Source organism: Hesperophylax consimilis, chromosome 1 (assembly GCF_061612785.1).
Source record: "Hesperophylax consimilis isolate HC1 chromosome 1, BYU_Hcon_1.0, whole genome shotgun sequence".
Taxonomy (NCBI): Eukaryota; Metazoa; Arthropoda; class Insecta; order Trichoptera; family Limnephilidae; genus Hesperophylax; species Hesperophylax consimilis.
The window spans coordinates 35,839,350-35,911,438 of record NC_142836.1 but is presented as its reverse complement, the minus strand read 5'-3'; the positions used below and the strand labels follow the sequence as shown (position 1 = coordinate 35,911,438).

The following is a 72,089-nucleotide window of genomic DNA, read 5'->3' as shown; positions in this document are numbered from 1 at the left end:
TACATGAAGAGACAAAACAGATGGATTAATAATTCTTGAGTAAAATTAGTATTTTGCTTCAACGCGTGTTAAAATAAAACGCAACAAAGTTCTTCTTAAAACAGTCAGAATCAGCTTTTAAAAAAGCACACACAGTATAATACAGACTTTCCTGGAAAAATTAAATTTATGCAAAACGTAACATTACCTTGCACATAAAATTATAAAACGCTCATGTACGACGTACGTGTCTTAATATGCGCCTTATTAAATCATAGTTTATGATAAGATCTAAAAAGGTTTGCAGCTGAACCGCAGGTGAACTGTTGCTACAAGATTATAAAACCAGGTCCACAGGGAAAAAACTGGAACACTAGTTAGGAGGCACCTGGGAGTTATAGTAAGAATATTACCTACGTTACCTTCTCCGCTTCTAAAGATTTTACTGCTTAGTAGGCTTACAATTTTAAATTTATTTATTATGAATATCTATCGTGAATATTAAATTTTGTCATTAAAAAGATGCATTTTTATGATGCCTTTTGATAATATTGTGAGATCGATGGAAGGGGACGAAGGAAAAGAGAAGAGCTAGAGAAAGGTGGGTAGTAAGCAGGTACTTGGCTATTCAGATCTAGTAACTAACGAACTTTAGATTATGATTGGCTCGCACATTTCCATTTTTGTCATATTCCTTAAAATAAAACAAATCTCTTAGTCTTATGTTTTAAATAATAATAACATTAATGATGTAGAAGTTAATAAAAAAATATATTTAAATAACTTATAATTTATTTAATTTAACTTATTAAACAATTAAGATAACATTAATGTGGAGAAAACAGACTTCAAAATACCCCCACAGAATATGAAATCTATTTTCACAATTATTTTATCTGTAAATCGGTTTCACCGGTAATAAATTATTTTTAATTGGGAGGGGGTAAAATAGAATCAAATAAATAAGTCGTCTTAATATGGCTAACACCATAGTTTGAAAATGGCATTGAAAGCGGAAAAAGCTGTAACAACAACACAAACCAAAAAATACTTGCAGAACTTAATGAATATTTTATTAAATTTATTTTTTTATAATTAAATTGAGTTCTACGAATTAAACGCAAAACAATAAATATAATATAGTACCTTTAAGTTGCTTGAGACTGCAGCCTGCAGTGTAAAAATATATATTATGATATCCAAACTTCGATAGTAGAGGACGCCAGAAAGGGAAGATTCTGAATAAATCATTAATAAAAATAATTAAAAATTATCATAAAATTATTGATGTTGCCCCTTATAACACGGAGTCCTTACTTTCCATGGCGTTTCCAATCTTTGCAGAGCTCCCTGCGGGTGAGGCCTTTTCAGGATCGTGTGAGGAGAGGGCGGCTCGCAACGCCCCTTAATGGGTAAACTAATCGCTGCCCCTGCTTGCCCGCACATGCGATACGTCACTGCGCGTTCTGCAGGGTTCTTTCTTTGCACGGGACCATGCGGATCGTAGATCGGGTCGTAGCGTCTCGTATTTCCACGTGCGTTGTTTTTTTTTATTAAAATGGTTTTAGAGCTAGAGGCTGTGGGTTGTTCTAGAACTATAGGCTGTTGGTGGTACTAGGGTGGTTAGTCATGGGTGATTCTAGAGCTAGAGGCTGTGGGTAGTTTTAGAGCTAGAGGCTGTGGATGGTTCTAGAGCTAGATGGTGTGGATGGTTCTGGACTTAGAGGTTGGGGGTGGTTTTAGAGCTAGAGGCTGTGGGTGGTTCTAGAGCTAGAGGCTGTGGATGGTTCTACAACTAGAGATTGGGGGTGGTTGTAGAGCTAGAGGCTGTGGGTAGTTCTAGAGCTAGAGGCTGTGGATGGTTCTAGAGCTAGATGGTGTGGATGGTTCTGGACTTAGAAGTTGGGGGTGGTTTTAGAGCTAGAGGCTGTGGGTGGTTCTAGAGCTAGAGGCTGTGGGTGGTTCTAGAGCTAGATGCTGTGGGTGGTTCAAGAGCTAGAGGTTCAAGAACTTCACTTTCCTTCTCTCTATATTTTGAAATGATGGAAGACCCTTGAAGGATGAAATCAGAAACATTTAAAAAATATGTATATAATTTTGAAATAAAGTGTAAGATACTTAACTCTGGTAAGGAACCACCATTCGTAATCTAAACGAATGTATTTGGCCAAAGTAAGGAATTATATCTAAACATCCATGTAGATACCACCCACCCTTCCGCTACCGTTTCTCCTTCCGCACCTCCACGACCTAAAGCCACAAACATTTCCCAAAAAGGTTTTCCGTCGCTCCTCTGGCTCCGGGCATTTGAAAAACTTTTTTTGATTGATGTTACTTTACCACGTACCTCGTACTAATAACCTATAACTCGAGTAAAAAATAATTTAATGACATTTTTCAGCAATCAATTTATTTGGTTATTTTACAACTTATTTCGTTGCAAGAACGTGATAGGAAAAATGCCATGATTTTAAATGGTTTATTACATTATATATGAATAGGAACAATAAACGCAAAAATGTGTAACTTAACTAGAGAATGGCACGCAATCTTGCCAAATATCAATAAACGGAAATGCATCATTTTGTAAAAAGGGTGATTTATACATGCATTCCACTGAGCACAGTTACTTATAGGAATGCTTTTTACTCATGTGCAAATATTTCACGCAAAATCCAAATAATGTCGCTACTCGTGAATATCGATTTAGACGTAATATTTTATTTAGTCGAAAAAAATGTAGGTATAAGAAATAAAGTCTTCTATATAACTGATAATAAAATGAATGTTACATTTATCTTCCCCATTATAACAATGTTGACATAATATATTTCTGAGAGGCACTAGTTTGGGGACTTTAACGAATCGCTCATCGGAACAGATAAATCGCTTCGGCTCACTGCTGATTCAAAGGATTTTTCAAGAAAGAGAAACCCTCTGTAGAAGCAGAAAATCTTGAAAGAAGATTTCTTTGGTATGGTTCAATTAAAGTTGTTCTTTGACACCACTGATAAGCCATTAGAAGTGTGTTGTGGGCGTATCTGTAAAACTCAAATTAAGCTCAAGTTTTTCTCACTTCTGGTTACTTAGTCAAACAATTTAATTTTCATGTCTAGGGTCTAGGAGTCTTGTCTAAAATGATCAGTTTTCCTTTAAATTAGCAGGGTGAATTATTTGTGACTTTCTTGGCGGGGAGAAATTAGCTCATTCAATGCTTACTAAAATGATTTTAAGTGATATAATTTTATTAATTTTTGTAATATTCATTCCAAATGTTTAAAATTACGCAGAAAACACGTTTTTAATTTGGATGTAGGACAAAGTGTTGGATAAACACGCCGGAATTTTGTTTAATTTTGGTGGACATTTGACAAACTTCGTCTTGAAAACATATTAAAAAAAAAAAATTTCACTTATATCGTATAAATTAATGCTTTCTGAGAACAACTGCATACTTAACTCAATTTCTCAAAAAATACTAATAAATTGAAATTGCCGAATTTAAAAAGTAATTTTAATATACATTGGCAGTCCGCGTGTACTTTTTGACACTAAAAGGGAAGTTTATTAGTTGATAAGGTGTTCAGTTATGACCAACAACTTTTGTTCCTCCAAGTTGGAACGGAATAAATTCATCGCGTTTCAATCTTCCATGGATCGTGTATACACTTTTTTTCATTTAAGTTAGTTAATTCATTAAACAGCCAGTTTTTTTACTTGGTTTTTATTGTTGGAATTGTATTTTGACAGTGCTCGCTAACATCAACTGACATAGGGCTTTATGGATCGATATAAAATCATCGGTAGTTACGCCTATCAATCCGACATTGTAAAGTTATCGATTTCACTGTGCTAGACCCGCAGCTGGGCTCCCTCGACCCGCCGCCTTTTTGTCTTTTGTATAACTGGCATACAGAGCTACGGACCAATAAGGACCCTTTCTCTTTCATCATGAGTTTAAATTGGTTGTTGGAAAATTATTTTTAAAATCCGCCGCCTTGAATCATTGCACACTCACCCCCAAATTCAAAATCCAAGAAAAAAAATCAAACTTGTACGGATTATTAGTTTCATAGACATATGAATATTAGTAGACCTGCCCTAAGTGATTAAAAGCGTATTATCCCCACTCCCCATACCGGTTCCATTGGAACCGACTGTGCTCGCGTTGGCCTCAAGTGAAATTTGAAAACGTGACGTCATCATTCTTGTGCGAACTATGGTCGAGGCATCATCGGTTCATTTTACGAAATAACACGGCAAAATGTTGACTTGTAAAAATAGATGTGAAAAAGAGAATAAACCCAATTGTCTTATTACATTCCATATATAAGCATTATTTTACTTTATTTTAAGCATATTCACATCGTATAATATAGATCAGTTTTAGAAACATATACTATCACATCGAGAAACGTCTGGACGCGAAACACAAAGCTGGTTGGTTGCTGGGAAGTAAATTATGAACATTTATAAAAGTGTCTTAACTAAATACTTAAACGAAATATTCGACTCTGAAAATAGAACCGAATTTTTTTGCCGAATTTGGACTTCGCAAATTTGTTCATAACGTGGCGAGTAATTTGCGCTCCCATGTAAAAATGTCTATTCATTCAAAAGCAGATTTTACTTTTAAGAAGTAAATGGTGATATTATAATGCGAGATGCCTATTTACTGTCAGATTGATTTATTGACGAATCACAGTCAGCCTTACGCCCTTCGTTCTTCAACAGTTGATTTTACCCCTCGCCATTATCTTCTCGTCTATTAATTCCTATGTCTGTGATTAGTTTAGTTTTGTAACGGTTTTTTCCAAGATTGGCCTTGCTTTTACAACTAAACAATATTAAGTTTCTTCAAACGCAGCTAATTTATTTTGTGGCACCATTTTATTTAAAAACTTATCGTTTCAGTCTGTATTTGGTGTCAGATGGTTTTGAACCAAACTCTGATTGCTCACTAAGTTTATCAGTTTTATCTAAACAGTTAAAGTGGTTACCACTAAGAAATTATTATTTTTGATATTAAGTTTTATATCGTAATATTACACGACATGAGTTTAGCTAAGTTCAGTGAACAGTTCTGATTATTTGTTTTATTTCCTCACAATATTAGGCTCTCCGGACAGTTGTTGCAGGTAAAAGTTCATTAAATTTTGGCAATTTTATTTTTTAAATTTATTTACTACTTAAACTAATTCATTAAAAATTTAATTATCTTAATTATAATCGTACAGCATGTTTAACAAAACTTCAATCAAAGTATAATAAAATTTTTACAAAAGTTTAATAAAAGCTTTTCGAAAATGAATGATTATTGAAGAACTTCACTTTTGTTTTTGGTAATGAATGACATCCGATAGAACTGAAACTCGGCAAATAGAATCGTTATCTTTCTATCAAATTTTGGTTAAAACTTAAACACGCGGACTTACACCCAATTCCCTGAAATCGGTTGACATTACAGCATTTAATATAAGCAATAAATGTCGGTCCTACCTGTTCGGTATTTGACGAGGTTGGTAGAGTTCCTGAAAAGAAAGATGGATTCTTCAGTCACGTTTTTTGTTTCCCAATGCAATCACAATTTATTATCAAAAGCGGTTTTATTGTTATTATTGATAGAGAAGCACTTTGTTTTTAACCACCACTCTGATAAAGTAATTTAGCAAATTGACTGCCTTTGCTCAAAACAATGAACCCCCTTTTCATCTCAAGTTTATTGTTTATTGCAGACGCAACAAAGGCACCCAGAGAATCGATTTAATTAATCAATAATCAATACAACGAATGATCTGATTACTTTAATTGCGAGCAACAATGGTATGAACTTCTCTGAACAGGACAACTTTGGTTTGAAACACGCGGCAAATTCACGTATATACCAGGGGCGCACCAACCAATACGTTTTTATTCTTAAGCAAAAATAGTACTTAAAATTATAATTAAACTTGTTCTATCAAAATTTTAAGTACTATTTATAAGCATTAAATAAAAAAAATTGAGAAACTTTAATTTGGAACGCGGATATGGTAACCGCTGCTCCAGGAACCATTTATTGGATAACCAACACATCTGCCATTGGTCAAGTGGTTCGCTGCGTTTGGTGATTTAGGGGTGCCCGGGTTCATCGGGTGAGGTTTGTCCAGGATGTCGGATCGGGAGAGGCTAATCACTACGTTTGGTAACTTAACAGGGTGTTAATGTGTGAGATTTGTCTAGGTCTTGGCGGCGGTTGCATCTGTTGACTAACTGACTGGTTGAGTGAGACATTTTGACTCTCGATTCATCGCCTTGCACCGCAGTGGGAAAGATGGATTCAAACTTTCGTCGCTCCTGGACTTCTTGATCACCGGATTTCTTTCAATCCCTCTTACATTTTTCCTTCCCAGAACATCCTTACCTTTAAAAAAACTCTCCAAACAGCGTCCCCATAGATGATATAGGCATATTAAAATATTTTTAATATTTTTTTGTGCAGCTAATGAAAAAAAATATTACGCCTTGTTCATATTTTTTTAGTAGAACGGTTGAATTTTTAATTCTTCAAGTATAGTTGTCAACAGAATTAGATGTGAACTTTGCATGGTGTTTGCTATGCGCTATGTCGTGTGCTTCTTTGATTGCATAATATTTCGGATCACAAAATTTATTTAAAAAAAGTACTTGTGCTGGCTATTTAAGATCATTTTACCGTATTATTTATTCAATTTCACAATTTTTCAAATTATATTGTTTAATATTAGAATTCTTCTTCCTTACAATATTTTCCATTACAAATTAGGCAAGAATTGGCCCTTTCTTCTGCTATAATATCGTTCTGTGCTGCATTGTTAATCTCAACTTTTGTTCGCTTTTGTTCTGTTCTTAAAGTGTTTTTAAGATTTGTGTGCCCGCGAACAACACCGCGAAGTAAAGAATATCCCTCGAGGAGCAAATAAGTGTAAATTAAGGTAAGGAGGGTGGGACATTAAGAATGAGACAAGGGAAAGAATTTTATATTTGTCTTACTTACATTCAGAGTCCCAGAACAATTATAACGTCCCCTCTCCTAGGTATCAGCACGGTCGATTGATAAATGTTTTATCGATAATGTCGGTAACTTGTCATCGTTCCCGAGCATGACTACAGATCGTCAATAAACAAACCCAGTTTACAACTACTAATATTCTCAATTTATTTGACGTGAACTGTTTCAGCTATTTTTGGTGGGAACATTCACCGCCTATAATAGGGTATTTTAAATTTTTTTATTTCTCAAAAAAAAATTATGGAAGTTACGATGATGAAACTTTTTTATTTATATTTATATTGACTAATACATTTTCTATGACCTTTTAAAATATTCGATTTTCGATTTACCACGTAAACGACGCGTTCGTTGTTGTTCGTGAATTCGGTGGCGTTGACGTTTTCTACAATGACTTTGTAGCCAGTTGGAACAGTTTCGGAAGCGCGTATTTAAATCATTCTTTAATTCAAGAACAAGAAGAAAAATGTGAATACACACATTTTAGTGCGATAATCATTATCAGAAAAATGAACAAGTTTTAACAGTATTCATAGTTTTTGAAAATATCCCATTCATTACAAAAAGTTTAACGTCGGGTAAATTATTTGCCATTATTTAGTATTAGGATAGGTTGCAATTTTTAAAGATTAATTTGTTTCTATTAATGTCATAAAAACACTCCTTAGCACCATTCGAAAATGAATTTTACAGTGTCTATTGCGTGCGGTGAATGTTCTCCTCGGTGATTTTTACCCTGATTTGTAAGTGGTGAATGTTCATAGAACCATTTGCTTTAGTTCATCTCTACTTTGTCTTGCGAGAATTTCCGATCAAAGGCAATGCGACACTGAACACGGTGATTCCCATGTTAACACCTGTAATTTTGTGGTAGGCACTTGTAGACATAAGGTCACACGGTTGTAACAAGGATTTAACTTGAATTGAGAATGATAGCATTATATCACAGTCATGAAAAGTATTATAAGGCATTTGGTCAGTTTCATAAACGCATAAACGGAATAAATAACGATCATAAAAATAGATAGATATAATAACAGTAGTGGTTTATAGCTATAGCGAGGACAGCCCTCGTGTTGTGCGAATCTTTTGATATACTCGAATAAATTCAAAGTGAAGACTAGCGTTTTAAAATCAACAGCACTACCTTTTGTGTGATTCAGAAGCATCGAGTCTTAGGACGGGTTGTTTCGGAGAATTTGAACAATTCCTTTAAATTTCAACGTACTTTTCCGGGTTCTATGAAAGTCCTATTCAAGTTCTGTTATTATATCATTACAGACCAGTTGCTTGACAGAATTGAAATAATAACAGAACTTGATTTTTTTTTGCAGAACTTGAAAATTAAATACGAAAAGATTTTTATCTCTTTTATCTCGTTTTTCGAAGCATTATTTTGACCAATATAATATCAATCCTTAGCCAGTAAAATATTTTACTCACGTTGGGCATTTAATGTAGATCAAAATTTCCCTGTACAACAAATCATTTAAATGAATATCTTTGAAGATATCACATATTTAAAATAACGTGCATCAAAAAAGAAAAAATTACGAAGTTTAAAAGACGGATATAGTTTTAAACCTTATCCAATCACACATATTATTTACATTTTTCTTTAAATGTAGACAAAATCGTTTTATTATCTTAGAAGATCGAAGAAGATCGCAATTTGAAAAATCACTCGCTACAAAACGGTCGGCCGCACGCACAAATGTCTGTTGTCTATGAACATTGGTCAGCTACGAAATGGAAGGATAAACCTAAAGTTATGTGTTGCTTACAGGGAAAAGCAAAACTAGGGGAAATTCTTCTTTAACCCGAACCACTACACTATCTTCTGACGGGTGATTCTAAATCTAAACATTTCATGCGCAATGTACGCTGACATAGCAACGCTTTTCCAATTACCCCTTTTAAAAGTACGCGTACATGCGAAACATTGGGTCTTTTGAATGATTCTTATTGAGATAACACATTATCAGAAGCTGCAGAAAAAACTTTTTCAATCAATTTGCTCTTAACCAAAGTCAGATCTTCTAGTAAAATTGCATTAGCCGTCGCATCATCGGCATTACAGTTATATTTTTGGAAAGAGGCCGATTTGCAAACGCGGCATTCAAACTCTATCTGAAAAAAATGCTATCGATGATACCAACGGTATTTGTAGTATTTTCAAACAAAATAATACTGGAAAATTCATGCGTGACTGTTCATAAATCGTTTGAGACGAAGCTACCATGTAGAACAAGACTACCGTAGAAGCATCAGATAGAATAATTCTCAATTTGCGCCGCAAAAACTCACCTATCGGTGAATGTACAATTTTTATCTTCGGTGATTTTCATCAAATCTTAGGTACACGTGTTGGCAAAATTTATGATTTATTAAAAAGATCTTACCTTTGGCTATATGTAAATAAATTTGAACTTGAAACCAACATGAGAGTTTCGTTGTATGTACATGAAAACAGGCTTTTTGCAGAGTTGTAGCTCAAAATTGGTAATGAGCAGCTATCACAAGACAATGAAAAAATTATTTTCGGTAGTGAAAAACTTTGCATTTTGATACACTACCTTTAAGAATTGGTTGATAATGTTTGTCCAGAAATTATTACTAACATAAGTTGTAAAACTATACTTTGGTTCATGGAGAGAACAATTCTGTCACCTACTATTGAACTAGAAGGCGAGGTAAATAACTTGATTCTCTCGACGATTAAAGCACCGACGGAAGCATACTACTCTGTAGACACTGCGCTCGATCTTTAAGAGGTTGTTCATTTTCCTGCATAATATTTTCTATTCCTTGCAGGTCTCTGGACTCCTCTTCACATAAATTGGTGTTGAAAGTAGGATGTCCTATTATTTTATTACGGAACCTTAACCCACTCAAATTCTGCAATAGTATGCGTTTGCAGGTAAAATCTTTAAAAACGTTCATAATAGAGTGTATAATATTGACCGGATGTTGAACTGGAAATGTTTTTTTTAATTCTCCGGTTTCTTATAATATCAACGGAAATACCGTTTCAATTTGAACGACTACAATTTCCATTACAACTGTCTTTTTCAATAAGTCACAGTCACAAACATTAATTGTTGCAAATTTGATTTGAGAGTTCAGTGTTTTCACATGGAGAACCATATGTAGCCCTGTCGCGTAACTTCTAAGCCAAATCTGTTTATACTGTCTAATGAAAAAATATCCGTAAGCATTGTATATAAAGACATTCTGTAAATACTGGCATTGTAGTATGATTCAAGATAAGACTTTTATATTTACAGCTAATATAACCTAATAAATTCGCTAAATTGATAAGCTGTGGAAAAAAAAATTTTTACTACAAATTATTTATTGAAAACAAAACACATTATGCAAAGTAAAATGATTTTTAAATTATTGCTTAGTGCACTTTTCGGAACAATAAGCAGTCAATGGCAAAACGCCAAAAAATGGATTCAATTGTACATGTGTCTAAATCGCTCGGACATTTACGACGCCACATTAGTACATTGCACCCGTGCGAAGCCGGGGTGGGTTGCAAGTCTAAAAATAAATTTTAGTTAGTATAATAAATGTATTGAGCAGGAAAAATATAAGCCATCCCGTACCCGAAGAACTTATAAACGTGTGTTGGCTTTACAGTTCTGCAGACAAAAACAATTTTGGTTTGTAAAAGCAGTACGATATTTACAATGCGTTATTAAACAAAACATAAAATAATATACTATTAAATGTACCTATCACTTTCAACCAAAAAATCCCACCCCGTCCCCACATTCAACAACTTATATATATTCACCCATAATTTTGTAATAATATTTATATTAAGTTAGTACAGTTAGTTAGGTTTGCCCTGAGGATGGAACGGTTGTTGCAAAACCGGTCGGCGGTAATATAAAAAAATATAATATCTCTTCTCTAAATAGTATTAAGCAATGTGGCTATCCGCGTCTGTATGTTTGTGCGCTTAGTTCTTCTAAATCGCGCAACGGATTTTGAAAAGGTTTTAAATTATTATTTAGAAAATTTCTTCCGGAAGGTTAATATGCATAATACACGCATTTTTTATTTCATTTAGAAACAAACAGTACATGATACAGTGATGAAACAATATACAGGAATTAGATATTTCGTGTTGGGTACCTACGATGTTTCCTTGTTATGTCTGCTAAGTGGTATGTTTAATATTTAATTGCCAGGTGACGTGTGTAGTATATAGGTGAGTGTGTGTAATGTATTTGTGAGTGTGTTTATATTATTGACATGATGCCACGTTTGAATTTGGGCAGTGAATCTGAATATTTATATAAAAAGTAGAGAGCAGCCGATATTTTGTAATCAAGTTGTAAAAACATATTAAATATTTTCTGGTGCTGACATTGCTAACGCTGGCCAAATTTTATGAGATACATCAAAATTTAATTTGCTCGGGAATTGTTAAAAAAACGTCAATATTAGGATATAACGTAAGGATAGCTCCCAGCAACGCTGAGTACATGTCAGCTAGTATTTATATATTTGTATAAACAAAGCAATATTGTTTTGTTTAATAAAAAGTTTTCTATTCAACATACTCACACAGGAGAGGATTCCTAACCATACGTAACTTCCACCGTAACACAGGTGTGGTAAGAGCATTATTGTTCTGCCTGTAGCCTGAGAAATGTTTTAATCACCGGCACCGCAGGGGGCCCGCTCCCACCTCTGGACCAATCCCCTCAGATAATCAAGGGATGCTGCGGTGAAATTGTCTAATTTGAGGTAGAGCACTACTTGCGAGGAAGTCGAGAGATGTGTGCGCTATAGAGAACTGCGGTACAGGTTTGGTACAGACTTAATGTGCGGCTGTTCACATTATTTGTCTCAATTTAACACATGCAAATTAGCAGTAAAGTTCTAAGGATATATTATCATAGATACGATTTTTACTGTCAAAAATAATGTATTAATATTGGAGTATAAAATGTTGTATCGATTCCTCTCTACCTACCTCCACGGGGAGGTTGTGTGATGATTAGTTAGTAACAATGGGCCACTTGCATCACATTTCAATTTGGAAGGCGGGCTTAGGCACCGCCGACCCGGGAACCATTTATTGGATAACCAACACCTCTGTCGTGGGTCACCCTGAGTGGTTCACTACATTTGGTGACTTAGCAAGGGTTGCTGGGTTCATCGGGGTGGGATATATTCATATGTCCGTCTCTCCTTACTTACCTTTTACTTTCCCAGAACTTAATATCATTACTTTCCTTTAAAAAGACCTTCCACATAGCAGCTAGAGGTGGGTCCTATGAGTACTTTTCGTTACTGGGTACAATGAGTACAGTTACAAAGAAATACTTGAATTACCAATAATTTCAAAACTGCACTCACATTAATTCTGCACACATATTTCCCACAAATTTTCTACGTAAGCTCGATTCCCCCATTTATTATTCGAAATCCATGAAGAGGGGGGGTTCTTACAGAATTTCTGTGATACGTAAATCCCCACAAAAAAGTTTCAGATATGTACTTCCCAACAAAATATTTCAAATCCATGAGGGGGTTGTTACAGAACTTTACTAAAAAAGATTTCCCCCTAAAAAAAAATCATATGATTCCCCAAAATAGTTTTTCCACATCCATGGGGAGGGTAGCTACGGAATTCCCTGTTGGAAAATTCCCCACATTTTACCGATCACAAAAAATCATCATAAAAAGTACCAGTCACTAATACCCATCGAAAATACCTACCAAAGATACCTACTAAAAATACCCATCAAAATTCCTACTAAAAATACCTGATAAAAGCACCTATTAAAAATATTTAGTCCCGCTATAAAATACTTGTGAGTATTTTGGAACCAGGTATTTTGGAGATCTGCCACAAGTACAAAATATCGCATGAAAATGCCCGATACTTTTCTACGGTACACAAGGACTCCTGTGTGGTTTTATCGTAAAAAATCGGTTCTGAAAAAAATTCTAAGATAAACTGTGTCTTTTCGGTGGACTCATAATGTGTTTTATTGTTTAAACAAGGATTCATTAACCACCGTAGCCACTCGGGCGATTTTTGTCATATTATGCCAAGATTGCAAAAACGCTTTAAGCGATCGCTTTCCATAATGTGCCAATTTTATAAAACATAAAAATATGGCATAAGCGCTAAAATCTATTTGGATTTATTGGTTTAAGACGCAGTAAGCAGTTTCACATGTTACACTATTGATATTTTGAGGAATGGTAATAATCACTCCAGTGGGTAGTGTCAGAGATCGTTCAAAAAACTAAAGATATTATATATTTTCTTTATGAAAAAATACTTCTGCTACGGGAAAAAGATTTTTTATCGTACTGAGAAATGAAATTGTCAGAATATGTATAGCTATGCAAAATTTTTATCATGAATCTATTCCCAGCAAATTTGTAAGACTGACCCAAACCAATTTCAACCATTTCTCAAATCATTACATTACTTTATAATTTGGTATTAAAAAAATTTCAGGCTAGGCAATACAAGCGAAGTAAAAAAATATGTAAAACGCAAAGTCAATGGAAGGCACAGTGTTGTTTTATATATATTTTAACCAATCCGTTTGGAATTTTATAAAAATAAAATTAAAAAATGGAAGACCGGATATTTGTATATGGTGACGTCGCGTGTGAAAAAAAAGCGGATTTGTTCTTTTTATAATTTAGAACTGTTTAAATAACACGTTTCCAATTTTTTGCAACATTTTATAAATGTTAGTAGAAAGATTTGTCCACACGATATTTGCCAAGTCATTAAAAAGTGCATGCAAGGGGCCTATTCCTATTAAAATCGACCGGTTAGCGGCGTAGCGTAGAGATATAATGTGTCGGGTTTTCAGTTTCAACCCGGGCATTTCTGCTTCGATTATGTACCAGCTAAGTCTTCAACTACTGAACAACCAACATTTTCCTATTATAAATTTTATTTCTAAGTTTTATAAATTTTTAATTAAATATCCCACTAGAAGACTTACAATATGATTTTTTTATTAAATACTCTAAATATACACACATTGGAAGACAGGCGTTAAATAAACGACCTTACTTTTTTATTCAAAATTCTAAACTCTAAATTCGACTGTTGCGAACTTTTGCAACTCATAAACTTACGAATATCTACAATAACAACACGACAAAATACACTATTCCTCTGCAACACACTTAAGCGCAATTACATTGCGAACTCCCCAATACAACGGTTTCACACTATGGGAAACCAATACTTAGGTGATGTCGATATATTTAATATTACGAATATAATACTTTGCAAATTTTGTGGATCACGTAAAAGATTTATTTCAACACTATTACTAAATGAAAGTTGTATTTTTGAAATCCAGTCAAATTGCTGTATGTTTTAAATTTTGTTCCTGTTCTTTTTATTTTTGTTTCTTGCATATATTATTTTTTAATGTAATTTTATTTTTATTATTTCTTTCTCATGTTTCAAAATTGTCTTTCATCAAAATTGTACCACCTACATGTAAAAGCCCTCTGGGCGTTAAAAATTAAAAATATTATAATGATTTATTTATCTATCTTTTAATTTAAAAATACATACATACGTATTTTAAAATCTTAACTTTTTTTCAAAGAAATATTCTGTATGCTTCAATATAAATAAAATATAATAATATGTTTTCAGGAAATGCATTAAATTTGTCTTTCATCGGAAGTGATAGTCGGTGTGAATTTTAAAATGCGTCCAAATTGTTTTATCTAGTGAGATACGTATTATCCAGACTCGGTTTCTGGCTTCCACAATTCGGCCGGAATTGAATTGTCCTAGCGGTAAATCGACTAGCTGCATGCTGCAGTAATAAATAATGGATTTGTAAGAAAGTCGGCATTTAGAGCTGGCGGGATGTAACCGGGACGGGGTCCTTTGCATCATTCCGCCTGTTGCCATAGTTTCCGCAATAAAACACTCTGGCGGCGCGGAGGAGCACTTCAGTGCGCAACTCGGAGCCCGACTCCCGACTCCCGACTTCTCTACTATGAACCGCGCCAGTTACGCGCCGACTTCTCGCTACAAACCGCGTTACGCCAACGCTGCGAACGTGCTACGAGCCCCTTTTATTATACGCACGTAGATTACGTTACGCGCGCTACTTATATTATCAAAATAATAACAAATCAAGAACTTTATTTACTTTCAACATCATCACCACCTAAAACATTGGCATTATATTAAAAACATCCATAACAATAATAAGTGCATTTATTAATTAGTTTTACTTTGAGTTTATATTTATGTACTGATCATTTACTTATAGAATGTGTTGGTGGATGTACATTATTTTTTAAGTTTGATGTGAATTGAAAACTTACAATGGGAGGTCTGAAATGGATATCGTCTGTTATAATAATAACCATAATACTTATACAAGGTAAGTAACCATTTATTTTATAGATTTGAACTTAACGTAATATTTTATAATACTTTTGCAATTTATAGTTTGAATAAAAATCCATTTTTCATTGAATGCTTTTTTGTGTAGGCTTATTTAAAATAGGACAGAAAAAGAATTTATATTGGAATGAAGTTAACATTTTTTTTTATGTAAATCTCAATTTAAAATCATGAATTAATATTGTTGAAATCAACCCAAAAAATGAGATTTGTTACTATCGATACGTCTATTTTTAAATAACCTTTAACACTCAAATAAAAAAATTAACTTTAAAAATTAAAGTTTAACTCAGGATTTTACCTTCTTTCCTAGGGACTGGATTCAACCTGGATCGGGTAGGATCGACATTTATTCCGTATATTAACTGCAATAATATCATCAGATTTCAGAAAAAAATGCGTATATGTCCGCGGTTTTTTGGTTTGAATGAGGATTGATCTTTATTTTCCAGGTACTGACTAAAATGAGTGAACCACGCCATCACTTAAGCCAAATCCTAATTGGATGGTGCTGAGATTTATTCACTAAAGTAACTGCTGTAAATTTTTATAATGTCATCCGATTTTAGAGAAAAGCGTGTGTGTGCGCGTGTGAGTGCGTGAGTGTCATTAAAAATTTATATAATGTATTGTCATCGACAGTGACTATCCGACGTGTTGTACCGGATCAGATGTCAGGAAGTAGGTAAATCTTCCAAGATTTGTATTATAGTGAAATTTAAATGGATGTATTTGAAAACGTACTTTATTATTTAAAAAAAAATTCTCGTATTCGAAAACTTTGGTCGTTAATTAATCAAATTTGATATCTCATTTCGATATTGATAACAAACAACATATCTAAATTTACATGGAATCAGTAATAGAGTGTACGGTGTATAATACTGACCTTTTTAGGAGGCATAACTCGAATTGTTCTGAAATGGATAATATAAGTCTGCATTCGCTGTGATAATTGAATTCCATCCGCCCGATTGCAAAACGAGCGTTTCGGGTTTTCGATCACCTCAATTATTTTACTAAAATTTTGTTTTGAGGATTGTTGTGTAATTCATTCATGAATATCCGTCGAAAGTTGTTTAAATCATATTTGTAAATGGATTTGGAATTTACAGACAGATTCGGACGGGTTTATTCATGGGCCGGTATCGGCTGTCAAGTTTTAACTCCATTATTTCAATAAACGATTCAGATTTTTTCACTGAAGCAGCAGTTATATCGTGTTCTGGATATGATTTAATAATTTTGAATGTTTGTTCCATCACTCACAAAAGCTAGCGCTGCATAAATGCATAGTTATTTGTTAACGCAGGTACCTACTTTAAAAAAAAAAATTTGTAGAAATGCAATATCTCAACCACAAGCAATACAAAAAATAACTATTATTTTATTATTTTTTTGGTAAACTAATGTTTAAGACAAGATTTTTTATGCATAGCACAAAGCGTAACAATCATTTTACAAGCAATAATTATTAGCCTAAAAATTAAAATATTTGTTACCCTTTGTGCTATGCATAAAAAATCTTGTCTTAAACATTAGTTTACCAAAAAAATAATAATTAATATTAGACAAGTTCAAGTATCTTCACCAAAAAATGTAGACAATTTGTCTCGACGCCATCTAGTGAGAGAGTTAGCACTTACAATGCGTTTCTCATATAAAATAAAGTTGGTTGTTTTCAGGTGAAAAAAAATGTAATAAGCATTAATTGTTAAATGAAACACTAGTATATATTGAATTATTTCGCGGATAAGAGATAAGCCGCCATAGCTCAGTGGTCAGAGCTGTCGACCGGCAATCGAAAGGACACGGGTTCAAGTCCCGTTGGCGTCATGTATCTTTTATCAGGAGATTTTTCAATGTGGATGAGTGTTTCAGGCTAATAATTATTGCTTATAAAATGATTGTTAACAATTATTTTATTCACCATACGTTACGAATTTATCATTTTGTTTAAATTTACCCTCCTTGCAATTTTTTTCCATGTAGTTGAAATATTTAATGTCTTGGAAGAGGATATTAATTATCGACCTACTTCCCGACAACCGATTGAGCTGAAACTTACTAGACTCGTTGTCGATGGAAACAACTTTCACACACACGCCTACATACATATTTTTTATGAATTTGGCTTAATTGATAGCGCGGTCCACTAATTTTAGTCAGTCTCTGAAGTGGAAGTTTCAAACCTCAGTAAAACCATTTTTTTAAGACATTTAAAAAATTTCACAGCATCTAAGAACCAATCCCTGAGGAGTAAGATTAAATCCTTAGTCAAAACAAACCAAAAAATATTTTATATTTTTAATTACATCTACAAAAATAGATGTTTTATAGTTTAAAAAAAACCTTTGTTATTTACGGGTTGACTTTTTCTTACTTAAAAAAGTGTTTTCCAATCCTCAACTCCGATGTTTGATTTACAACATAAACTGATCATTATATTACCACTTGTCCCATTCCCACGAACCATTAATTGATATTCATTATGTGTTTAATTAATTATTAATCAAACAAAATTTTCGAATCAAGTGAATATAATTTGTTTACATCTGGTAATATTAATTTTCTTGTAATAAGTATCGATTTTGTATTTCAAGTTCAGCTTCGGTATTAACTAATGAATTTCAGCAGCTAACGTAAACGAAACATGGTTATTTACACTACCCAAAACCAATTATGGATTTCCTTAAACTTCAAATTCTCAGCCTAAAAACTTGCTGTTTGTTTTTAGTTATTACTTATTAGGTACACAGCAAAACTAGAAGAAAAAATACAGAAAATATGGGGAAAGTTTTGAGGTAATTAAAACAAATAGGCTGAATTTTGAAGAGCCGGTTTTTAAGCAAACAAATGGATATTGTGATAGGTGGCAAAAGTTCCCATCCAATGGAACACGAAGGTTTTCTATGGAATCACGAAAATACATTATAATGTAGTAGATGTTCAATTTATTTAAATGTTGAAAATCTAATGAAAATGAAATATCTTATTTCGATTTGTTTTATTTACCCTGTTAAAATAGCCTTAGAAAGATATATCTTGGTTGGAGAGACTACAAAATTATGGTGACTATGACCATTCGTACAGGTTAGTCGTTATCGCAAACCAGTACACGAAAAATCAGAAGGTCATTATCAGAGGTCAGAAGGAAGTCATTATTCAGAAGTCAGAAGCCATTAAATCAGTTATCGTTGAATGAAATCGGTTGTTAGCACCTACAAATATCATGGAAATTTTAGTATCAAAAAGTTACTTTTAATAACTACAGAAATATTTAGTGAACTGATGTGAATAGCCAGAAATTTCCTAACCTTCTTCATTTTCTTCTTCACTTTCCTCAATTACGCAACAATCGCCAAAAAGGGATACCGCAGTGTTACTGGCTTCGGACTAGTGTTGGGTAGGACACGAAATCAGAATGAGTTTGCACGCGTTACTTAAACACTGAACTGAGGTTTTGGTGTTAATTTAAGTGTTGTTAGTGAAAATAAATAAAACCCTGACCTAACCCTGCCCCTCTCCTCCCCGCACTTCCACTCCATGACCCCCCCCCCTCCCTCCTCCTCCTATTTCCACTATTTCAAAATCTCCCTCAACGCCTACCCCTTAGGAGCAGTTGGGACACTTGCGCGGTGTTCAAATAATATATTTTATTTTTAAACTTAAACATGCAGACATCATAATCTTACTATAATTTAATATCACTTAACATTTGGTTTCCCGGGGGAAATTGATAATTTTTATTTAATTGAGTATTTTCAGAAATATTTGTTCAACCCCTGCAAAAGGGGTATATTTCGAAATAGGCCACTCAGAAATAAATAGTTTAATTCCTCGCCACTCGAGTAAGCCAATCTCTCCGGCACCTACTCAGTAATACTCAGCCGTCAAGCCGTTTCTTTGGCACCCACTTTACTACTTAAATTCATGGGCGATATCGTATCTATTTTATAACCTTCACGTAATCCAGGTTTTATTCGATATGCATAAAACTTTTACGTTTTTAAGATGACGTTGCATTGCATCGAGCTTGACATAGTTTCCCTCTCTTTTACCTACTTTTAAAAAATAAATCAAAATTTTGCACGCTCACACATGTAACATTGCAATTGAGATGGTTGACTTGGAAATAACTTTATATAATTTATGTGTATGTACTCACTATTGAACAAGTGCTTCATTTTTATTTACCCAATTCAGTTCCCACATAATCACATGAATTTTTTAAGGAAGCAAAAGGTGTTCTATAAATTATTGGTATGATTGCTTATTACAAGGGAAAAACGCTCTTCTCCTATTTTAGCGCATTTTTTATGGAATGTTATCTCAGTAGTGTAATACAAAAATGCTTTATTTTTCTCTAAGAATTTTCCCTTACCCATCAATAAAGCTGAATTGTGTGCATGTACAATCTAGATTACAAAGGATTTAACCCGAAACCTTAAGCCACTGATCATTTTTCTACAAACCAATCTAAAAACTGTAGTTATAATATTACAACTGTTAAAAACTGTCTGCTTACTTAGAATGCTATACAAAAAAAGCAATTACCAATAATTGGCATTTGTACAACATTTAAAGGTGTTGCGGGTTATGAAAAGGTTAGAACATGCAAAATAAACTGCAAAAAAATATTTCGTTTCAGACTTAAATCGTATCATATCATTATTGGGTGACCGGATAAATCATCACAATGATAATTCATCACGTCTTTAAAAAGTTATATAAAGTCATGAAAAGTTATGAAACAAAAACTTTATTAACTGGGTTAAGTAGGTTAGGTTAGGTTGATTTAAAAAAAAATCATCGTTTCTAATAACTTTATATCACTTTTTAAAAGTGTGTTGAATTGTCACTGCGTTGAATTATCATGGAACCCATTATTGTTAACTTATGTTAAGAACATAAATTATATTTAGGACAATAAGTTCCATAGTTAAATCATGACATTCTGTAATTGTCTCGTTCAGTTGAGGACAAAAAAATATTGTAACATGCTCGATTTAATTATGTAAAAATGGTATTTTTTGTTTTAAACTGCTATTTGTTTTGGTAATCCTTAAATTTAACTGTTTAGCACTTTTTACAAAGTGTACCGAGCTAATTGCTAAATTTTCGTGCAAAATTAATTACTCGCACTCTCATTATTCAGTTTTCACTCCCGTATCGCTTTTGAATATACATTGTAAGTAGGTAGATACCCAAACTAAGCCTTAAGCTCGTTACCAGTTAACAAATAAGTACCGCATAAAGTTGTAGGATTGATTACATCTCCATAAATTAGATATAATCACTATTCAAGCAATTTAAACAGGCATCCAAGTTCCTGATTGTATCAATGCGTAGGATCTGATGTTTTAACATTTCAGCGCACAATTCAACCAAAATGCTAAACAGTTCGTCCTGGTTACGAACCGCAAATAGCTGCACACTCTGTTATGCAAATCTTTTGTTTACCCACGGGACATTGTGGTCTTTGTCCGTCCGAGTAGCCACCCCAACTGTTCTTCTCTGGCCGCTGTAGCCGTAACCCAGTCCTAAGTATACAAACGGCTTTAATCCGTCTTATATTAAGAAATTTCTTACACTGAAAGATTAAATATACGATGTCAAAACAATAACATTAACATAAACCTGGGGCACCTTATTCTATGGGATAGTTTAATGCGCCTAAGTTCACTAATCCTGCTTACATAAAATATTCACCAGGAAACATTGTTGTCATACAAAGAACAAACCTCAATAAAAAGACAATATTACTAAATATTTGTATAGTACATAGACATATGAATATTAGTAGACCTGCCCTAAGTGATTAAAAGCGTATTATCCCCACTCCCCATACCGGTTCCATTGGAGCCGGCTGGGCTCGCGTATGGCCTCAAGTGAAATTTGAAAACGTGACGTCATCATTCTTGTGCGAACTATGGTCGAGGCATCATCGGTTCATTTTACGAAATAACACGGCAAAATTTTGACTTGTGATATGAAAACTTGTAAAAATAGATGTGAAAAAGAGAATAAACCCAATTGTCGTATTACATTCCATAAGTAAGCATTATTTTACTTTATTTTAAGCTTATTCACACCGTATTATATGGATCAGTTTTAGAAACATATACTATCACATCACAATGTAGCGATTCTCAAGTGTGCTCATCGTTGTTTACTGGGGTCAGTAAATTATGAAACATTTGTAAAAGTGTCTTAACTAAATACTCTGAAACTAACTACGACTCTGCAAACAGAAGAAATTTACTTTGCCGAATTTGGACTTCGCAAATTAGTTCATAACGTGGCGAGTAATTTGCGCTCCCATGTAAAAATGTCTATTCATTCAAAAGCAGATTTTACTTTTAAGAACTAAATGGTGATATTATAATGCGAGATGCCTATTTACTGTCAGATTGATTTATTGACGAATCACAGTCAGTTTAACCCCCTTCGTTCTTCAACAGTTGATTTTACCCCTCGCCATTATCTTCTCGTCTATTAATTCCTATGTCTGTGGTATAGTATGTTCCTGCCAACAACTTTAACACTGTTTTTTAATCCGTCATACTTAAGAGGAACGACTGCGCGGCCTTTTTCATAATAAACTTAATTTTGGATTTGAGGCCATATTACCAAAGAAAGAAACTGAACAATTATTTTTTCAATCTAAAGTTTTAGCAAATTTCTAGAACGGATATGTGCTATATTATATATTTTTGTTTTTAATATTGAAAAATGGGCAGTTAAAAAATTCAATTTAGCTTTATTTTATTTACTATTTGAAATTTTTGTGCGAGTTAATTGTTATTATAAAAAAATATTCTTACCCTATTTATAGAGTTTATATAATGATAAATAAAATTAAATCTAAAACTTTGGAAAAGCGACTTTTTGGGTAGAAATTTATATGTATGCTCCACAAAATTGTGTTCCAACGTAAATCGGTCGTTTGTGATATAAATTTACGCTATCAAAAGGTTTTTTTAAATAAAACTTATTTTTATTTTATATTTCATCATATTAGTAGAGTAAACAGAGTAATTTTTTTTTAAAATAATCATCATTAACTCTCAAATAATTGATAAACTTGCCTTTAAAATCATGAGAAATGTAATTCTTTGTTGGCCTATATCTAATAATTTAAACTACAAATAAATAAAGTAGCACATATTCCTACAAGATATTTAATATACCTTTAGATTAAAAAAATAACAGGACCATAAAATAATTATATAATCAAGTAAAAGACAGCAATATTTAGTTGAGAATAACAATTAAACCTAACAACGGGAATCTCAAAAAATATGTTACTTTCAGGTTTGTTTCCAGGCTTTCCAGGTTACCTTTGTCATTGAAATGGATTGCTCCAGTCCACAAAATAATTAAATTTTCACTTATTAAACAACCCGTGTTTCTTATTAAACTGTTATTCTTTCAGGCAATAGTTCCAGTTCTTGGAAAATCACGATTTTCTCCCGACTCCAAATGAACCCTGAGTTTCCATAAAGATTTTAATAAATTAAGTAGGAATAATAATATAGAATTTTTACAGATGTTGACCCTTTGCTTGTGAAAACCAATCAAATAAACCAAAATGCGCTATCGTTCCGGCTTTTTGTTGCATTATCGAAAAAAACTTTAAATAGCTCACTTAAACATTGAATACCATCGAACAATTATACTTTATACGCCCGTAGGTTCAACATTATTCCACGCGTCTAACCCGTAACCCGTTATATATTTAAATACCTACTGCGCGACATCTGTAAATATGCCAAAACCGTTCTCGTTTGAATCGACGAGTGGGTAAATAAGCACAATGAAAATAATTTTAATGTATTTTTAACGTCATATTGCTATTTTATTATAATTAATAATTAAAACTAGTTTATTCCGGAATGTGAGGAGGTCCGTGCAATCCCGCACTTCTTATATAACATTTATAGTAATAATACAATAATATTACAACAATATTACAATAATATTACAATGATATTAGGGTTATATACAGAAACAAAATAAAAATTAAAGACGTTATGCATCAGATTGACGGGGCCAACATCTTTCTCCAGTGTGCTGCAATGCTTGAGTCTGGAATCTGGCGGGATAGAATCATCCGTTTTCCTTATTACTCGTTTTCTTAAAAATGATTTTAAATATTAATTAATACAATGTATTATGAAACAGTATTAATACCTTGAAGTCATTGAAGTTGTCAATATCAATGGATAGACAGAATTTCTGCCTAATTGTATTGTTCCCTAAATAAACAACGCTCTTGTCTGTGGTTTATTTGTTCTCGAACCGCGTTTTGCATAGCCTCAATAAGTATGCAAAGTATCCCACCGTACCTAAATACATTTTACGAGTATACGATCCGTGAGCAGTACAAGCAAATAGCCAGGTCAAATTTCGCCCTGAATAAGTAAGTCGGGGGATAGACTGCGATATGTGTATGACGCTGTGAGAATTGAGAATTGATGATACAGAGAAAGATAACGTATTATATCTATATTCCTCCATCCAATACACGTTCTGATCATTTGCCTCCTTATATTCGGAAGGAAAGTTGGGATGGGGTTATTTTGGGTTTGTCAGTGTCTAGGTATTCAGATTAAGTTACGTGGCAAAGGTAAAGTGATGGTAATCAACATTTCGATCGAGCGTATTGACGAAAATTGTCCATTGGTTATAATTTAACCCATCCCATTTGATTATGTAGTTAAAATAATATATTTCTTTTGGTTTTTTGATTTATTTAACACAAAACAAATGATTTTTTTTTTGCATTTACAAAAAAATAACGAACGTAAGGAAGCAATGCATACTAGAATACACGTAAATATTAAAAAAAATATCGAGTTAAATTGTGGGGGCTCGAGGGAAGGCCTTCTAAGATAGCCGCCCTAAATTGTGGCGGCTCGGACGGAATGGATTTTAATCAAATAGTTGGTACAATTCAGAACCAAACATATTTTTCTGGAGAGAAGAAAATGTGAAAATTTTATGTATTTTTTAATTAAGGTTATCCTAGTTCTATTAGATTCAGAACCACACCTACTAAAACACTATCAACCAAGTCGCCAACCGGCGCTATTGAAACATTTTATTACAAATAACAATTGAGCAATCAACCTTGAAATTCCCGAGACAACGTATCAAAAACAAAACACAAACATACTGTTAAAAATTTTTTGGTGCCCATAAAAACTTCCGATTTTTGTCCGGGTTAAATCTTCCCCATAGGAAAAACAAAACCCTTCCACACACTTTTCCACAAATGATCATCTAGTCAATCAACATTATGCAAGTGCATTATATAAGCAAAATAAATACAAAACAATACAAGAACAACACGTCAACTAACCAGAGATCAAATGGGAAAATAATTCATCGACTCCAGATATTTTCATATCAGAGGATTCGGCTCGGTAGAACTTCTAACAGGGCCTATAAATCCTACTGATCCCTCAACATAAGTATTTAAAAAATATGATTAATAATAAAATTTTGATTTTTCATTAAAAATTGTAACACTAAAAACTACAAATGTAATAAAAATCTTATAAATAACGAAATAAATAATAAAATTCAAATAAATTGGACTTTCTGAACGTATCTTTGACGGCCGGCGTGGTCTAGTGGTATACGCTTTTGACTACAGATCCGAAGGTCGCGGGTTCGAACCCGGCGTGCGCAAATAAATTTTATTTGATTAATTTGTGTTATTTCACAATTAATTTAAAATAATTTAAAATAATATATAGTATATTTGCGGCACGTTCCAGAGTGGAAGATACTCTCAGTATCGCCCTGGTGTAAGACCACCATTCAGAATTGAAACGTCGCTTGAAATGGCTTTAGCCGTGTTTGGTGACCAGATCTGAATAGCCAGGTACTTCCCCACCTTCCTCTTCCCCATCTCCCTCCCCTCCCCAATACCCTCAGCCTCACAACATACCCCAATTGGGGATGCCATAGTCTCACTGGCTCCAGACGGGAGCAGTTGGGACTCTTGTGCGGTAATACAGTAAAAAAAAAAAAAAAAAAAAATCCGAAAATAAATCACAGTATTTGAAAAGTGATAAAATTCGCCTGGAAATTTTATTATTAGAAATAAACAATAAGTTTTGAAATCAAATACAAAAAGTTTTAAAAATGGCTCACATTCCGTTTAAAAAAAAAACATATTTTATTTTACAACTGTATTAAAAACTTTATTGCCACTTCACCACTCGTCCTTTTACTCGATTATTATTTATGTTTCAAATATGTCTCTCAAGTTGCGGTCGCAACCTTTAGTTTCATTTTCATTTTCATTATTCTATGATTAAAATCTATATTTGAATGTAAAGCTTGGTATTTTTTCTTTCTATCACCGTCTAGTTCATATTTCTAACTATGACGGCAAGGGAGACCCAGCGATTTCTGGACTTCTATGAGACTATATGAATTGTTCCGAAAAGCGGACAAATTTACTCTATGAATAATAGTTTCTGTTAAAAAAAACCGAACAAATTAGCCTGAGGAGTTGATTATGAAGCTTCACTCTCAATAATCATTTGCATTAGTGGCAGAGACAAGATATAAAATAAATAAATAAAATTTTAAAATAAGTGAATGACTTTTGGGTAATAGCACAATCTTATGAGAAGTAGGTAATATACAATTATTTTCGACCGGTGAGTGGCAGAGTTATAATCGTGTTTGGGTCCCACCAAGGCGTCGACGTTCAAGACTTCAATCACGACATAAGCAACATTTTCCGCTTATGTGGCGGTAGTAGAAGATTTTTAAATATTATCAGCTTATTCGTAACCCAGGAATGTTTGTCTTTCTTTTTAAAAAATATAAATAATCTAAATATATCAAGCTTACAAAAATTTTCATTCAACTTAAAAAATGCAGTATTTTGTTACAATTTATAAGCATTGCTTGTTACTTTTATTTTCGTATAACTGTGCCCGTTCAATTACGCTTACATTATACGCAGGTCCGCAGTCATATTATGATAGGCCATCTCAATAAACCGTTAGTTTACAATTCAACGATTCTGTGTTTCAACGTGCCATCACAATTTCAATTCCCGCAGATTGACTTTTCTTAACTTTTTCATTCTTCAAAACATTATTTCAGATTTCAGATACAACTAAAAATAGAAGTCATCGAATGTTTTTGGCAAATATATCAAACTAGCAAAAACGTTTTGAGCGATCGCTTGCCATAATGTGCCAAATTTATAGAATCTAAAAATATAAGATGGATTAATTGGCTTTAAACAATAGTAAGCAGTATCATATGTTTCCATGTTAATATTTTGAGGAATGGTAACCAATCGGATTCTATTCTTACAGAAATAGTATTCCAATCAGTTGAACAGTCTTATTCATATAAATAAACTGTCAACCTTGGTTATATTATTTTTCATAATAGATTGATAATATTTCCGTTATTAAATTGTTTATTTGTGGAATGTTTAATAGGTAAAGAGATACCTTTGTCCCATGTCCTTGCTTAAAATAACATTTTTTAGAACAAATAAAATACCATGTTTTCGTAATTGGAGTTTAAATTTGTTAATGTTTTATTTCTTCTGGTAATTCGAAAAAAAATTTTTTTTAAATTATTACGTACATCAACGACTTTCTTGCTTCATTTTTTTTCCTCGTCTCATGTGTGTATTTTTGTTGCCAGTTTTTAATTTTCTGAAAAATTCAATTTTTGTACTGCAATTAATTATTTTTTGCATTTAAAATAAAGCATTGAAGTACATAATTTATATAAATGACAAGATATTTAACTCCTTCAACATTTCCTTGATTTTTTCAGTATAATTCTACTGGCTCTATTTGTTTCATTAATTCATGTATATTTGTTAATTATATATAACTAATTAAAAAATATAATTCTGATACTGAAAAATAACTTACAAATTATCAATAAATTGAAATAAACCTTTTTTTACAATAGTCCACTTTTATTTTAATTTTGAGGCAAAAATACATGTTCAGAAATGAAAAATATTTTGCATTAAAATTCCACTCTGTGTCAATGGAATGAGAGGAAAGGAAAATATCGCTAATGAATTCTCCGACTCCCATTCTTTGGCAGGTGATCAGGGACCGGAAAAACTCGGAATATTAATTTGATTGTGGAAACTGGTGGATCGGTGTAGCACAACAACGGTGTAGTCGGAAAAGTAAAAACATCATTCGTTGCATAATTATTGTAAAAGGAATATTGTGTTCAGAGTTAGATCATTTTTAACCGACGAACAACAGTTTATAGTCAGGTCATATTCATTATAAATTTATTGAAACTTTATTTGTATACATACTATTTAGATTACTTAATTTTTTTTTAAATTAATAAGGGCCTCATGAATTTGGTTAATGTAAAAAAATACATTTACATCAGCGTTGCATTATTTCTAGATCTCTGCACTTATTTGTAATAGGTTATAAGATATGGTTTTATCACGCGTACGACTGAAGAATATAATTTAAACAGCATTTAGTCCACTGTCCCATATCTGCATTTCCACGCCTCACTGTTATACATCAGGGTAATTATCAGCATTCCACTGTAGACAGCTACCCTCCTTCCTTCTGAGAACTTTTTACTAGTTACTACCGAAGCAGAAGTATTTCATTTTTTTAGTGATCATTCTATCGAGTTTAGTGATTCTACTGTCGGATTATTTTAAAATTATTTGGGGTGCTGTGTGGAGGTTTTTCAATTAATGGAAGGAGAGGAAAGGGAAGGTAAAAGGTATGAGTGTTGAGTAGGAACCTGGGAATCAGTGTATCCAGTAGTGATGGAGAAACGATCAAGATTAAGAAAGTGGTGCTTAGATATTTGAACATGTAGAGCGGGTGAATAAAGAACAGAGTGTAAGGAGAATATATGACGCGAAAATGAATCGTAGAAGAAGTTGGGTTGTAGAATAAGGTTGTAGGTTGTAAAATAAGCACGGTGCATATCGCTTTTAAAATGTTTGGACTTTTCAGATACTTATCAGCGTAGTAAGATAGCAGCCTGTACAATGTAAATGCCTGTTGGAGCACTGACCTATTTAGAAAATGTAATATTACCAGAGATGTGCAAAATGGGTACCCAAAACCATTTGAAATGCAAAATGGAAATGGGTCAAAACTTTTCCATTTGAAAATGCAAAATGCAAAATGGTTTTTAGAAAAGCATTTAAAATGCAAAATGCAAAATACCTATTTTCAAAATGCATTGAAAATGCAAAATGGTTTCTCAGGTCAAACAATCAAATTAATTATAGAATTTTTAAACAATTTCGTCATTTAATAATGGACATCAATGTAGAACAAACATATTACATGATGGTAAATCCAAAAACACCACGACTACGGACCACAAAAAATTTGTGCGGGACTAATGTTGCCAACGTAAAAACATAGAAACTACCATCTAACATTTAATATTACAGCGTCATGGCCCCATGTTCAGTATTTGAATCAGTATTTTTTATAACAATTATTTTATAAGCAATAATTATTAGCCTGAAACACTCATCCACATTGAAAAATCTCCTGATAAAAGATACATGACGCCAACGGGACTTGAACCCGTGTCCTTTCGATTTCCGGTCGACCGCTCTGACCACTGAGCTATGGCGGCTTATCTCTTGTCCGCGAAATAATTCAATAGATACTAGTGTTTCATTCAACAATTACTGCTTGTTACATTTTTTCACCTGAAACAACCAATTTTATTTATTGTTTTGGTGTTTAATTCGTAGAACTCCATTTAACTTTTTAAATAAATTTAAAATAAATCAAATTTAATAATGTTATAATAATTATTAAGTTCTGCAAGTATTTCTGTTATTTTTACAGTTTTTTATTGTTTGATAGTGACAGTTTGATAATGGCCTCAAAAGCCGAAACAGCTGTCACATTAAAAACTGTAAAAATAACAGAAATACTTGCAGAACTTAATAATCATTACAACATTTTTAAATTTGATTTATTTTAAATTTATTTAAAAAAAAAAAAATGAAACGAACAACTTTATTTTGGTTTGGCTTTATTATAGTTGGCGTCATGTATCTTTTATCAGGAGATTTTTCAATGTGGATGAGTGTTTCAGGCTAATAATTATTGCTTATAAAATAATTGTTACCCTTTATGCTATGCATAAAAAATCTTGTCTTAAACATTAGTTTACTAAAAAAATAATAATTAGTATTTTTTGTAATGGTATCACTCAATTGCCAGGGCTCCTACCAGGGAGCAACTTGACAAATGTAAATTATCTCTCATAGCGAGGCTGAGGAACGACTGATATTTGGGGCTTATGAAAAAAATATGAGTGGAGATAGTAGGAGAATGTTGCAAAAAAGCATTTAAAATGGAAAATGCATTGAAAAAAGCATTTAAAATGCAAAATGCAAAATGGTTTTTAGAAAAGCATTTAAAATGCAAAATGGAAAATACCTATTTTGCATTTTGCATTTCCATTTTAAATGGATTTATTTGAAATAAAGCACATCTCTGAATATTACCGCTTAAAACATTATTTCTAACGAGATCTTGAGCATGATAATTTAATTGAATGTTGGTGTTTTAAATATTAGGCGTCGTTTTTTTCGACCTATTTATTTCATATAATAACTTTACACATTTTCAAACGTTATTTGATAATGTGGTCCTTACTGGCTTCCATTTTACAATTTAAGAAAATTATAAAATAATATGAAACAATAATGCGGCCCACAATACCGCGAAAGGGTCCGTTTATGAAAAAAAATGTAGAAAAAATACATTATAAAAGACAAAAGACGTTTACATACAAAATAAACAATATTAACGAAACGATCGAAAAAAGTATTTTTAAATTATTTTTAATTTCATTTTTTTTTATTACAGTGATGTTACGTAAGTAGATATGGTTATTATATATATATATATATATATATATATATATATATATATATATATTACATTATATCTTCAAAATTCACGATGTCCCATCGGTTCTATGGGGTAAAGACACCGTGCCTTGTGAATTTTATTTGTCTCTGTATAGCGAGATATACGTTTATGAATACAATTAAATATTTTTTGTATTATCTATAGTATTTTTTTTGTAAGTTTTACGTGTTTTAAATTAGTTTAATTATTTATTTCTTGCGTTAACGTAATCATAAATTTATCCCAGGCCTCTTCAACATTCTGTATTCGGTATATTTTTTTGCAGCCTATTAAATTCATGTGTATATATGTTACTTAGGTAACTAAAAATCTTCTACATACTTTTAACGTAATGATGTTATTAATTTTCAAGATGTGTGGCAGCGGCGTATCATGATAGTATAAATACGTCTCTAAAAATTAAAAAATTTCTTTTAATAAAAAAAATTTTTTCAAATCACATTTTTTTATATTTTTAATACTGTTATTTAAGGTGTATAGGTAATATAAATTAATGAATAATAGAATAAATTTAAAAAAAAAAACATAAACTGACTGATACAGACCAAATATTCAACAGCTGTCACGCACTAGATATACGCCAAGTATACGTTAAAACACTACTAAACTACATTTAAAAAAAAAAAAAAAACAAATTTCAACATACACAAGATATCACTAACAGACCAGTTAGACAAGCGTACAAAGAAAACATAAAAACAATAAATACAAGCTTTGAACAAAGCCACTATCAATACCATGCTATAAAAGCATTCAACAGTCGCAATAATATAAAAGCATTTGACGGCCGGCATAGTCCAGTGGTAACGCATTGGACTGCCATTCCGAAGGTCGCGGGTTCGAACCCGGCGTGCGCAAATAAATTTTATTTGATTAATTTGTGTTATTTCACAATTAATTAATTAAAATAATATATAGTATATTCGCGGCACGTTCCAGAGTGGAAGATACTACCAGTATCGCCCTGGTGTAAGACCACCATTCAGAATTGAAACGTTGCTCCAAATGGCTTTAGCCGTGTTTAGTTACTAGATCTGAATAGCCAGGTACTTCCCCACCTTCCTCTTTCCCTTCCCCACTTACCTTCAGCCTCACAACATCCCCCAATTGGGGATGCCATAGTCTCACTGGCTCCAGACGGGAGCAGTTGGGACTCTTGTGAGGTATTCACTATAAAAAATAAAAAAAGTCTAACACTTAAAAATAAAATTGAGGAAAACAAAAATAAATTGCGGCACAAATTTACAAAATGGATTAAAGAACAAAAAAAACAATATTACCAAAACTTCATAACATAAAATAAAAAAAACCTACACGCAAAACACAAAACCAATATAAAACACACATCACTCACAAACACACAAGAATATATTTTAAATGTATTATTTTTTCTTTAAATGTATATTATATTTTTATATTGTAAAATGAAGGCCTCAGCACGGGTAAGCCACCCAGTGAGGCCAACATTACTGGATAACTCTAAAATGTTAAAAATATTACCAAAATAAAAAAAAATATTACTTAACAAAACCATATAGCGAAATGCAAATAATTAATCCGTAAAAGATTAATTATTCAGAATTCATTCGCGTGAGACGAAATTGGTAATCGTGTTTTTATGTATTTAGATGGTACTTACAATAAAGAAATTTGTATTCTTGAAATAACGTGTTTTTAAAAGATGTAGATTTTTTTTCCGCTAAACAAACGTTGAGAGTAGAAACTGAGAAGGAAAGCGCTCAGAAAGAAAATATCCTTGTGAACATTATTAGAGTGAACAAAAGAACCCACGCTCTTAACTAGTAGAGTGAACACTATAAGCACAAAGTCGAGGAACTGGGAAAATAATTATTTCATACGAAAATAATCTTCCGTACCATGTAATCATAATAATATTATGTAATAGTTCTGTATAACTGATTTTTTCCGAAATGCCTCATTCCTTAAAAAAACAAAATCTCGGTTCTACCGATACATTTTACAAATCTTTGCACAATTTTTAACATTTATTATTCTAGTATTTTTATATCGAAATCCTGAAAAACCATATCTCTTTTTGGGGAAATGTCCTTGGTTTAGACGACGATAAATAGTTGCCAACATCTAAAATAGATTGACGAAAATGAAAGATTTTTTATGTTTTCTTATCTTCTCTTCCGATACAATGAGTGACCAACAAGAACGTATAAAAAGGTATACTGTTCAGTAGTTGTGTATATATTGATTATATGAATGAATTCTCATTGTATTCGATAGGCGTATTGGAAAATAAATGTATTGCAAAAGTCGGAACTCGACGTTATTATCCCGCAACTCGCAATTGTATCCGCTCTCTTCAAATGTGGTTTAGACGGGATACATTCGAACCATCTAGCAGATGAGATGTTTCCATTACAATAATTTGTGTCTCTTCGACTGGTGGTTTTCATTTTATTTATTTCAGTAGTATAAACTACAACGACACCACCAAGGTTGTAAGCTGGTCGGGTCCATAGATAAGGGTAGAAAATGAATTTGTAAAATTAGGAAATAAGAAACGCTGTTTTATTATCAAGTGAATAGATACTGAATAAAACTTAAAATTGATTATAAAAGATTGGCAGACCTAATATGTACGAATAAATCATTTATTTTGTTGAAGCTTGTTTATGTTTAACATTAAAGCATGTTTAGGATATAGAGGAAGTCGTGGAATTGGAAGTGGGGGGATTATGAATATAAATTTGTTGCTTTAGTTCAATACCTAAAAAAATACCCATTAAAAAAATATTGGTCGCTTTTTTAAATCATACTTCATATTCAGTACCTACGTTGTGTCGTTTTTTTTTGTCATAATCGCACAATCAAGAAAATTAAGAAAAAGTAACACGCGACCATTGTATTACTTTTATATTCATACATTTTATACCTTCATCTATATCTTTTTATAGGTAAATATATAAATAATTTGGTAGCAGTGGTCTGCAGTGACATTTTTCCGATATTTCTTTTTGAAGCCTGTTCGAGTTAAACCTGTTCAAAACTTGGACAGTGTAAAGTTTTCAGCTATAAAAATACCATGGAAGCTTTTTTATTTTGTAATATCGGAAAAAATGTTTAACAGTGACACTGCGCACCACTGGTATGCAGTCCATTATACACAACGTATTTTTCCGGAAATTTCACCAAGTCAACGGAAATACCTGTCTCTCCAGCGGCAAATTTCGTGCTGGAATTTTAATTTACTACTGGTTTGGAACTTAATTAAGTCACATACCAAGAAATGGAGCTGTTAAAATATTTAACAACGTAAATCAGCTTAGTCAGAAAATACTGCTAGCTATTAACGTTCTCGAACCTAAGCTTTTCGTTTATAAGGATGTTTTATTTTGGAAAAGCTCGTGCTTATAAACATAATAGTAATCACTATCAATATAACTTTGTTTTCTCATATTATAAGTTTTTTTTTTTTTTTTTTTATAGTATTACCGCACAAGAATCCCAACTGCTCCCGTCTGGAGCCAGTGAGACTATGGCATCCCCAATTGGGGTATTTTGTGAGGCTGAGGGTATTGGGGAGGGGAGGGAGATGGGGAAGAGGAAGGTGGGGAAGTACCTGGCTATTCAGATCTGGTCACCAAACACGGCTAAAGCCATTTCAAGCAACGTTTCAATTCTGAATGGTGGTCTTACACCAGGGCGATACTGAGAGTATCTTCCACTCTGGAACGTGCCGCAAATATACTATATATTATTTTAAATTAATTAATTGTGAAATAACACAAATTAATCAAATAAAATTTATTTGCGCACGCCGGGTTCGAACCCGCGACCTTCGGATCTGTAGTCAAAAGCGTATACCACTAGACCACGCCGGCCGTCAAGTATAAGTGTATAAGAACTAATGATAAAAAATAACTCTTCAAACCAATATCCATTACGTTGACTTTAGAAAGCCTGACAGTAAAAGCTGTGCAAATTTCATAAAGCATTACCATTTTTTAGTGATGTATGTGAAGAAATGTATAAATTTAAAGGTAATGTGAACTGTCCAGGAAAAACAAGTAAATTATGTTTTTAAATACGTTAAAACGCATTTATTAATATTTATTATAAAGTCTGAGGAAAAACTATGTTTTACAAACTCTTATTTCATGTATTTCCACAATAAATTAAGTAAAAGCTTTGAAAAGAGAAACATTGAAAAAGAAAACATCAATGAATGAAAACAAATTTACTGTTTTTTACAACAATTAACAATTATTGTTTCATCTCACTACTCGTCGAGTATTCTCCTATATTAAGCTAATTCAAAGAAATTTAAAAATTTTGCCTGTAAAAAGTATAAGAAGTTTTGAGTGTAACAAATAAGTAAATAAAAAAAAATACGAATCAAAAATAAAATTAAAATTAAAATATTTGTTTTATCTGAAACCACACGAGAGTCCCAAATGGTCCCAACCGTCTGGAGCCAGTGAGACTATGGTATCACCAATTGGGGTATGTTGTGAGGCTAGAGATAGTGGGTAAACGAAGGAGATGGGGCAGAGGAAGGTGGGGATATACCTGGCTATTCAGATCTTGTCACCAAACACGCTCAAAGCTATTTCAAGCTACGTTTCAATTCCGAATGGTGGTCTTACACCAGGATGATTCTGACAATATCTTTTACTCTGAAACGAGACGCAAATATAATATTTTTAGAGAGTAATTTTTTATTATAACACAAATTAATCGAATAATATTTACTTGCGCATGCCGGAATTAAACCCACCACCTCCAGCTTGCAAGTCGGGAGTCTGACTAACCTCTTACCTTACGACAACGGAGGCCGTGAAATTCATGAATTGTATTCGGAAAGAACTAAAACCATCAAACTAGAATTTATTATTATGATTTCAGTCAAATAAATAGATAACCCTTATATTCGATTACAATGTGTACTCATCCTTCACTTTATTGAATTCGGACAAAATCGTATTTCTCGAAAAAACTGTGATACGTTTCCGGAAAAAAAGAGACTTTCTTCCATATTGTGCTTTTTTCGGTCGTATGTCTGGATTCATCTGTCTTTAAAAGACGAAGTTCTGAGTATAAAGCCAGATACGAGCCGTTACAGTTCATCACATACTAGGAAACAACAAGAACCATAAACGTAATTGTCTTTAAAACCAAAGAACCTATTTTTCCGAACAGTATAAATCTGCTTTTCGAACGGAAAACGTAGTTTTATGTTATTGATCCATTAAAACTTCTGTAGAACTCTTATGAACAAGAGTGATACGGTGCCAATTTTAGTTCAACCATTAGATCTGATGTTATCGTTTATTGTAGTTGAAACGTTGAAGAAAAAAGTAGCGTAGCAATCGAGATCAGTTAAGTTCAGGTAATTTTCAAGTTTCTATCTGTAAGTTTTCTCCTTCAAATTAAAGTGATAATCGTTTTCACAGTTTTCTTAATGTGTTCATGTTCGAATAATGACCACCTGGGTACATGGCAAAAATCAAAATCACTGAATTTATTACTGTATCTAGAGTAGTGAAGATCTTCCAAGAAATACCGACCAATATCAAAAAAAGAAAATGTAATGAAGTGGGGAAATGTGTGTAATTAGTTGTTTTTTTTATATCATGTAATATTTTTTTGTTAATGAAAGACAAATATTCCCGGGTTACAAATAATATGACAATATTTGAAAATCTCCTACTATCACTACATTTTTTTTTTTACATGCATAAAAATATAATTACAAAAATCAAGTATTACAAAAACAAGTATTACATTATTAAAATTACTATAGTATTACAAAAAGCATTTCATTCACGGGTAAAGTTACCCCCCCATCCAATTATTCCATAAAATATTGATGATTGTACCAATGCATGATAAACCAGTTTCATTCTTTTGATATCAACTATGTTATTTAATCGTTTAAAAATGTAAGTTAAATACCTATGTTTATTTACAAGCTTTTCTACGTGATTTGTCCATTTTAGTTGGCTGTCTATAGTAATTCCTAGGTATTTAACTGTGTTCCCCGAATTCATTTCTACACAGTTAGAACACGAAACAGGGTTGCAAGTATTGTTGTGAAACCTTATATTTAGGTGAGTTAAGGGTGCCGTCCTTTTGGTATTATAAAATGGAATATAAAAAGTTTTTTCACAGTTCAGAGTTAAAAGGTTTTGGTTTAGCCATTCTTTGACAATGGATGTGCACTCATTTGCATTTTCAGAGACTTCTTTCCAAGATTTACCATCGACTGTGATTGCAGTATCATCAGCATACGAGAATAGTTTTCCCGCAATACTGATATTACGTATTATTAAGTGGATAATATTGCTTGTGTTTTGATGAAGGACTTAGCAAGCCGAAGAATTGAAATCACTACGCCTGAGTTGGACCCAAACGCCATGTCATCTCCGCCACCGACTGGTCATTGAAGATCATACTAATAAAATTAAACGAAACATGGTACAGAACAAGACAATTACAATTTGGGAGGCATTTTTGGGACGTTGGGTACCTACCACCGCTCCGGGAACTATTTATTAGAAAACCAACACCTCTGCCATAGGTCACCCCAAGTGGTTCGGTACGTTTGTTGATTTAGCAGGAGTGACAGGGTTCGTCGGGTCTGTTCAAGATGCCCCTGCCCACAAACTGCGTGAAGAGTGGAGACTGGTTTGGAGAGACCCTTCGACCTCTCTAACCTGTCCTCCTTGACTCGTGGCCTTGCGTTGCAGTGGAAGGGATATATCGTTCTTCCGTCACTCTTGAACGCTCTGATCCCTAGATTCCTACCCACCTCTTGTACCATTTTCCTTCCCAAATCTTTTTCTCAAAGATCCTCCACACAGCGTCCCCAAAGATGACATTGGCTTTGAGGGAAATTATTTTATTCAGGGCCTCTCATGTATGGGATTAATGTTAAAAAGAAGACAGAGATAATAGAAAACTGGCAATCGAACCAAGGGTCTTACCGGGACAATGCCTCTAACCACTTGGCCATTGTGACCTGATTATTTTTATGTAATTTTTTTTCTCATAATTCAATCTCAGAATCAAATAAAATTTATCATCAAATAATTTACCGACGGCTACCCTACATTGATGGTTATAACCCTTTGATATAAATTAGTCAATGGTATAACCATCAAAAGTTATTAAATAAGTTATTCCAATAAAATTAAGTTGTTTATGTAAGTTATTCGTAATATTATACAAGTCATGCCATTTGTTTATATTAAAATACATGTACATTGTAAATTGGGCTGGAGCCACATTTTATGGAAGTTTTTATTATTTGCGCATTGTAATAGATGAAATAAGTTTCTTTATTTCATCCACATTCTATAATGAAAAATAATTAATTATTAATTCAATATATATTTACGTCCTTACCCGGGTAACCAGTCAATTTATTATTGCGAATCTGGCAAAAAGTGTGTAAAATTAATGAAAATATTCTAAGTACGTCTACAATTCTACTGGAATTTCTGAGCACAGCAGAGGCAAACCCGCGTTGATGATTTACCAGGGTATCGATTCTCCAATCCAGGCCGCTCGCAATGGCCGTTAAAAGTACGTACATTGGTCGACAATATTATTCTTGAGTATCCTTGAAGATAAGGTACTTCTTCGAGAATCAAGGCTCTGGACAACGAGAGTGAAGTCAATTGGGTGGGAGGTCGGGAGTCATCATTTTAATTTTTTTGCATTTATTTCACTACTGTCATCTCGCGGATTTAATTGAAGATTTATTACAAAAAACTCCAAAGTTTTCGTTTGTTTTGCTTGTTTTGAGATTGTAGTAAAAAATAGTGCACATGTCAAATTAATAAAGGTATAAGTTTATACAAACGCATCTATTAAAATCCATGTTTTGCGGAAATCAACGGTGGCGTCTCTAGCGAGCACCTCAACGTACTCGTTAAAATTTCGATAACGACATAGGGAGACAGCTCTTTATTATGTATAGTGCTTTTTCTGTTTTTTATTGCAATTATTTCAATTTTCTAAAGACACCCAAATTTCTGCTGCTCCAAGCGCCATTTGGCTCAGAGCCGGGGCTGATTACACATGTAACTGCCATCTCCGGTTACCGCGATATAATGGTGTGGACTCGATTATCGCTGTATATCGCGGCATTATATGTTTTTTTTAGTTTTTCTGTGGATATAATAGTAAAAGTAAACTAAAAATCTATTACAAAGAGATCACACATAAATTACTTTAATAATGCGCGGTCTTGTATAATTACGCAATTAATTAAAACAACTTAATATGACTTATTGATCGGACTTTATAATAATTTGTTCTTATGTATCCCAAAAGACGGTTGAAATAAATTATGGTATACGTACACATTTAATAAATAAGAATTTCGGAACTCACTTGAATATATATTGAAATATATATAATCTAAATATACTGTGCAATAGTACTAACCATAAATATGGCAGTGCATAAAGATCTTTGGACTAAATAATTGTAACTCGTACGATATAAACAAAAAAAAAACAAATACATAAACTCGAAATTAATTTTATCTTTTCCTCTCGTGTTAGTTATGTAGTACCTTTAATCAACCTCGTTCACGATATTTCAAAATATATCATTTTCTAATATTTTCGGGGTCCTTATGTTATAGGCTCGGGTGCATTAACTTCTCTTATCGCATCTATGAGTTTACTTAATTTAATCCAATTATATAACATTTCACATATTACTAAATAATATCCCCTTTCTTTCAGAAACGATATGCCTTCAAGTGTTGGAGGTAGTGGTACCCGGATACAGGGTGCGCGGAGAGTCCGCCCCACTGGAGTGCCAGTACGAGCTGCAAGGAGACACCCTGTACTCGGTCAAGTGGTACAAAGACAACGAGGAGTTCTACAGGTTTATGCCCAAGTTCTCTCCCCCTCAGCATAGCTACAGGATAGAGGGTATAAAAGTTGATGTAAGTAAATACACATAAAATGAAATTAATAAGCTAATTTTAGTCGTAAAAAAAAACAAAAACCTTACAAAGTATAACTGAAAATTCGTGACAAATTATAATTTTATTTAATTATTGAAGACAATATTAGCGATTCTTAAACGAAAATTTAAAACAGAAAAGGATACAAAAAACTTCTAACATGATATTAATTTTCTCACCACACATTTTTCATTGGCTGCTATGTTAATGTATGATCGCAAGATTCAACTCGAACTAAATGAAATCTAGACATTGTCTTGGATAAATAAATATTTATGTTTTTATGTGCGACATCTATTGACTTTTTCTGCAAGTCTAGAATGAATTTTATGTTTGCAATAACTTAATGAGTCGACGGCCGGCATAGTCCAGTGGTAACGCATTGGACTGCCATTCCGAAGGTCGCGGGTTCGAACCCGGCGTGCGCAAATAAATTTTATTTGATTAATTTGTGTTATTTCACAATTAATTAATTAAAATAATATATAGTATATTTGCGGCACGTTCCAGAGTGGAAGATACTACCAGTATCGCCCTGGTGTAAGACCACCATTCAGAATTGAAACGTTGCTCCAAATGGCTTTAGCCGTGTTTAGTGACTAGATCTGAATAGCCAGGTACTTCCCCACCTTCCTCTTTCCCTTCCCCACTTACCTTCAGCCTCACAACATCCCCCAATTGGGGATGCCATAGTCTCACTGGCTCCAGACGGGAGCAGTTGGGACTCTTGTGAGGTATTCACTATAAAAAAAAAAAAAAATTAATAAGAAAAAAAAAAAAATGAGTAAAACCACAAATTGTAATATTTAATTATTGAAGATACTATTAGCGATTCTTAAACGAAAATTTGAAACATAAAATATAAAAAAATACGGTCATAATATCTAGAGCTTAAATGCAGGAACCTTGCCTTATATACATTATATATAACTTATTATAGGTTTCAAGCGGGTACCTTAAAAACTCAAAAATTATATTTGTACAACTCATTAAATTGATAACGCGCTAATCCTAACCGCTCATAACCAGTGAAACAAAGGTTACTCTAGGAAATATTGCTAATCTAAATAAAAGAGAATAAGATTTGGAATTGCCTTGAATTTTAGATTCAAAAACTTAGCACCGCTAAAGCAAATTCAAGCTTTATGTAAATCCGGAATAGTAATCTCTCACTAGGTCGAAACTGTGCTTGTTCTTTTAACTAATACCAAAGGATTTCATATGCAAGTCATTAGAGATTGAATCTCCATTTCCTTTCTATACTGCAATGCTTACAATTTCTATGCCCATTTTATTTGATAAATTCTCAGTGTGCCCGCATGATCACATAAAAGGTATGAAAAGAATATAAGGCCGCAAAAACGCTTAAATGGAAATTTGATATTTCTTTATTTTGCATGATTTCGAGAAAAAATCACCAAGCAAGCGCATTCCATCTACAAAATGATTGTTTTTAAATTTAGCTCTTCCATAGATCCTAAATTCTACAATAATCTTAATCGTTTTTGCCTTTTTGATTATATTTATCCTTTACAGTTTAACTGTAAATTTAATTTTCGTCTGTTACAATAGAGTTCAAGTTCAAGCATTTGGGTAATTTATTTACGTAGGTACGTAGATTTTATATATCATGCTAAGCATATTTAGTACAAGTAAAAAAACATCAACTTTTCACGACAGCAATTGCAAAATTTATAAACTGAGATTACTTCCATCGAGTGATTGAGTAACAAAAACTTATTTTTAATTGAAATGTATTTTTTGAGATCTTTCTTTTGATACAACGTGAAGATATTGTTCCAGAGATTGAAAAATGGATTTTTTGACTTATAATTTTTATATGATAAATATAAAACATTTAAGTTAAAATCTAGCTTTTTACAACACCCGTAGTTTATTTTCCATTTTATGCAACAATCTTGTATAAAACGATACACGAACAAAACAAATTAAAAAATAAGCTATTATTCTTGACGTGTAAAAGAGCAAGTTTTTAAAGTAAACACCAGTAGTGCATAAGACGAGAGAATATGAATAGGGCAATAATCCGTGTACTGTGTGAGCCTTCTGTAGCTAAACAAACTCTGTGCATCTAACAATCTGCCTGCTTCAGTCGGTGTCAAAGTTTCCTGCCATGGGAGCAAAGTGAAAATCTATGCATAGCAATGCTAACTTCTAGAATCTTTGGTGTTCTTCAACATGGTTTAAGTGGATAAGTGCATTTCATGTAGCTTTCCTGCTTTTACATTTAAGCCGGACTGTGACTACCTAGCATAAATAAATTAATTAGCAGAAAAAAAAAATTCTGTTAATTAATTTCTCATGACCTTTCTCTTTTATAAAAGCCGAAATATGTCAACTCTTAACAAAAATTCACTTTATGTAATATGTACGTTGCAAAATCATTTTCTGGATTATACTGCTTTCATGTCATGTCAGAACAAAAGGTTCTAATGGGAGAGATTTTTGCATTACAAATTGTATGCGTATAAAAAATGTTTCATGGATAAAGACAAATTATTTCCTACGATTTCTGAAAACTTCCTGAGTCTACGTAGAAGTAGAAATAATATCAAATTATTTCCTTGATGTGTACAGCGTTTTCATAAGCCCGAATTGTTAGAAACGTTAATATTAGATATATGTAGCTGTGGTGCAAAATTTCGCTAGGAATTTTAATTCTCTGCGCTATTATTGTTGTAAAGAAATCTAATTTCCGATTTTTTACTGAAATCAGTATATTTTTTTTTTATTATCAAGAATTTAATGCTCTCTGTTTGAGATTAATAAAAGGCAAAATGTCCAGTGGATGTCTAAAACAAACTTCATGAAAGTCGCTGACCAGAACGAGGGTGTGGGTGGTGCTTTGTTGGTATGATGGGTGGGGCTTTGTTGATATGGGGGAGGGTCGACTTTAACATGTTGAGTTTGTTGTTTTATTCACGTCATAATATGGACTTCAAAATCCCTATAAAATATGAATTATCTGCAGTCTTCATGTGGGCTGTAGTGTAATAAAACCAACTAAACCACAAAAAACCGTCTTATGTAATAAAATCAACACACCGACAATTCAACACACCTTTAAAAAGTGATATAAGTTCATTAGAAACGATGAAAAATAAAATTTTAAACCTAACCTAACCTACTTAACCCTGTCAATAAAGTTTTTGTTTCATCACTTTCCCTGACTTTATATAACTTTTTAAAGATGTGATGAATAATCATTTTGATGATTTATCCGGTAACCATATTCACACGGTAAAGGGTCGTTTTTACGACTCGTTCTCGAGTTTAACAGCTCGGCTGAGAAACCTTTGGCTAGCTTCTGTGTTTACTCCTTCCTCTCCTCAAAAAGACCTTCCACAAAGCATCCTTAAAGATGACATAGGCCCTGGGGGAAATTATTTTCCTCGTAGCCTCTTGTGTATAGTTATCTAAAAAAGGACCAAAAATTCAATAAAGCCAAGAAAGCAAAAGCTTTACTAATTTTAATTTAAGACCTTTTCTAAATGAAATATTTCTGTAAATGTTTATTTTAGCACTTTGTCATATTTCTATCTTCCAAACTGTTTATGTCTACGTTGGTGGTAGGTATATAAAAACTGAAGTATCAGCTACTTAAAATGTTAATTTCCACTCGCAATTGAAATCAGTTGAAAATTATAAAAATATTATATAATATCAATGGTTTCAGCCCCGACCTAGATGTTTTAAATACCTTAAGATAATAAAAACATAAATTTGTTATTGACCACTGCGATTTTATTTACATTTAACCGGTTTCATCGGGAGAATATTAAAATAAATAATTGTATATAATCTTAATGAAGGAAGGGTTCTTCCGAAACCGCTAGAGTTTAAATAAAATTAAAGTTGCCAACACACATTTATGTCTTTTTATTGTAAATTAAACGCCCCAAAGTAAATGCTTTTTACAAATACGTTAACCACTCCATCGTTTGAGGCTCATATATTGCCGGGCGTTTATATTTTATATAAGATATTAATTTGTTTTTCTATCATGCGAACAAACTTATTTTTTTGCCTGAAATATTTATTCTGGAAGCCATTAATAAAATCCTAAAAATAGCCAAAATGAATAATTCATATTTCATGCCGCTATCGTAATAATCGGTTTAGCTTTAAAAATTATTTCTTATTTTTTAATTATATAAACAAGAAAAAAATTATGTTACAGTTATCTTACAAATTCTCCGAACAAAACGAATGTATTTTCAAAATATTGAGTTCTCTCAATTTTTCTATAATTGGAGTACTGATTAGTTAAGTAAAAATGTGGTTTGCGTTTTTGACAACATTTTTCACGTTTGATTTTAAAACTTTGTTATTTAGAAATAGTAATGTTTATTTTATATGCATACACCGTAAAGATAATTGTATCTAGTTTTTAAAACAGTATTTGTTTTTACGGAAATTTGAAAATTAAAAAATACGATTATATAGCGCATTTGAAATACACAGAAACATTTCAAACTGCACAAAAGTGATGAAAGTACTGAAGGTTTAAGATAAGTTTAATTTAAACCAAAGTCTAAAACAGGTCACCATCACCATGCGTAAAAAACTCCGAATAGCGCTATTCAATTATAATATATTGTACGGAAATATTGAAAAGGCATGTTTAGATAATAAAACACATACATTTAACAGTATTTTGTTTAATGTATAAAAGCTGTAAAGTAAGTAGTAGAAGTAAAGTACATTTTAGAAAGCTCTCTCGTTAACTCTCATGAAATTAAAATGAGTAGGAACTGTGTTGCACGGGTGTAGCCAGTATTATTTGCAGTCGTCTGTTTTAATGAAATTGTATTTGTTGCAGCATCACATGTCGGACGACAAGAGAGTCATGATCAAAGGAGTTACTCTCAAGTCTTCGGGGCTTTACAAGTGCGAGGTCTCTGCAGAGGCCCCAGGATTCTCATCGGCGAGTGGTGAGGGCAGGATGGAAGTTGTTTGTGAGTTCATCATTACCTTGCTTATTATAGAGAGCTATTAAATTATCCAAAATTACATTTGTCACAAGAAATACACTGCAGATTAACTATATTGTAATTGTTGCTGTGTTGCGCTACCTCCTTCTTTAGCCAACGTTTTGGACAACATTACAGTGTCCATCATCCATTTTTTTTCTTCTTTTTCTAGATTCTTATTTATGAAGCGGTGAATCATTTAAATTTACTGATTTAAAGTGTTAATTTTATTTATAAAAATAGAACGGCATCATATGTGCCTCACAAATTTTTCCTGGCTGTTTTTTGCGTTTAGTTTTGGTGTAGCTGTCAATTATCGAAACATTGGATAAAGAAAGAGGTAGGGCAACACGTCATAATATCCTAAAAGTAAATCATTTTTTTATGATTTTGGCTGTGAAAGTCTCAAATCATATTGTTATTATGATTATCTTTGCACACATTTTTGGATAATCATTGAAGGAAGTGTTACAATATTAACGCTGCTCAAATTTGAAATGATTAAGAAGCCTTTCAAAAATTCAGGAACGTACGCTTTCATTGCTAGTCAGTTCTACCAACTCCGGGTAAAATCAAAAGTTAATCATTAATTAGTAACTTATCACAAATCGAAAATTATATTAAAGTACAGCGTGCACAGCTTTCCCAAGAATGTATATGAATCTAAGTATGTTTTTATAAATACGTCTGCTTAAAGAATGCCAAAGATTCTCTTTTATCAGTAAATTGAAATTTAGTGTATAGTTTTTTATTCTCATTTGCTTTATTTTTAAAAATTTAAATGCAAAAGCTACGGTACGCTACTGCTATATAATATCAAAGTATTTATAATATATTGGGTCCTGGGGTAAAGTGGGCTTACTTCGGAGTTGATTCTACACGATATTACAAGTAAAAAGATTAACAACTTTTTTAGAAACTCCATTATTCTAAGATAGTTTTTAGGTAAAAAAAGTTGTTTGTATAGGAAAATAAATATTTTTGTATCGTAAAATAAACTTAAGAATTTCTCAAAATTTTTTTGTCTTTTTTTACTTCTACCATCATGTCAAATCACCTTCCGAAGTTTGCGCACTTTACTCCCGAACATCCTGTATAAACAAATTCAGAAATTTCTTCCTTCCACCTGTCTCGATTGTATTTATCTTTTCAAGACAAAAAAACTCAAAAACGCACAACATCACCAACTTTTTTATGATACGGTGAACACAACGCAATAAAATCCTTAATAAACAAAATAAAACAAGCTACTTCACTAAAATCTGATTGACTATTGCGATGAGAGATAAGCTGTTATTGGGTGAGATAGCTACAACATTTGTATGTTTCAGATCTGCCTAAGGACGGTCCCTTTATCACGGGGACTGATAAGGAATACCAAGTGGGTGAGACCCTCTATTTGAATTGCACATCGGGAAAATCATTCCCAGCTTCCGTACTCCATTGGTACGTTAACGACGAAAAGGTTTGTACCGTTTTTAAATTTATCCTCTCCAATAGTATTGTGATATTTCCTATTTTATTAATAAAAAGGTTCGAATGTTGGGCTTCAACAATATCCCGTACCTACCTACATATTGGGGAAACTGGGTTATTGTCGCAGATGGGGCCCACTTTATCGGCAAATATTCTTCGAAACCTATGGTTGGTTATATATGCTTAACCATACGTTGCGGTTGAACCGGGATTGTCCCGGTTTTAAGGTGCGCGTACACCCTAAGACCTGAGACCCCGACCCGTTTGTCATTTTGACCCGGTTGGTAATTTCGTAGACATCCATCATCATCATCGTTTCATCAATTGATATTCTGATCTTTGTACAGTACTATAAGAAAAAAATCATCAATCATAATGTCAAGGTAATTTATTTGTGCATAGATTGAAAGTCGGATTATGAAGAAGGTATATTTTATCTTTACCAGATATTTTCAATTCTTTTCGATAATTTCAAGAATCGGTGTCCTCCGTGGTCGAAGGGTAAAGCTCTCGACTTACAAGCTGAAGAGCGCGGGTTCAAATTCCAGCGTGCGCCAGTAAATTATATTTGATTAATTTGTGTTATTTCACAAATTACTCATTTAAATTAATAAAGTATATTTGCGGCACTTTCCAGAGTGCGAGAAACTCTCAGTATCGCCCTGGTGTAAAACCACCATTCAGATTTATAACGTTGCTTGAAATAGCGTTGGACGTATTTGGTGGCGATGTCTGAAGAGGCACATACTTTCCAATCTTTTTCTTCCCCATCTTCTTCCCCTCTACCTTCAGCCTTACAACATACCCCAAAAATATTTAAAAATCAAAGAAAAGTTGACCATCGTTGTGTAATTTAGTGCGATCTTGGATTTAGATTATTTTTTTACGTTACTATAAATACTATCTTTCGATTTGTTTATTGAACGCAAACATATGTCGAATGGTAACGCATATTTGTCCAGACGGTCCACACACAAGACCATCTGAAACAATGACAAAAGAAGGGAACTCTCAGCAAAATCAACCAAAATACTTAGTTTTTTATTGTTACGTAGGCACGTGATTTAGTTGGTCCGTGAAAAACGCAAACGCTCGATATGAAAAAATGGGTTATATTTGGGCTAATACAATTTTATTTTTTTAATAATTTTATTTTTTACATTAACCCACATAGGAATCGTAACGTAGGAACACAGGTGTCCCTGAGGAAAAAAATTCCGTCAAGGCGTATGTCATATTTAAGGATGCTGCGTGGATGGTCCTTATGGAAAGGAAGGAGTGGAAGTTCTAGGAAGGTAAAATGTATGAGGGTTGTGTAGGAAACTAGGTGCGTCTAGGAGCGACCGGCATATGAATATATCCCTCCCACTGTCACGCAAGACGATGGGTCGAGAGACCAATTGGAGAAGTAGAGTCTCCCCAAAGCAGCCTCTCCCGATCTGGCACGCCACGCAGCTGGTGGGCCCGCATCATGAAACACCCCACACGATGAACTTGGCAAACGTAACGAACCACTTGAGGTGGCCTATGGGAGATGTTGGTTACCGAATAAATGGTTCCCGATTCGGCGATATCCAAACCCGCTTCCCAAATTGTGATTACAAAGCCATTTAATAAATAAATAATGACAGTTTTTTAAAGCGTCCGAATTAAAATCCAATCAGAATTTATAATGTAAGGCTTTAAACGTAAATGTTACATATTCGTTTACTTCATTGCATTCGAAAATTATTCAAATTTATGGGTCTGTGGTATGAAATTTTGGAACTGAATATTTCAATTCTTGATTAATTACTCCATTTGTTTCTATGCGGTGTGTAGTATTCCGGTACCAATCCGTTTATTTGAATGACCAAAGATTAATAGCTTCTATTTCATTAACTTCTTCGACATTATCTTTCTGTAAGAACTATGATTTATCTATAATAGATCATTTCAGAGTGTTTTTTCTGTGTTGTCTATCTTTTTATATTATTCACTCGAAAAAACTTTTTTTTTCAATTTAGAGATACTTAAAGTAATGAATACTTATTTTTATGGAGTAAACAATACCTAATTATTGAGTAAAACCTCAAATTGTAATATTCAATTATTGAAGACAATATTAACCTCTCTCAAATCAAAAATTTGAAACAGAAAAGAATGAAAAAGATTCGGTAGCAACTGGGAATATGCACTATTTAATATACAATTTAAATATGTGTTAAGGAAATTAAGACAATTTCCTCAGTTCGTAGTCGAAGTGTGATACAGTTAAAAATAACGAACGTTGATACAGTCGAATTAGTTCAGTGGTCAAGCAGTGCCCCGGCAAGCAGAGGACGTGGGTTCATTTTTCAGATTTGACCGAATCTTTTACTATCTTTTTTGTTTCACATTTTTCTTTTGAAAATTGTTAACATTGTCTTCAATACTAATTAATACTTTATGAAAATGTTAATTTTTTCAGATCGTATTATTTTGGCCAAAGACAACTCAAATAATCATTTTATAATATTCTACGTGAACTCCTAATGAGTCATTCAACCATAATGTTCTTTTATTTATTATAAATATACCATCCATAAGACGTATAGGATAGTGTGGAAGTAGTTTATAAATGTTCTTTGTGTTAACTTAAGCGACCTGGTTTCACCGCAACACAAACACCGAAAGGACGCAACTATAGATCTCTTCTTTTTTGGAGAACCTTTTTTTGTGTGAATACTTCGGAGGTTTTCTAAAAAATATTGTTTTCCACTTTTAAACAAAATTTAACACTATGTTACTAAATAGATTTTGGTTTTCTGTTCGCAACATCGGTTTGAGGATAAAATAATTTAAATAATTTTTTTACTTGTAAATATTATCGATAAGCTTTAAAACCAAATACGTGGTGGTAATAATATTTGTTATCAAAATATTTTTGTAATCAAAAATATTAAAATCGTTTTCATGAAAAAGAACGTAAAATGTTCATGCGTAATTTTGTGTATAATATATATAATATATTTTACTAGATTATATTATAACATAGAGAGCGGACGTGTTTTAACCGCTCTGGTTTGTTTAATCCTTTCAGAAGGTTTCCCTTGTTAAGAGATCGCTGAAAAATGTTCAGCATCCGTGTTTTATATAGTGCTTGTCTTCTTATTTCACGAAATGCGCGTAACTTCAACCGTTTAGCCGGAATTTGCAATTATTATAGCATTTTAAACCGATTAAATTTTGAAAGTGAAGCTAGAATAAAGATTCTCAATGCAGTCGAAGATTTTATACCTGACTCAAGTGTCAAGTGGTGTCGGGATTTACGGGACCTTTTCAACCGAGGATGTCTGCCTGGAGGACAGATAAGCCATATTTTGTTTAAAGTTTTCGTTTTTGTTTTTATTTTCTGTTTTTGTTTATGTATTTTGTTACAGATGACACACATAAACTTCACTTTGACTTTGGTTCAAGATTTTGCTTATGATAGCCTGCGATAAGCGAGCCCTAAGGGTCTGAGACAGAGGTGTGAAATCGTCGGATCACGACAATAGAAAGAATTTTTTTTTTTTTTTTTTGCTGGATTTTATTTAGGTATTGGAGCCAGGAAGGAGTCTGAAAGGGTCGAGAAGATGCACTAGGTAGCATGAAAGGCTGGGAGGTGACTGGAGAGACTAAGGTAGACTAGGATGAGGTGATTTTGCACAGCGGTGCTGCCAAGGTCTGTTATCTATGTGAGGATGTTGTGTCGGCGCTCTTTATTGGCAGCAGACACATGTCAGCGCTATATTAGCGGCGGACACATGCCTGAACGGATGACGAGCCTCGTGCTGGCACAGTTGGTGGACGGGGTAGTCTCTCTCCCTGCAGCAGCTGGTACAGTTCCTTTGCTACCTAGGACTCTTGCAGCAGAGTCTCCATCTTCTGTCTTCGTTGAGCGTCACAGCGGTGCTGCCAAGGTTTGTTGTCTATGTGAGGATGTTGTGTCATCGCTCTTTATTGGCAGCAGACACATGTCAGCGCTATATTGGCGGCAGACACATGCCTGAACGGATGACGAACCTCGTGCTGGCACAGTTGGTCTAAATAACAAATGTAGATCCTAGGAAATAAATTGTACAGCGCCCTTGAGGTGATTTTTCACAAAAACGGCGCTCTACAAATTATCCAATTATTATTATTATTATTATAACGTGGTAAGAGGAACGGCTGCGCGTCCTTTTTCATGCAAAGCTTTTTTTTGGATTTGAGACGAAAATACTTGACCAAACTGAAAAAAAAAATGTTTGAATTGTATGATAAATATCTAAAATGGATATATGCTGTTTATTTATTTATTTGTGTTTTAAAATATATGCGAAATTATGAAAAACAAAGTGATGGTAGGCGTTAAAAGTTCCAAGTCAGGAGGCGGAATCCCGTTCTTTATCCTTTGCAAAGGTAAGGTTAAGCTTAGGTTAAGCTTAATGACCTTAAAGGTTAAGCTTAATGACCTTCAAAGCATTGCAAGGAATGGCGCCAGCATATATATCGGAACTATGTATCCGACAAAACTTAAGCAATAGACAGCTTACTCTAAGGTCAGCAGATCTAGATATTAGTAATCGTCTAATCGAACTTTCTAGGTCAAATCGAGCTGTTTACTATGATCGTTCTTTTAGTGTAACAGGCCCTCTCATCTGGAATAGACTTCCCTCAGCTCTTACTAATCTCCAGAATTTGGCTGAATTTAAACGAGCTTTAAAAACAAAATTATTTGAAAAATCTTACCATTTATAAATTTTAACTTCTTTTCAATATTTATAATAAGCCATATTCTAAAACTTCCGGTAATTGTTTGGTTTCGGTTGTCTCCTTATTGTACCTTTTTAGTGTCTGCTCAGAAAATTCTCATTTCTGAGCAAAAACTGCCTCCTGTTTTATGTTATGTTTTAGTTTTAATATTCGTGTTTTGTCCTGTCCTACTGTTATTGTTATTCTAAGTTTTGTCATCACTTTGTATAAACAGTGTATTTAGTGTTATAATATTAGATCTGTATTGGGTAAGGCACACTGTAGGAATAATTTTAAGAACTATTAACACTGAATTACCATTTTTTTAAAGTTTGTTATACGAGTAGTTAAGCGCACTTGAAGTGAAATGACACTAAACTGCTCTATATAAATTCCATGTTATTATTATTATTATAAAGAAAGGGAATCCGCCTCCTGGTTAATACGATATACACTTACGTAGATCAAGTGGTAAGACTATTAGAAGGAGATACATGTGAAGAGGATGAAGAAAAATGATTCATCACAATACCTATGCTGTCTACGTTTATGGAACGAAAGGCCAAGTAACAACCCTTGAACATTAATGTGACTGGGCTACAGTCAAAATAATAAAGTGAAATATAGGACCAATTAACATATGGTTGATTCAAGTGCTTTCAGTAGCTACAAGCTACTGATATTGATACGTGTATCATATTAGGTGTTAGGCTCAATAAATACAAGGAAAACAGGAAAGTAGGTGTAACTAACCCGCAAATCGTGCATTCCTTAGCAGGTGGACGAAGGGGTAACTAACGAATGAACGAACTATTTTTTTTCCACAGATTTTTGTTTGTCCAAGATCTTTACTAGTGATGGACAGTTTTTTACAAAATTATGTGGCAATCAAATCAATCTAACCTACTCTGGAATTTTTCTGAGATCCGTCACGAAAAACTCTTTGGAACACTTTGAATACAAAAAGAATATACTTTTTAGTCTATCCACTCACGGAGCAACTGAAACTAAACTGAAACTAGTTGGCAACTGCCAGTTACAAACTGACTGTCGAACTTCCCTCACGGCGCAACTCAACTTTACCATTTCACAAATTATCTAAGCTTGTTTAACCATAGAATGAAGAAGAACACTTAAGCGTTCATCTGTCAATATCATATTGTGTTAAAAATGTCTGCAGAATCAAGCGAAGGCAGAATCCTCTAAAAAGAAGATTTTGGGTTCACAGTTTAACCCCTTGAACATATTTAATGTTTTCCTACTCGGATTTTTCGTAATCTGACAGCTTTTAAAGCTTGAAAAAAAAGAAAATTTCTTGAAAACTGACATATCTATGGGCAATTGAAATACGCAGGCGATTTGCGAGTGACTGGTTTCGTCGGCGTTTAAAACCGGTTGCGCTGTGTGCGGACCGCCATTGAAATACATAGGTTAGCAACTTGAGTTGCCAATTGGTATTTTTTTCAGTTGCCCCGTGAGCGGGTGGACTTCTGCTAAATATCAACAAAATTACACATTTTCTTTTGATATTTTGCGAAAAATATAATTTTTTTTTTTTATTTGTTTCACGCACTTTTTGTGAATATATCAGAGTAATGAGAAATTTCCAGAGAGAGTTTTGCAAGTCGACGACTCAAATAATCAAGATGGAATGCATAAGGAACCCTTTCACAAATGTCTCCCAATTTGCTAAACCAGTGCCGACAAGAAAGCACGTTACGCCACTGGTGTTACTCATGTACACGCGAGCGCACACACCAATTCTAATACACCCCATAAAATATGCATTATTATGACATGTCATGTAAATTAATTCATCAAACCTTATTCAATACAGATAACAGAGCCCAGGTCACTGATACAGTTCGAGGCGTCTCACCATCAGCATGGGCTGGAGAGCACGACGCTAGGGCTCGCGCTGACCATGCGCGAACAGCACGTGCCCGGCGGGGTGCGCGCTCGCTGCGTGGCAAGCGCGCCGTGGCCCTCGCACGCGGATCTTCCGGGAGCCGCACCGCTCACGGATAACAGGGAGGCTCTCGTGCTAGGTAATTAAATCCCGAAACATTATGCATAGAACGCCATTAATATTTTTTAACCATGAAAATCTTTTTTGGTGCTACTACTTTTTCTAATGACAAATTTATATTCTTGCGACTCATTGAAGCCGTAAAACGGTACATATTCGATTAAAATATCAAGAAAAATAAGTTAAATCCAATTTTTAAATAAAACAAAGATTTTTTCAAAAATCAATTTTCTACTGTTTTAGCGGAACTTGTTTTCTTTGCTATAATCTTTGAGAATGCACAGCTATGCAAAATTAATGAATGACATCTCTTGCTTTACAAAAGGTTCTTGTTTATTTATTTACTGTTATCGACTTACTTGTATTACAAAATTCCTTTTAAGAGTTCCCTATGATGACATAATATTATACGAGTTATAGAAATATTACTGTCTTGTAATGTAAATACATCTATGTCCTTTCAGCCCAGACGCTAACGTATCATCCTTAAGATTGTAGGAGGTATAAAAATAAATCTTAGCCTTCAAAAAAAAATGGGTGTGTCAAGCCTACGCAAGACAGAAGTGAAACTTCTAGTATTCTTCTCTCTCTCTCTTTTCATTTCATTCTCTCTTTTTTTCTGTCTATTGACATATTTATAAGTAGCATGTGATAAAAAAAATTAAAAGTTATAAAAAAAGAAAAAAAAAATTAGTTAGAGCGGGGATCGAACCTCGGTTCTTCACGACCACAGTCGTGCGCTCTGCCTGTAGACAGCGAAGATGAGTTAGGAGAGTGAGTTAAACTAGGTATATAATATTAGCTAGGCTCCTATAGCGAAATGATCCCGTTTTTTCGTCACGGTCATGAGTCGGTTTTACTCCGGTCCTCGAAATTGCATGACGCGCGTAAAGAAGTTTCACTTCAAAAAATTCCTGCAAAGTTATGGATGTAATTACGATCTTTTTCAAGCGCGTATGTAATGATTATTTTTATCAACGTCGCATACACCTTGCTAATGTTTTCAGTATTATTAGGGCTTTTTTATACTAATTTTCATATATTTATTGGCAGGTAGAGTAGAAATTAATATTGTTTAGCGTTTGCCAACGACCATACCATGTTGAACACACCGGTTCTCGTCCGATCACCGAAGTTAAGCAACATTGGGCGCGGTCAGTACTTGGATGGGTGACCGCTTGGGAACACCGCGTGCCGTTGGCCCATTTTTTATGGTAATTTCATGTTTTTTTTAATTTTTTTATCGTTACTATCATTAATAATATCATAAAATTCTTTAACTTTTCAAGTATGCTACAGGCCTAAAATATTACTTAGTGGATTGATATTATGGTCAACCATTGAAAAAAAAAATTCCTGCAAAGTTATGGATGTAATTACGATCTTTTTCAAGCGCGTATGTAATGATTATTTTTATCAACGTCGCACACACCTTGCTAATGTTTTCAGTATTATTAGGGCTTTTTTATACTAATTTTCATATATTTATTGGCAGGTAGAATAGAAATTAATATTGTTTAGCGTTTGCCAACGACCATACCATGTTGAACACACCGGTTCTCGTCCGATCACCGAAGTTAAGCAACATTGGGCGCGGTCAGTACTTGGATGGGTGACCGCTTGGGAACACCGCGTGCCGTTGGCCCATTTTTTATGGTAATTTCATGTTTTTTTTTATTTTTTTATCGTTACTATCATTAATAATATCATAAAATTCTTTAACTTTTCAAGTATGCTACAGGCCTAAAATATTACTTAGTGGATTGATATTATGGTCAACCATTGAAAAAAAAAATTCCTGCAAAGTTATGGATATAATTACGATCTTTTTCAAGCGCGTATGTAATGATTATTTTTATCAACGTCGCACACACCTTGCTAATGTTTTCAGTATTATTAGGGCTTTTTTATACTAATTTTCATATATTTATTGGCAGGTAGAATAGAAATTAATATTGTTTAGCGTTTGCCAACGACCATACCATGTTGAACACACCGGTTCTCGTCCGATCACCGAAGTTAAGCAACATTGGGCGCGGTCAGTACTTGGATGGGTGACCGCTTGGGAACACCGCGTGCCGTTGGCCCATTTTTTATGGTAATTTTATGTTTTTTTTTATTTTTTTATCGTTAACATCATAAAAATTTTTATATCATTCTTTAACTTTTCAAGTATGCTACAGGCCTAAAATATTACTTAGTGGATTGATATTATGGTCAACCATTGAAAAAAAAAAGGCGTTAAAAACAAAAAAATAATGTGCGATGGCCGAGAATCGAACTCGGATCAACTGCTTGGAAAGCAACTACGCTGACCATTACACCACCAACGCCAGTTGTCGAGATGAGCTAAGAAGCATTTATATTTTACTTCAAAACTTTGACTAGATCAAATGAACTTTAATCGGTCCCGCATTTTCGTTTCGGTCATGAGTTGGTTTTACTCCGGTCCTCGAAATTGCATGACGCGGGTAAAGAAGTTTCACTTCAATAATAATGAACTTTAATTGTTTTTATAAACCTTAGTAATATTATGAATCTACATATTAAAGTAAAATAATTGTAGTGGGTAATCAATATTCCACTTCGATGGTGTCGACAGGAAGTAAAACCATTTACAACGAATACATTTAGTTATCATACAATAAATATCGGTCTTAATTTTTTCTCATCTTTGAAAATGCTGTATGCACAGAGAAAATTTAGTATTGCTAATTTCTTCAAATTATTGGCAATCTTATGATAAACTTTTAGCGAATTTCGAATATATTATCACGATATCAAAACACGTGTTCCGAAATTCTTTATTAATTAGCAATACTCATTTTTCTCCGTCTGGAGGTTATTTTTTAGGAAAAAACGAGAGGAAAAGGTATTAGCAGTGGTTACGAATCTGGGGATTATTGTGTCCAGGACTGACGGACGTATTGACCCAACACTCCCGCTGTGATACAAGGCGATAGGTCGCGATAGTCTAGCTAGAGAGGTCAAAGAGTCTTCCTCAACCGGTCTCTCCCGATCCGGCCCGCCATGCAAGTAGTCATGCGTGCAAGTAAGCGCATCCACCACCAAGACCTAAACAAACCGTTTTTTCCTTGAACCTGGGCACCCCTCCTCAGCGTCACCAAATGTAGTGAACCACATGGGGTGACTCATGGTAGAGGTGTTGGTTATCGAATAAGTGGTTCCCAGAGCGACGATACCCATAACCGCTACCCAAATTGTTTGTCAATTTCTCCTAAATATTAGCCACATAAGGTTCATTTGTCCCCAGTTGATTAATAGCTAGTATCAAAAACTTTGGACCTATTGAATAGGTACAAACATGCCTACTCTATTAACAATTTCATATATTCATCTTAATTACTGTAGAAGAAGAATTAACACAGCCATTATTAAACGCAGTACGACAAGGTTAATGGTTAAAAAGTCTGACAAGGCTTAAAACAAGAACAAAGTGAATATAAAGTTTGTGTTGCGAGCTGATTAATTTAAAAGATTAATATTTTTAGAACGTTGTTTAACGTTTATAAAATAAGTTTTGTACTAAAGTTGTTGCCGGACTGGAAGTACCAACGTCAAGGAAACGTCAGAAAAGACTTAGAAGAAAATTCTCCAGAGTGTGAATTTTATTAATTTGGTAATTTGAAACAAAATTCATCAAGGTATCATTTTTCAGTTGTCGTTGTTTTTATGTTGTTAATTGCAATCATTATCCACGAGTATGTTCAGATAATATTATCATTAACTCAATACAATCCACTACAAGCCATGCCATGTTTTACAAAAACTTTATCACAAAACAAATTAATTTTACTTCAAATATAAGTTCTTGCAGAGTATTCAGGGCAACGATGCGTTGAATGGTGTTATTTTATCATAAATATATCTTTTTGTTCTGTCAAATACCTACTCGTGTTTCAAAATTATAATTTAAGCAGTTATCATTTATTGACCTATAGGGCACATCTCCCTGTAATATTTTTTTAATATTCTTCAAACATAACTTAACCTGTTTTGCACCATCATGATTTTTTACCCAAAAGCACGAATAAACTTGTTTTATGGGCATTTTCGCCATCAACAACGTACCGAAACGTAACGAAATGACGGTATGAAATGTTTCATATCCTACCGGGTCGCATTATTTTTGTTTATTTTTAATTGTAATGTTTTTTGTCCCACAGTGAAGAGCGCCGCTTCTGTCGTCAGCAAACATTTAATTATTTGGATTGCGCCATTTCTTCTAGTCACGCACACTCTCGTTAACGGCTACCACCGACACACGTGACTCGCTTTAGCTGAACATTCAAATCTGGCTGTGGTTTTATTCATTTTATCGTGATTTTTTTCACCATCCTTTTGCAATTCGCTAATCCTTTGTAGCGTGTGTTGGCTTCGTAGGTACTTATGATTCACATTCATGAAATTTTAAATTACTTATGTCGCCATTATTTGATAGAACATCGCTTTGTGTCTGCATTTCCAATACAATACAAAACTTGAGAAAAAAACGTTTTAAAAATGCAATGAATATTCGTGTCAGCATATTTTTGTGAATGTTTAAATTACATACTTTCAATACGCTGGTAATTCTGTTGTAATTTTTTCTCATAACTATATAACATAAACTCAAGTAATAGAAAAAGGTTACAAAGTAGATCTCAGCAGCATGGCCATAATTACTTGTACATAATCCCGTAAAAACTTATCTATTTATGAAGCATTCTTACAATTCTCGTATTATATATAAAGTTTCTTTGATTCCGTAAGAATCTGAACTGCAAATTCACTTAACCTATTATTTTTTGTTTGTTTTGTTAATGCAATCACACAGAAAATTAATTATATTATTAACTCTATTTTGACAGTTATGTTAAACCTTATAATTATTTATGAATCTTTATTGTACCTACCAGTAAAATTGGAATTAGTACCGACATAGATTGTCGAGTATACATTTTTAGAAATTACTTTCATACATTTTTATAACTTTATTTATTAATTTAGCTTGCTTATATGAATCCCTTATATAGATCTCATCTTGTTCGAAAATAGTTTCATATCATGTTATAAATATAATGTATTTTTCAATACTAAAATTGAAAAAATTAGTATATTTAAATAGACAGTTATTATTTATTAAACCTTTGTACCTTGGCAATCTCTTTGAATGTAAGACGTAAATTTTAAAAGTACTGTACAGAATAATGTTCAATGGAAACTAGTGCGGTTCACCTAATTAAAATTACTGTAAAATAATTATAGCATTAAAGTAGATAATATGTTATGTATACCTAACGTCGAACGTAAAATAAACTCTCATTTACTATTTAATTGTGTTTTATTTTTGGTAAACATAATTTTCTTATGATAAATCTAAGAAAGAAGAAAAATGGTATAAGACTTTCAACGGCGTAGAAGCTTTTGGATCAATGCATAAGTTGAGGTTTTTTTTCAGATGTGGAAAAAAAAAATCTTTTTAGGGAAAGGAAGGAGAGAAACTCCTGGGAAGGAAAAAAAGGGTATGAGGGGTGGGTAGAAATCTGGGGTCAATGGGTCCAGGAGTGACGGACCTGTGAACTCATCTCAGTGCAGTTCAAGGTGATGGGTCGAGGGGGAGTGGGGCTGGAGAAGTCAAAAGGTCTCCAGCAACTAGTCTCTCTCGATCCGACCCGCCACGCAGTAGGTACAGATAAACCTTACTCCATGAAACCGGCACCCCTGCTAAGTCACCAAAGGTAGCAAACCACTTTAAGTGACCGATGACAGGAGTGGTGGTTATTCAATAAATGGTTCCCCGGGGGCGGTACCCATACCCGCCTCCAATATTAAAAATCTGAATTTAGCTTCACTTTCCGCGTAAGACACTCGCCTACTGACCTTAATGGGTAAACAACTGAACAATTGCAATATCTCCATTGATCAAGCATCATTAAGCACAATATTAGATATATTAACCAGCAGTGGCAGCATGTTCATGAAAGTTTACGACTGCAGAGCGTGAAACACAAAAACGAACCCCGGCGGTGCCCAGGCTTATTTCGAAATCAAAATTAAATAGTGACCTTCCTCTTGTTTTGAGGGTCAAGTGTGCAAATTTCAATCAACCATGGAATTAAACTGTAGATTTTTATACGAATCAAATCAACTTGTCAACTTGTAATAGATATTATATTGTTTTTACCTACCTATATAGCAAAAGTTTTTAAAATAAGCATTTTATGAGAATCGTGTAGATATAGGAACATATAATAATAATTAAAGTAGGTATGTAACTATCTATCCATGATTCAAATTGTCAATTAATACAATTTACTAAATACAATTTCAATAATAAATTATTGTATAAAATGTATTTTTGCCAAAAATAATGTAGATCTGTGTTTCGGATCACAGCTATTTGGTTTGCTCATCACGTACTTAAAACTCGTCTAGAGTTTACAGAACATGCTCGGAATTCCCATTGTCCTGATTATTATAATTAATAGTTCAAATTGTTAGCGCCGACATAAATAAATACATTACAGCAGAAAGAGCAACAAAAGAATATTTCCAGCACTTAGCACGGTGTACATTGCATTGATGTTATTTTAGTTTATTTCTCATTCACTTGGGAAAGCTTATTATTCAATAACCACATTATTTAGAAATCACCCTTGAGATGTAAGTACCAAAAAACAAATGCAAGAACGTATATTGTTATAGAGCAAGCATGCTATTTTTAATTTAAAAGTATTTAATTCTCAATTTACTTCAATCTTCAACCGTTAATAATTCTTATGGGTTAATAGTAGAAGTGAGTATATCAGTTTCTGGTAATTTTATTGAGGTACCAGAAAGTAATCTAAAACTTCCCCTATTTTAGTGCTTGGAATACCCATGTCGGGTGCTCTAGATTGATGAAATTGTGACCTATCTAATGTAGAAGTCATAATATTGTTTCAGCGACCTGTTTTTACCGATTTCGTTAAAAATCTTCATTTCTGAAAGATCCACATATTCGATACAGGCACTTCTAGCATTAAGCACCTTAATTAATTAAAAGTTTTTATGAAGGGATTACTTATAGCATACCGTTTGCAATTCAATAATTTAAAGTTAAATATTAATATAGGGTGGGAAGGCAATAAGAAACTTCTCTCGAAGCTTCGTAGATTTATAGCCAAACGCAGATATTTCCCTTCTTCCGCATCTACGCCTTTTCGATACTCGTAATTATTGCACACATTTGTGATTTCCGGTTCTAGCGTTGACCTCTATCAAATATTTCCACTAGGTTATATGTCGAGCTAGTTATTCCACCCCTTCCTACGGTTCACGATCCTTTAGATATCAGATGTACCATGCTCTTGTCTAAAGGTCTACGTAAGCTATCTACTCCCTCCCTTGGTCAAACATCACATTCTCTGAACAGATAAAAGGCATCACATATATCCTTCTTTTGCCATTAAAAGTTCCGCTAAACATTAGTCGCTACTACCATTTGAGACCGCCGCGCGCCGCACTGGGAGTCTTTCAATTAAAATTTGTACGTGACTGACTGAATTCAAAGGATTATTTACATACAGCGTTTCCAGCAGTTATCTCCCTAATTGCTGACATATTTTCATATCTATGGAATGAAAACAACATGACAGAACGCTTCTAAAATGTTGACATATTTTACCAATCTATAAAATTATAATATTCATAAGACATGTCTTTTTCCCTCCAAATACATATACCTTAAAACCCTCCATAGGAATACGTCCCACCGATCGATGCTGAAAGCCAAGGAAACTAAAATGCTAATCTTACGAATAATATCCTATTTGAGCGCCTGAAAGAAAACCTTTGTGAGTAAACATGATCTTTTCACATATGTACAGCCGACAGAAAGTCAAACTACTATTCCCTTTTACACTAACATAAGATGTCAATTCAGAAATCCTTTGTCGAATTTACAATATTTATATTCATTCTCTTAGTAATGCTTCCGATCAAAGTTTTATCCTTCCTTTTTGTACCCACTTAACATTTCTAGGGGATAAAGTGGATATTAAATGCCCTCAATAATGGGAGGGGTGAGAACCCTTATCCGGCTATTGGACGGCTCGAGGACTTAGCCTATTGGTCAGGTAATATTTGTGATTCTCTTTATCCCACAGTCGTTGGAGGCTGTAAGAAGAATTATTATCTTCCTGGCTCAAACATTTTTTTCATTGAAAGAAAACGAAAAGAACATACCAATTTGAAGCATTTTGAAAAAATTTATTGTTTTTTATTTGCAGAGTACCCACAACGAGCAATCAATAATATATTACAATATATTAATGTCCAAAAACAAAATTAATGCAACCAAAACTTTGACATATGAACAATTCAGAAAGAAAATTAACTTCCTTAAATTATATAATGATATATTGTACCCAATATGCGTTTACTTAATCTATAATGTCTAGTATCTTGAAAAATTAAAAAATTTGGCTAGAGTTATATTACTTTTAAAAATACTTATCTAAAATTATGTATATTGAATTACGGTTAAAGTTAATTTGAATATAGAAATATATTAATTTGTATGTTGAATTACGTTTGTTGTTATTTAATAAGTCTTTGAATATTGTTTACAAATCGCCTTTAATGCATTATTTATTGTATGTAAATGCTCCCTGATATGAAATATCATTTTGTAATAAATAAATAAAAATATTTTTTTATAATTTTACAACAGGTACATTAATATCAATTGATAGGCTTTACATTTTGTCAATAATGAAATTGATTTTTGAAACACAGAAAAAAGTCGATAAATTCTCTAAATAACTAAATTCATGTAATAACTTTAGATAATTAATATATCACTGTTGCGTGGTTGGTAAAACGCAAATATTTGAAATGCTTTAATTCGTGTCAACTTCCATTATTATTTATCTTTGGAAACACGTATTGTGACGCAAACAATAATTAATTATTACTATTAATTATAGCTTGTGTTCTCTTGTCACGCTCTCCCTATTCAAAAATATTATTATATCAGCTCGTATTACATTAATTATAATAGAATATGAATGTTCGTTCGTAATAATTTATGATGATTTAACTGATATGGCAAGACGTATGAAACAGACATGTCTCCGTCTAGTAAACCTTCATCTGTCAGACATGCACAGGGAATATCTACTACTTTACTCGAATTACTCAAGTTATTTATAATATAAGTATAACTTCCCGTGAAATCTCACAGAATACATAATGTTAGAATTACTATTCAATATAATAGAATGACTTGATATGTAATGTAGAGATTAGTGAGATCCGAGTCTTCTTGCAGGACTTAACTACTGAGGCCTCTACTTCGCTGTTCGATAAGATAGCACGGAGAAAGAATAGGACCAAAGAACTTTAACTTTTTCGTGTTGGTTTTTCGGTTAAAATACTTTTCAATAAACAAATAATATATAATTGATCTGCAATTTTAAATCCAAATACATATACACCTATCTACATGCATATTTATATACGAGTATTATTCACCCATGCGTGCTTTTACAAACATGTGATATATATAATAAACATTTTGCGGAACATTATTAAAGAAATAAAATTTATTGAAAAAATTGTAAAATAGTACACATACAAAAGAATAATAAAAGCTAACATTAATATTTATCCTTCTTGTAACTAAATTCTGTGCAGTCTACTATTTATGAGAAAGTATTGCTAACTGCCTTTTTATTGCAACTAACAATAGTAATATTTGGATGATTTTTATTTTTGTGCAAAATCACCTCAAGGGCGCTGTACAAGTATATAATACATTTCTACTGTGTTATTACTAACTATTTATGGAGATAATATACAGTAGATACAATACTTACCTTGTAGGTCACTTGAGATGAACACTTAATTAACATTAACTAATTGTTTATTAGCGAAATTTAAATACAATATTTAGGACATAATTGGATGTAACTGGACTTTCTCTCAGGAATGGTATATTTAATTTAAGGGTACGACAGCTTAAAAAGGTAAGTTTTTAGTTTAGACCTGAATTCTGTTGGACTTGTTATTGATCTTAGTTCTGGAGGGAGTTCATTCCAAGCCTTCGGCCCAGATACTCCAAAAGCGCGATCACCAAACTTAGTATTTGGCTTGCGCTTAGGTTCCATCAGTCTGCCTACAGCTGATGATGTTGGTGATCTTAGAGTTGACTGCCTCAGACCAGTGTTTTCCGGGACGCATAGTTCAGAGATGTAAGGTGGGGCTATTTCATTGATGGATTTAAACACCATCCAGCACAATTCGTACTGTGATTCTTTCAGGGCACTTGAGCCAGTGAAGGTTACGAAGGTGTTCAGAAATGTGCGAATATTTTGAAACCCCGGTTATGAGCCGCGCTGCTGCATTAAAAACTGATTGAAACTTGTATTGAAGGTAAATAGGATATGTAAATCAGAGCTATTCTTGAAACAATTAAGAATTCATAAATAAAAGTCTAGTCGGAAACAAGTCTTCTATCTGAGAGTTTCAATAATTTTAATGGCTCAATGGATGACTTAAAAAAGCTAGTAATGTTCCGAGTACCAAATCACAACACGAGACTCCAGAGTTGTTCTTTGTTAATTTGTCGAAAACAAACTATTTCATTACATCGCCAGTCCAAATGCTACATAGGCTTGGAAATAAATTCGGTTTCGTTGGTATTTTCATTTAATCCGTATAAAAATAAAAATTATAACCTTTGAACGTTTTATTTGTTACTAATATAACGTAGAACCTTTAAAAATCACGGGATATTATAATTTTAGGAGTTGTGAAGTATTTTTAAAATATTAGCCTCGGGATCGGCTTTTAAAACCAAACAGTTTCTTTATTTTTTGTTGGCAAATTAGAGAGTCGTCAGAATTTTATCTTTCCATGATGAACACCGTCGTAATGAACACTTGAAAGTAATCTGAAACTCATTTTATATATCTTTCAACATTATTTTTAAGAATTAACAAGACTAGTGCTATTTACATCCATGATATAATATGGAAAAAAAGGAATAATTATCTTCTCCATATATATAAATATCTCGTGTCACGGTGTTTGTGGTCGCACTCCTCCGAAACGGCTCGACCGATTTTTATGATTTTTTTTTATGTATAATTTTTCGGTATGAGAATAAGTTTTAAAGTATATTTCATACCGTTAGGTGAATAGGGTGTTCCTATCTAGAAATTTATTTATCTTTTTTTTGACAAAAAATATTTTTTGTATTTTTTTATTATTTGGTTTTAAAAAATATTTATAGTCTTAAATTTTCACCTTCCTACCCTTACCCTACCATTTTTTAATCGTGATTTTAGTATTTATCTATGAAAAAATTTAACCGTCGTTCATATTTCAAAGAGAACTAAATTATTTAAGTTGTTGAATAACAGATGGCGCTGCGTTCGCCTCATCGAACATTCATCCACACATGCGCAAGTCATTCACGAGAAGCGTCGCGACAGTTTTACATTTAATTTGGCATGTGTTTTTTATCACAACGCAGTGCGTGCATAATTTTGTTCGATTTATTTTAATTTATCTATTTGTGTGCGTGTATTACAGTGAACAATGCCAGCAAGACGCAAGGGGACCCATTTGGGCTGTCGAAAGAATAAAGTAACAAACCTGCAAAATAGTGGAGCAGATAGAACAGACATACAAATCCAACAAGATACCGAGAATGTGCGTGAGAGCATGTCGCAATTGCGTAAATCTCAATCTCAAGAGGCACGAGCTGAACGAAATCAATTTCTTTTTTTGCTTGGCACACCATGTATTTCACATGGACAATTATAATTGGAATGTTCTCGCGTGGGCAAACCATCGAACTATTAAAAGATCGAACAATGAATATGTCCGTTACTTTAATGAAACACATTGAATTGAGAAAATTAATGGTTGGTGTTTTTTTGGTTTTATCAGCGGTCATCGTCTTCAGTACTCCATTCATCTTTCTGCCATAGATTCCATCCCCACACACTTACAATACATTCGTTATTTTTTTATTTAACAACCGAAATATTCACTTTAAATAATTTGTATGGCAGAACAACGGTTGCCGGGTCAGCTAATAATATTATATAAGTTAACAAGAAAAATGAATACACCTTAGTACAATGTTATTAAAAAAATAAAGAAGAAACAAAAACCTTACTATTTTTTTTAATGATAAACTAATGTTTATAAGACAAGTTTTTTTATGCATGGCACAAATGATAACAAATTATTATAAGCAATAATAATTCGCCTGAAATATCCATACAAATTGAAAATATCTCCCGAGTAAAAATAAATGCCGCCGACGGGAATTGAACCCTCACCTTCTGATGTCTGGTCAGGTGCTCTGGACCACTGAGCTACGTCTATAAGCAGTAATTGTAAACTTAATTACTAGTACACATTGAATTATTTGGCATGTCGGGAATAAGCCGACAAAATAAAAACCTGTTATGAAATAATCTCATTAAAATATTCACTGCTAAAATGTTTAATCAGTACAGATTTATATTTCGATAGTGGCATATTAAAAACATTTGTTATTATTGCATACAAGTTACCAGTGGTGTGTAATCGATTTAGAACAGAATTGTAGCCCAAAACCGTAATATAATTGTAACAATAATACATTGAACGGAACTACAGAACCTTGATCTAATAGTAGGAACATGAAACTAAATCGACATAAATATATCAGGGCTATATATGACCTTAAAAGGCTTCATATCGTCAGCAATTAGTAAACTTCGGCACTGTTGAAAATGCTAATAACTTCTTTGAAGAATATGTGATAAATGTCCCAGTTAATAATAAAAAATAAAGCACCGAATAGAGAGGCAATTTATTTTTCACTTCACAACAGTTCACCGTTCCTGAGTGTTTGCTGCTTCAGCCCGCAGATGTTCTACTTTAGAGTAAGTATTTTACTTTTATGCAAGCAGTTCTTCTACACTATTTTTAAGTTTTCACAAAATTCCGAGATCAGTCGCTAGATGTTTCAATTTCAAACAGTTAACTTTATGGTCCCGTAGGGTTAAGTTGGTCTAATGCTAATATTCCGAGAAGAAAAGTCTAATACTCTGACTAAGTACGTAGGTGGGACGTGTCCTTTGAATTTTCATTCAAGATCCCGTGTCTTCTTAAAACAGCTTTGGAACAAGACGCTCCGAACTCGCTGGGGAATATTTTCATAAAAACAAGTCCCAAAGTTTTTCATTTAGCTTAAAACTATAAACGCGCACGCGTCGGGGGATTAGCATTCCGAGTGCTTGCCTGCTGGAGGTGAAAATGTTTCCACGTTATCAAGATGCCGAGACAAAAAGCGTCCCCAACTTGAATGTATATATTAAATATAAAATATGGTGGAATTACCATACATAGTACCAGGAAGAGTGCGGCCACAAGTCTAACGGGCTTACAACACACATAAATCATTTCGTAATGATAGCTTCACGCCATTTTTGCTTGGAGGGCTTAACTGTGACCTTTTACACTATTATTTTCACATTTTGAATTTTCTTCGAATACTCAAATTAAAAATATTTTTTATACAACTTGAATTTTGCTTTTGCCATCAAAGGGTCTTTGCCATAGACATTCAAATTAATGGACGAGCCAATCAGGGGAAGGGGAACAAACCAACTTGTGACCTTCCCACCACCAGTAAACATGACTTCGGTGATTTGTCAATAAATGAATTTGACGGGCAACTAGAATTTTAATATCACCATTCTGTACTTGAAAATAAAATCTGCTTATAACACTATAGTTTAAATCCATTTATCTAACTCACTCAATTTCAGTGTCGCTACGCCATGCGGTTCGTTTTAGAACGAACATTTAAATCCTGCGCAAAAACATTCCACAATGGACAACGGCTGCAAACCGATGCCTTACTTCAGCAAACTTTTCTCCACTTAGTCTGGTTATTTCAATCTGCATCCTTGTGTGGTTAATGTACGACTGATGTCATAGTTTATTCAAAGCATTCTCGAACCCTCCAGGTGCCAAAAATATGGTCACGTGGTTTGTGGTTTCAAAATGATACCCAGATTTTATGTAAGGGCAGTCTATCAATCTGGATGATGGTCATTTATAATCCTAATTTTTTTTAATATTAATTTGTTCTAGAAATAGAATGTGGGTATAAGTTTTATATGTATTTACTTATATTATAATTTTAGCTAACCATTTACTTTCAATTCATCACTTTTAAAATTATTTTACGAGGTACTTGAAAAAAATATGGTCTGTTGAATTTCAAATCATCCAAATACTATTATTATAAAATTAAATAGTTTTTCTTGTTGGCCCTCTTGTAGGTACATATTTGTCACCAGTGAACATGTTATACAACCGAACTGTGGTACACTACGATTTCATCGTCAATTATTCAGAAATGTATTCCATCAGTAGGTAACTGTCACAACACGTATTGCATTGATGTAGCCGCCCGTTCAATAATTTAACACACATAGTTAAGCCCCTTGTCGCCTCCTATCTGGACTGCCCAGGTTTTAGCCTGGTTAGCAAATTTAGTTCCAAATGGAGAGTCTGTCTATTAGATCTGACGTCAGTAGTCGCATGGTAGTATAGGCTAGTGTTACAGTTACTATGCTATCAAATCAGGATAATCCTAGATCCGACGTAATATGGGTATGCGTTAATCTTTCCTGTGCGGTAAGGTTTTACGTCTTTCATTCACTGAACCTTAGTAAATTAGACACATCCGAGCTATTCAGCCACTTGAACGAAACTATTTCCTCACTACGCTTCGACCGAATTTGTTATTTAAGGCGATGCACTACTTCGTGTAATATTTTAAATTGAACCGCTATCAAAAACAACCCTTACGTAGATGGCGATAAGGTTTAAATTCCCGCTTAACACTATCCGCCTGTTTTGATTGATGCAAGAAAAAAACATGGCCAAAAAGTGCCTTTTATTTTATTTTGTGGATGTTCAGGCATAAATATTCAATTTTTTTCGATCATTTTATAAATAACTTAATTTTCTACATTAAACAATAAAATCATAACCGAAAATGGGTTCGTAAGTAGGAGATTTTGAACTTTAAAGCAGTTTTCATAGGCCTTTACATAATTTTTTCTGGGCTTATAAAAAGACTTATCTAAAAGATACTCGATTATTTCAAAGGCCACGATGTATTCTACTCGCAGTATTTAATTAAAGCATTTGAAACATTTCTAGGCGACCAAATTTTCAAACCAAAAACACATGATTTTGTATTACTACGTATGGCATCGCCTTAAGAGAACTTCGATTTTCACGATAAACCTTCTACATATTCTAAACTTCTGCAGCCTGAGTTTCTGATGCAAAGTATTTAAAGAATTTCGAACTGGAATAACTATTTCTGGAACCAACTTGGTTAAGCCTAATTTTAAACACGGTACCACACTGGTAAAAATATAGCGCACTAATAACTGCCTAGTGATGATATATATCTGTATCTATTAACTTATAAAATGGACTTAAACATACGAACACGACATTTACAAAAACATCACAATTACGCGAACAATATTCAAGGCAACACAATAAATTATTCACCAATACAGAAAAGACTGAAAAATCATGAATGTAATCACATTTACAATCACCTTCCCAGTAGCCTGAAAACGGTGAATTGAATAAATAAATTTAAAAATATACTGTTCAATCTTAAGATAAGTAAACAAAATCATACTGTCTTTTAATGTAGAATAACTGTTGAAAATTAATATTATTTTTTGGTTCATAGTTTGTAAAAAAAATTTATTTATTTACTTATATAACCATTCATTTATTCATTTACGCATTTATGTATAAATTATTTATATTTTTATTTCGGCTGCATGAATGGGATTTACAGTGAAATTTATCCATGTTTGTAGTAAGAATATAAAAAATAAGATAAGTAAAAAATGAATAAACATAATACACATCAACACAACAAATACAAAAAAGAGAAAAGGGGTATTTATACCTGCCTGGAGTAAATAACAAAATCAACAAAAATTTAATTAAAAGTTAAAAATTTGCATAAAAAGGAAGGTACAAATTATATTATATAACGATGTTAGCGAAACAAAATGTTAGAAATTTCGGATTTCAATTTTAGTATGGAATAAACGAAAATATCAAGAAACCTGAATGTATTCGAAGCTTATGTAGCCTTTGGACTGGGGAATTAATATAATAGTTGGTTTTAGATTAATGAACAAAGAACAACTCAGGAAGTCTCGTGTTGCGATTTGGTACTCGGGACGTTATTAGCTTAGTTAAGTCGCTTATGGTTCTTCTGCAAGATAAGTCGGTTAAATCAAGTAATTTCATTAAATGAACATAATTAATTTGGTCAGTGGGTTTGGATAGTTTGAAATTGATGAACCTTACATGTTTTCTGATCTCTCTCATTTTTAATTTGATGTGCTTTATAGTATTGTTATGTGTATTAATATCGTATAGCTTGTATTTATGTAGTTAGAAAGTGAAATATTTAAATTTCTTTTATTAACTACAATAAATAATAAAATTTAAAAACAAAAACTATAGATCGAACGAAGAGCAAAAGTGCACTACAATAATTGGCGGATTGATTCGACGTTCAGGTATATTTACCGCCTGCCGTTGTCGTCTGTTTGTTTCCAAAGTTTTTGAATGTTCCGTATTTACTCAATGGATTTGAGCAGTCATCTTATCCACAATTGATGGTTCACATCCTCAACGTCATAAATTAGAATTAAAATAAAAGCTCCAACCCAGTAACTACAGCCCCAGCGATCACATCAGTCAAAAGTGATGGAATGCGTGATCAACGACAAACTGTTTGCATACCTCGAGGATAGTATAATATCAACAACCGACAACACGAATTCCAGTAGCAAACAGTAGCACTCTAAGACTTGTGACTTGTGACCTTCAACGGGGTCAGAGTGGGCTTGTGAGTAAACGACCATAATCTATCTGTAATAAACCAATCTGGTTTTGTTTAACGGCATGTCGATTTGCATTGTTCAGACGGTCCCACTTCTTCCTCACGTTCAACAAAGTCACCCAGAAATCATAAATCTACGCCTATTTTGGTAAACATTCGGTGAATATTTATTTATAAAACAGTATAAAAACCAATGGCCGTAACGAAAAATATAAAAATAATATGATTGGCTTAGTAAATTTACTGTAAGGAATGTAGGTATAAATATATTCACGTAGGACAAAAGAGATTACACGTAGGTACACGTTAAAGGTAAGATAATTCTTTGTGCTGAAACTTGTTGACGAACATGTCAAAAATATCCGGTTTTCCTGCGAGGCAGTTGATTAATCTACCAAATCTTCCTAGGAGCATCAGCATTGGTAGTTCTTCACATGGGAAAAATCAGAAAATTATCCAAGACATACAATTCTACTTCAGCAAGAATATCTGGAATTGGTTACGAACAAGAGAGGTCAAAATAAAAATTTGCTTCCCTTCAAAGAAAGCAATTTTCCCCAAAATCTTTTCTTTTATAAAGTCGGTTTTACCCTAAGGGACCAGCATCGACACGGGGTTCTATAAAATCTGGGGTTAAGTTAGCTGCTCAAAATCTGGGTGTCTTGTACCAGACCTTGAAGATACGAGTACTAGAATAACGCAACTATTTACTCAGTACAAATCCCAAGAGCACAATACCGATGAGTTTGGTAAGCACTCTAACCTGTAGCCCCTAAGTACCGGAAAAATTTCAACTTAGGAAAATTTCCCAAATCATAAAATTCAAAAATGTTGTATTTTGGTTTTACTAGTTCCGTGGTAGATCTATGGGAGTATTGATTCCGGTTCTTAAGTCACATGGATTTTTTTTAACAAATTACATATTTTTGGTTATTTAAAAAGCCTCTGTATTCCAGAATGAAAGTTATTCTCAGAATCGCCCTGGGGAGAACAATCGATGATTAAAACATTGCTTGATATGAATCGTAATGTTAAGGTCTATATAAAATTATTTTTTACATACTCTCCCTAATTCTCGTCTGTCTCATTAAACGACCAAAATGTCTTTAGCTCCGGGTAGTGGATACTTTTGTTAAATTTTTACTGGAAGGTTAAGAAAATTTAAAATTAATTTATTTGTGAAAATAAAATTTCATTGAAAAATCGTGCATCTGAATAAAAGGTTCCCTCGGTCTTAAGCTAAACTTTGATTCGATTCTTTTGTGTTAGTTCTGAAACTGAAATAAAACCTGAAAGTTTCTCGGGATCTGAGGAAAATTTATGGAAAGTAAGTTTCGAGATCGCTACTTTCAAATACCAAGACTGTTATCAGAAGCAATGTTCGACATGAGATATTGCCATAAACCTAACTGAATAAATATTTCTACGCAAAAACTTGTATCCCGTGTTGTTCGACATTTGAAATATCTTTACCTTTTTTTTTATATTTACTCCACACAGGAGGCCCTGAAGAAAATAATTTCCCTCAGGGCCTATGTCATCTTTGGGGATGCTGTGTGGAAGGTCTTTTTGTGGAGAGGAAGGAGTGAACATGGGTCTTGAAGAGTCCCATGTTGTAGGATGGAGGAAACACAGAGGCTGGATGTTCGTTCCACGGCCGAGCTGTTGAACTTAAGAACGAATCGTAGAAGCGACCCGTTCTCATGTGACAAATGTCAACCGTGTACAAATGTTGGGATCAATGAAGAAGCGGAATGCCGAAGGGATCAATGACGCTAGTTCCTCAGAGCATCTTCCATTGTAATACCGATAGAACAAGGACAGCATACCTACCTGACGCCTGTGCTCTAAAGATTGCAGTCCGTTTGTTAAGATTGGGGAATCTATCAAACGGACCGCCCGTTTCTGCACAGAGTCAAGGGTTTTTTTCAGGTATTTTGGGGCTCCAGACCAGAGATGGCTGCCAAATTCGACAGTAGGGCGCACTTGCGATTTGTACAGGGTGAGCAGTTGTGTACTTTTAAAGTATCTGCGGGCCCTGTACAGTACGCCCAGCTTCTGAGAGGCCAACTTTACTCTAGCTTCGATGGAGCCCCCGTACCTGAGCTGGTCACTTATAGTTACACCAAGCATATCAATGGAAGGCCTGTTCGGAAGATTGCTTCCGTTGAAGGAGACTAGATTATCATTTGGATCCCTTTTAGACGTAATCAGACAGGATTGGGTCTTTGAAACATTAAATTCGACGAGATTATTTTTACCCCAGGAGGAAATACTCTCGAGATAACCGTCCATTCTCTGCTTCAAAGCCCTCCGAGCCGTTGGAGTTTGTGTGCCCTTTGGGGGCTTGTCAAACAAAAAGCTATCATGAACTGTACTGTCATCCGCGTAACAATGAATCGGTGCACATGTCAAAAGGTCATTGATGTGCAACAAAAACAAAGTCGGAGACAGAACCGATCCCTGTGGGACGCCAGCATTTATGGAGTGCGAGGAAGAGGTGAAACCGTCAGCAACCG

General features: G+C 33.4%; 1 protein-coding gene and 4 non-coding genes across 5 annotated transcripts; all 5 read left to right on the top strand.

The window, feature by feature from the left end:
• Positions 1-15,066: 15,066 nt before the first annotated feature.
• Positions 15,067-57,750, top strand: LOC149426785 (cell adhesion molecule 2-like). Its single transcript, XM_089638447.1, has 6 exons — positions 15,067-15,426; positions 39,151-39,356; positions 44,221-44,356; positions 45,703-45,836; positions 52,422-52,632; positions 56,801-57,750. The coding sequence occupies exons 1-6, from the start codon at positions 15,369-15,371 to the stop codon at positions 56,902-56,904; spliced, it is 849 nt and encodes a 282-aa protein (XP_089494573.1). The 5' UTR covers positions 15,067-15,368; the 3' UTR covers positions 56,905-57,750.
• TRNAA-GGC (transfer RNA alanine (anticodon GGC)) lies at positions 17,213-17,285 on the top strand. Its single transcript has one exon. It is a non-coding gene; the product is annotated as a tRNA-Ala (tRNA).
• LOC149426788 (5S ribosomal RNA) lies at positions 53,698-53,816 on the top strand. Its single transcript, XR_016303305.1, has one exon. It is a non-coding gene; the product is annotated as a 5S ribosomal RNA (ribosomal RNA).
• Positions 54,140-54,258, top strand: LOC149426787 (5S ribosomal RNA). Its single transcript, XR_016303302.1, has one exon. It is a non-coding gene; the product is annotated as a 5S ribosomal RNA (ribosomal RNA).
• LOC149426786 (5S ribosomal RNA) lies at positions 54,582-54,700 on the top strand. The gene has a single exon (XR_016303301.1). It is a non-coding gene; the product is annotated as a 5S ribosomal RNA (ribosomal RNA).
• Positions 57,751-72,089: the final 14,339 nt, after the last annotated feature.

Excerpts from the sequence above, each read along its gene's own strand:
- LOC149426785 (XM_089638447.1), top strand. The coding sequence starts at position 15,369 with ATGGGAGGTCTGAAATGGATATCGTCTGTTATAATAATAACCATAATA. Across the intron at positions 44,357-45,702 it reads GGGCAGGATGGAAGTTGTTT|ATCTGCCTAAGGACGGTCCC; the intron begins GTGAGTTCATCA and ends TGTATGTTTCAG. Across the intron at positions 45,837-52,421 it reads GGTACGTTAACGACGAAAAG|ATAACAGAGCCCAGGTCACT; the intron begins GTTTGTACCGTT and ends TATTCAATACAG.